The sequence below is a fragment of the Amblyomma maculatum genome, chromosome 8 (assembly GCF_055883805.1).
Source record: "Amblyomma maculatum isolate TAMU_Amacu chromosome 8, ASM5588380v1, whole genome shotgun sequence".
In the NCBI taxonomy this organism is placed as follows: domain Eukaryota; kingdom Metazoa; phylum Arthropoda; class Arachnida; order Ixodida; family Ixodidae; genus Amblyomma; species Amblyomma maculatum.
The window spans coordinates 58,630,014-58,690,135 of NC_139351.1; the positions used below are offsets into that span (position 1 = coordinate 58,630,014).

At 45.9% G+C, this 60,122-nt stretch overlaps 1 protein-coding gene and 1 pseudogene across 1 annotated transcript; one reads left to right on the forward strand and one right to left on the reverse strand.

The window, feature by feature from the left end:
- Window positions 1-15,807: 15,807 nt before the first annotated feature.
- LOC146181226 (large ribosomal subunit protein uL2 pseudogene) lies at window positions 15,808-16,236 on the reverse strand (annotated as a pseudogene).
- A 10,676-nt stretch (window positions 16,237-26,912) lies between these two features.
- On the forward strand, window positions 26,913-52,829 carry LOC146181227 (protein Skeletor, isoforms B/C-like). The gene is made up of 4 exons (XM_084575728.1): window positions 26,913-26,984; window positions 44,812-44,974; window positions 46,280-46,340; window positions 52,640-52,829. The coding sequence occupies exons 1-4, from the start codon at window positions 26,913-26,915 to the stop codon at window positions 52,827-52,829; spliced, it is 486 nt and encodes a 161-aa protein (XP_084431854.1).
- Window positions 52,830-60,122: the final 7,293 nt, after the last annotated feature.

The window sequence follows — 60,122 nt, forward strand, 5'->3', positions numbered from 1 at the left end:
GTGAAGTCTCCCTCCCGTTGACAGCCCGAAGACCCCAACAGAAAGCACGACTTGAGTAACCCGCCGAATGGCTCTCATTGTAGCTCTGAAGCGGTTTTAGATTACTCTGAAATGTGCAAAATAATAATTTCGGAAAGAGTATTTAACAACATGCACTCCAGGCATGTACTATTTCGCGAGCACGTTTTCCTCTTTTCAACCTATTTGCATTCTTTTTCTAGTAGTTGAAAGGAGGCCAGTCAATGAACACGCGTGTTCTGGAACATGGTAATTTTTCATTGCAATCTAGAAAGAATTTATATGTAGTACTTACACGGGGTCTGTGCAGTGAATGGTTTTATTTACCGCCCTTTAGTGGAGAGACTGATTTTAAAAGCTCTAATGTAGAGCTGTCCTAATGTTTTTGTTTGTTTTTAATCTATAAGCATTAAGTGCTTATGTTTGAAGTATGGCGTACCCAAAAGTTGTGTACACGATTTCGACGTGACCGGACAAGTTACCGACAAACCAATACTTTTAATGCATAGCGGATCCAAAAGCTCTTCTGTGAAATCATATGGGCGAAATTCAACAATTAGGTAAATAAATATAGCCAAAAGAATAATCATGTCGTAATAGCGAGGAAGAGTTTTGGCGACCTCCATATGGTACGTCACACTTACAGACATGTGACTTCTGGCAAGGGTCATGTGTACGGAATTGTGACATATGTTTGGATGTCGGAGTGAAAACGTGAAATAAAATGAGTCAAATTGATCGAAAAATGTGAACATTCCGTTTAATCCGAGAGTATAGAGGACGAAAAAATCTCGTCTAAGAAATAGTATTGGTAAAATTGGGAAATTAGATATTTGCCAATAAAGTCACTCAGAAGTGTAAATAGCCAGGCAGAGTCATGACGATGTCATAATGTCACGTCCTATTTTCGGTGATGTGATGTGTGGAAGGGTAACATGACATGTTGCAAGGGTCATGTGCCCGGAGTGTGACGTGTATGTATGGGCATCACATGTCCGGAAGGTGAGCGCTTGAGAAAAAAGCAAGATAAATAATATGAGTGCATTTGATCACAAAATGTGTAAGGCGTCGCTTAATCTAAACGACACAAACGACAAAAAAAACCGGCAAAATGTCGTTAATGCTTATGCTTTTTGCCAATTCGGGTACCACAGTGACCTTTAACGTTTTTTTCCTTTGACTTGGGTTCCCTAAAGTGAACCAATTCTTTTATTTGAAAATGTAGTATTCAAAATCAAATTAAGGAAAAAATACTCGTACTTTCAATCAAGTTCGAATTACTTTAGGAATCCGCTCCTGATTTTCCGCGACATTTTTTGTCAACTGTTCTGAACATAAGACCTTGGAAAGAAACGGATTACACTGCCATTTTTTCTTCCACTCAGACTACAGACGTAGCATCGCCAGCGACATTTTATCGAGACTCGGACATTGCAAGTTCCGAGCAGATAGTGTTAAGCACCTCGTCACCTTTAGACAAGTTCTGTAAAAAACAAAACGGTGGCCAGAGTGGGTCACTGAATACTCCATATTGTTACGGGGCTTCGGTTTCTTGACTCGCTTCTATTAAAATTAATTCTATTTTTACCTTCTGCCTCGGAGGTTCTTAAAGTTAGGCAGCGTAAAGACTCAGTTTTTGCTTTATAGTTTTTTTGAACGTAAGCAGTTATAGATTTAGTTAAAACTAATTGCGCTCTTACTCAGACAGCTGTTAGGATAGGCGGGGCAAGAAATAGGCGAAGTGTTTTCAACTTCACGCTCATTGCATGCATTGAAGTGCATTTTTGAGCTTTCACAGTATGCAGTCAAGGCATTTGTGTGTGCCTAACCATGCTGCTATATCTATGCGTCTTCTGATTGAAAAAGTTCAAAAGGCTCGGCGTTTTCAGTTTTCCGAATTGTCGTTTGCCCTGTGCGTGTAAGTTTGCAAGTGTCCTGCATATAATTCGGCGTCTCTCCAACTAGTCTCAATAACCATTTCACTCTCAGATGCGATAATTAACTAATGCTAGGAAAGAACAGTAGAACATCTTTCTGTGGGGAAAGCAGTAGATTCATACGCCAGCGTCATGTATACACCATTTAAAGATCTCAATAATGAGGCTGGTTATCTGTAGGTCACATTATGGAGAACCCTACATCATGCTTATGGCCAGGCTTGAATATGGGTACATTCCTTGAGATGAAGTTGATTGTTATATGACCTGAGCAAGTATATTATTTATTTAAAAACATTTACATGCTGCGTTTTTGCGGTTGCAGGTGTCGAGGACCGGTAAGTGCGCGACTCAATCTTCCATAAAAAAGTATGTTGTTAAATTGTATATAAATTGGTATCTCTTGATTTACAATTAACCCAGTAGCGTTGGAGACAGCTACCATAGTATTACTTCAGTTTATACCAGGTCAATATGGGAGGATAGAAATAAGGTACATATTGGTAAACTTTATTAGCAATAATATATTGGAAGGCCTTTCCACCTGCAGAACGGTTTAAGACAGGCGCTCGTTAAGTCTTCCTCTTCAAAACGGTTTAATTGAAATATCTTTTCCTGAACAATAATTTCTAATGATACTTCGATACGGTAACGCCTGCTCTCCTGAGCAAAATTTTAATTATAACAGATATTCGTAGCCGCATCGGGCAATTACATCAACTTAAAGTAGAAGAAATAGCTGGGGATGTCAACTAACGCTTTCAGATTGTCAGTACTCTCTTTCGGCTTTAAATGGACCACAACTTGCTCCAATAAATGAATAAGGTACAGACACAGATACCAACGGACTGCGGACAGTGGGTTTGGAGTCAGAGGTCGAATGTTTATGCCAAGTTCTGAACGGAAGGAGCAAGCAACACCGTGCCAAAAACAGCTTTCCAGCATTCGTCTCATGAATGTGCATGCACTTATCACACATTGAGTTTTTCTGTGGTTTCTTTTAATGAGATGTTAGTGTGCGCTGGTTAATGACCATTGTGGTCAACTTCATATGAAAAATCAGAATGCATGGTCCCCGTGGCAAAAAATAAGAGGCGAAATTACTTTCTATTGAAACTCTAGAATACCTGATTCGCTTAGTCAAAGCTCGTTCCTATATTATCAATAGCGACGAAGAAAGTACAGAGTACAATGAGGTCAGATAGAAATTTATACTTCCACTTACTAAAAGAGGGTATCACATCTAATAACAAGAAAAAAATGCTTCAGATTTATGCTTCAAAAAAAGCAGCTGGTTTCCAGTGGCGGCTAGGCTGAAGATTCCCGTTACCAGAGATCCATTTCGCTGACAGAGAAAACCGGGATTTAGCTAAAGATTTAGCTACCAACACATAGAGAGGAGTGGTTCTGTTTACAAAACTGCAACCCTCATTTTTTTTCCTCCAGAAACTCAGACACGCCACATATCGTGATGGTGATTCTGGCCGCCGTTTTGCTGTTACTTAGTGGAGCTGCGCTCGCTGTGCTCTTCATCGCCTTTCCCGGTATGTGATCAATGTTACTCTCATACCTTTTCGAACCACATCAAACAACTTAAATCCGGTGGACAGCACCAGTTTTTATCGGTCGACAGCCGCTCACATCATCGGGAGTGCTCGCTACAATTACCGCTCACGTTTCTGCTTCCCAACCGTTCTTTCTTTCCCCGGAGGACTGTGTTGTGCATAATCCTCCGACATGTTTTGATTTTGAAGCGAAAGCGTCACTACGCCACCGCGGGAAAAGATCAGAGAGAGCTAGCAACACACCTTCCAGGAGCTAGGTGACAAGTTATAGCTATAAATAAAACCTGTCCCCTGTTCTTTCTATTTAATTCGGCCTATGTGTCTTCTAAATGACTCTTCTTTACATGGACTTTACTTATCTATACTTAGATGTATCTCCCCCCCCCCCTCCCCCAGCAATGAGTGACACGTGTTACTGTGTGTCAGTGTCTATGTTATGACCTAGCTTCCCACTTAGGAGGCTGCTTCTCTCTCTCTCTCTTCTCTCTCCTTTTGTTTTTTCTGATATCTTTTTTCAAGTGACCTGTATTTATTGCGTGCTTCAGCAATAAACCCTGCAGTTGCGAGCTAGCGCTTGTCCGTGTCTTACTTCCTTCCGTCCTTCGTGTACTTTCGCGTTATTTTTCATCATGAATGTTAACCAACTCGCCCAACTTTCGGCATTACTTGACATCCCTGCAAATTTGCCCTCGCATCAAAAAGCCTATCATGCAAAATAAATTTAACCGAATACTGTTTTGGTCCCAAACAAGGAGGCGATGACAACGGAGACGACGTTGGTGGCACTAACCTCGGATACGATGCCTCAAGCACTGAGACCGCTACAACACTCACTCTACCTACTGTCACCCTGAGATTGCCTTTGGAGCACCCGAAACCGCCTTCGGTGATTAAATTTCAGCCTGGTGAGTGCAGCGCTTCGCAACATGACCCTTGACCGCATTCAGAAAACCAAAACCAGTGCTTACACTTCTAAATTCTGTCGGACTGCCTAGCGTACTTCGCTTTTTTATGGGTTATTTGTGCCTTAATCGTTTAATTATGTGTATATATAAACTAACCTTGAGAGACAAAAATATTTCAAGTGAGGCGCGTTGGCTAAAAAGACTAATGGTTGTGTCTAAGCACAAATTACCTTCTATTTCCCTGTGAGTGTGGACGTAGCATTTGGAACTCGGTTCTTTATTACGACATTTTTAACTTACGTGTTCATATAATTTAGTGCGTTATAGCTGCGTTGTAAGAAAAGAACTGAAGGTTTTTTTAAACCATGAACACAAGAAATAGAGAAATGTGGACATTAGTGACAATAGAGAGACCGTGCAAACTTTTTAGATTACACTTTTTCTGTACCAAAATGCGCACCTGACGTGAGTTCTCAGAAAAGCAGGCAATTATGATGGTGAGTGCCTTAACTGTGTCTTGAAAATAGCCGCCATGCCTTTATAAAGCGCTGGTATACAGTGCAGTGAATTAGTGAGCTGGGGCTATTTCTTACGACTATCAAAGAAAATAACCGCTTTTCTTGGCCGTCACGGAATGCCGTCCAGTAAACTGCGGCGAGAAATTTCCATGCCGTTTGTGACGCTTCGTCTGAACGACTAGTAATCGCAGAGCAACACATAAACCTGAGCGCGGAGTGAAATCTACAAGGATAAGTGCTGTCCTCTTTCTATATTGTCAGCCCTCCACGGATCTTGTTTCATTTGTACATACCATGACCTTCTTCTTTCTTTTGTACATACCTCATCATCGTAACACGGCGCCCGCTCCGGCATGCGACTGGGTTCACCATCGGGTTAAACGCTGACATGGCATACCTTGCCTTGCCTTGTTCAAAAATTTTGCCCTTACCTATATGCTCGGCACTTCGCAGTTGTGACCGATCACCATGCTCTTTGCTGGTTGTCTTCACTGCAAAAATTTGACAGGCCGACTTGGCCGTTAGATTCTACGCCTGCAAGAATACCATTTCGACGTCGTTTATAAATCGGGCCCCCAACACAAGGACGCTAACGCTCTTTCTCGCTGTCCACTTTCAGAATCAGCCTGCTGTTTTTCTTCGCAATGCATTTCCACATCTGACCACAGCCAACCATCACTTCCTCCGATGCATATAACAACAGTTTCTTTTGACCATTTTGAGAACAAACGCGCTCTCTGCTCGCAGCAATTAGCAGAGGCCTACTGCCGGCCCATCATCGACCGCCTTATCGGCGCTTCGAACCCGCCCAAAGCTAGGCTTCGCCAACAGCTTCGCAATTTTAAGCTCGAAGATGGCATACTACGCCGCTACGTGTATTGCCCTGATGAAACTCGCTGGCTCCCAGTCGTACCGCGGGTGCTTCGCCCACGTATACAGGCGGCTTTCCACGATGACGCTGCTACAGGTCACCTTGGTTTTGAAAAAACATACGACCGCGTGAAAAGACGATTCTTTTGGCCTGGCCTGTCTACCACCGTAGCTAAATACGTCACTTACAGCCATCTGTGCCAACGTCGCAAGTGACCGACTTCTTCCCCCACTGGCCTCCTACAGCCCCTTGCCTGTCCCGCCAAGCCATTCGACGTAGTCGGCATAGACTTCTATGGTTACCTATCTCTCTCCGATGGGGGTAACCATTGGATTATAACAGGTGCAGCGGTGGCGTAGCGGTAGAACATCCGCCTCGCATGCAAGAGGACCGGGGTTCAAATCCCGGTGCCGCGCAATTCTCCACCGGATGACAAAAAAAAAAAAAATCCGCGTGTCGATGGAATTGCATATATAGGTTAGGGGTGCGACCTGATGCCGGTGAACACCTCCGGCAACGCACTCCCTCACCAGAACAGGAGTTGGCCACCCTGGTGCAGTAATTGGCCACAACCTCCTATGATAAGCTCCATAAAACCCCGGCCCTCAGTCACCAGCGGCTGCGGAACAACTGACCACGGCGGCGGTCAGACCTGTGACGCAGCAGGGGGTGCTAAGAAAGCCTGGCTCCGCTGGACAGGCCGCCATTGGAAACTGACCCTGGCAACGTTTAATGCTAGAACCCTAGCTAGTGAAACTAGTTTAGCAGTGCTGTTAGAGGAACTAGAGGGCATGAAATGGGATGTCATAGGGCTTAGTGAGGTTAGGAGGCCGAATGAGGCATATACTGTACTGAAGGATGGGCATGTACTGTGTTATCGAGGTTTACCAGAGAGGCGACAACTAGGAGTAGGTTTCCTTGTCAATAAGTATATAGCGGGCAATATAGATGAATTCTATAGTATTAATGAGAGGGTTGCAGGCATCGTAATTAGGCTTAATAAGCGGTATAAACTGAAGGTTGTACAGGCCTATGCACCTACATGTAGTTATGATGACCAGGCAGTTGAAAGCTTCTATGAAGATGTAGAATCGGCAATGCGAAAAGTAAAGACGCAGTATACTGTACTAATGGGCGACTTCAATGCCAAGGTAGGGAAAAAACAGGCAGGAGACAAGGCAGTAGGTGAATATGGCATTAGTTCTAGGAATAGCAGGGGGGAGTTACTAGTTGAGTTTGCAGAGCGCAATAACTTACGAATCATGAATACCTTCTTCAGCAAACGGAAGAACCGGAAATGGACATGGAAAAGTCCTAACGGAGAGACTAAAAATGAAATCGACTTCATAATGTGTTCAACCCCCGCCATTATGCAAGATGTAGAGGTAATCGGGAAAGTTCGATGTAGTGACCACAGGATGGTGAGGTCCCGAATTAGCCTAAATCTGAAGAAGGAACGCAACAGATTAGTAAGAAAGAAACCCATCAACGAATTGGCGGTGAGGGGGAGGGCAGAAGAGTTCAGGATCTCGCTACAGAATAGGTTTTCAGCTCTAACTGAGGATGGAGACATTACCCTAGAGGGAAGGAACAATAATTTCAGAGATATCATTACTGAGTGCGCGGTAGAAGTAGGCGGTAGGGTAGTTAGAGAGGATACCGGCAAGCTGTCTAAGGAGACGAAAGATTTGATTAAGAAACGGCAGAATATGAAAGCTTCCAATCCAACAGACCAGATCGAATTGGCCGAGATATCAAAGCTAATCAATAAGCGCAAGGTGGCCGATATAAGGAAGTATAACATGGAGAAAATTGAGCATGCTGTAAAGAACGGGGGAAGCCTTAAAGCGGTAAAGAAGAAATTGGGCATAGGCAAAAACCAGATGTATGCGATAAAGGACAAGGCGGGCAACGTAATCACTAATATGGAAAAGATAGTCAAAGTAGCCGAAGAGTTCTATACAGATCTCTACAGTAGCCAAAGTAGTCAGGACCGTAATGAGATTGGCGGTAGGGAAAAACAGTCAGACGTTCCACCAGTGACGAAGGACGAGGTCAAGAAAGCACTAGAAACTATGAAAAGGGGAAATCAGTTGGAGAGGAGATAACTACAGATTTGCTGAAGGACGGGGGGGATATCGTGCTAGAAAAACTGGCCACCCTGTATACGCAGTGCCTGGTGTCATCGACGGTACCGGAACCATGGAAGAATGCAAACATTATCCTCATTCACAAGAAAGGGGACTCTAAGGACCTTAAAAATTACAGACCAATCAGCTTACTGTCTGTTACGTATAAGGTATTTACTAAGGTAATCGCTAATAGAATCAGGACAACCTTAGACTGCAATCACGCAAAGGATCAAGCAGGGTTTCGGAAACGGTACTCTACTATCGATCATATCCATACCATCAATCAGGTGATAGAAAAATGCTCGGAATATAACCAGCCCTTATACATAGCATTCATTGATTACGAAAAAGCATTTGACTCAGTTGAAACCTCGGCGGTGATGCAGGCATTGCGAAATCAAGGGGTAGACGAGCCGTACGTGAAAGTGCTGGAAGATATATATAGTGGCTGCACAGCAACCATAGTTCTGCATAAAGAGAGTAACAAAATTCCCATAAAGAAAGGTGTTAGGCAAGGAGACACAATCTCCCCAGTACTATTCACAGCTTGTTTAGAGGAAGTATTCAGAGACTTGGAATGGGAGCAGTTAGGGATAAGGGTAGATGGAGAATACCTCAGTAATCTGCGATTTGCTGATGACATTGCCTTGCTAAGCAACTCGGGGGATGAACTGCAAATAATGATTGATGACCTAGACAGGAAAAGTAGAAAGGTAGGCTTGAAAATCAACATGCAGAAGACTAAGGTAATGTTCAACAGCCTCGGGAAGGAACAGCAGTTTACATTAGGTAGCGAAATACTGGAAGTAGTAGGCGAATATGTCTACTTAGGACAGGTAGTAACCGCAGATCCGGACCACGAAAAAGAAATAACAAGAAGAATACAATTGGGATGGAGCGCATTTGGCAAGCACTCGCAGATTATGACTAGCAGCTTACCGGTATCGCTCAAGAGGAAAGTATACAACAGTTGCATCTTGCCTGTACTCACCTATGGGGCTGAAACGTGGAGGGTAACCAAGAGAGTTCTACTTAAGTTGAGGACAACCCAGAGGGCTATGGAACGAAAAATGGTAGGGGTAACATTAAGAGATAGGAAGTGTGCAGAGTGGGTGAGAGAAATAACTCAAGTTACCGACATTCTAGTAGAAATTAAGAAGAAGAAATGGACATGGGCAGGACATGTAGTGCGAAGAGAGGATAACCGATGGTCGCTGAGGGTAACAAACTGGATTCCAAGGGAAGGAAAGCGTAGCAGGGGGCGGCAGAAAGTTAGGTGGGCGGATGAGATTAAGAAGTTCGCAGGGGTCAAGTGGATGCAGTTAGCACAGAACCGGGTTAAGTGGAGAAATATGGGAGAGGCCTTCGCCCTGCAGTGGGTATAATCAGGCTGATGATGATGATGATGATGATGATGATGATGATGATGATGATGATGATGATGATGATGAAAAACCAGATGTATGCGATAAGGGACAAGGCGGGCAACGTCATCACTAATATGGACAAGATAGTCAAAGTAGCCGAGGAGTTCTATACAGATCTCTACAGTAGCCAAAGTAGTCAGGACCGTAATGAGATTGGCGGTAGGGAAAAACAGTCAGACGTTCCACCAGTGACGAAGGACGAGGTCAAGAAAGCACTAGAAACTATGAAGAGGGGGAAATCAGCTGGAGAGGATCAGATAACTACAGATTTGCTGAAGGACGGGGGGGATATCGTGCTAGAAAAACTGGCCACCCTGTATACGCAGTGCCTGGTGTCATCGACGGTACCGGAAGCATGGAAGAATGCAAACATCCTCATTCACAAGAAAGGGGACTCTAAGGACCTTAAAAATTACAGACCAATCAGCTTACTGTCTGTTACGTATAAGGTATTTACTAAGGTAATCACTAATAGAGTCAGGACAACCTTAGACTGCGATCAAGCAAAGGATCAAGCAGGGTTTCGGAAACGGTACTCTACTATCGATCATATCCATACCATCAATCAGGTGATAGAAAAATGCGCGGAATATAACCAGCCCTTATACATAGCATTCATTGATTACGAAAAAGCATTTGACTCAGTTGAAACCTCGGCGGTGATGCACGCATTGCGAAATCAGGGGGTAGACGAGCCGTACGTGAAAGTGCTGGAAGATATATATAGTGGCTGCACAGCAACCATAGTTCTGCATAAAGAAAGTAACAAAATTCCCATAAAGAGAGGTGTTAGGCAAGGAGACACAATCTCCCCAGTACTATTCACAGCTTGTTTAGAGGAAGTATTCAGAGACTTGGAATGGGAGCAGTTATGGATAAGGCTAGATGGAGAATACCTCAGTAATCTGCGATTTGCTGATGACATTGCCTTGCTAAGCAACTCGGGAGATGAACTGCAAATAATGATTGATGACCTAGACAGGAAAAGTAGAAAGGTAGGCTTGAAAATCAATATGCAGAAGACTAAGGTAATGTTCAACAGCCTTGGGAAGGAACAGGAGTTTACATTAGGTAGCAAAATACTGGAAGTAGTAGGCGAATATATCTACTTAGGACAGGTAGTAACCGCAGATCCGGACCATGAAAAGGAAATAACAAGAAGAATAAGATTGGGATGGAGCGCATTTGGCAAGCACTCGCAGATTATGACTAGCAGCTTACCGGTATCGCTCAAGAGGAAAGTATACAACAGTTGCATCTTGCCTGCACTCACCTATGGGGCTGAAACGTGGAGGCTAACCAAGAGAGTTCTACTTAAGTTGAGGACAACCCAGAGGGCTATGGAACGAAAAATGGTAGGGGTAACATTAAGAGATAGAAAGCGTGCAGAGTGGGTCAGAGAAATAACTCAAGTTAACGACATTCTAGTGGAAATTAAGAAGAAGAAATGGACATGGGCAGGACATGTAGTGCGAAGAGAGGATAACCGATGGTCGCTGAGGGTAACAAACTGGATTCCAAGGGAAGGAAAGCGTAGCAGGGGGCGACAGAAAGTTAGGTGGGCGGATGAGATTAAGAAGTTCGCAGGGGTCAAGTGGATGCAGCTAGCACAGAACCGGGTTAAGTGGAGAGATATGGGAGAGGCCTTCGCCCTGCAGTGGGTATAATCAGGCTGATGATGATGATGATGATGGTAACAGCTGTCGACCATCTTACACGCTGCGCTTTGACAGCCTCTGTACAGACTGGTTCCGCTCAAGAGGCAGCTAATATCTTTTCGCGATCAATTATATTGCGTCATGGCACTCCTCGGGTGCTCCTAAGTCACCGCGAGACGGCCTTTTATCGACAGTCGTTGCCGAAGTTCTTCACGCCTCATCTACCCTTCATAAGACATCCTCAAGCTACCATCCCCTGACTAACGGTCTGAGCGAATTAGTCACACCCTATCGGACATGACCGGATCATCGAAATTGGGACACTATTCTACCATTCGTTACATTCGCCTATAAAACAGCGGACTACCGGTTACTCTTCATTTTTCCTCGTTTTTGCCCGTCCTCCCACTACAATTCTTGACACTTCTTTCTTCTCTACGACCAACTACTCCTCATCAGTATGACGACGGCGATGGCGATATGGTCGTACCCTTTTGAACGGGCGATCACCCAGTGGGATCTGACTAGCAAAAAAAAAACAAATTAAAAAAGAGAGGGAGAAAGAAAGAAAAGGAAAAAGGAGAGTATAGATGCTATTTCACTCCACGTCTTTGTGCCGCTCCGGCCGCACTGCTCCTCGTGCCCACCAGAACTCCAGCCGTCTCTTCGTACATTCCACGACTGCACCAAGGGATTCAACTCCGCTCCCCTCTTTATGTGACGCCGCAGCCCCGTCGGTGCTTCCCTCTGCCGTGTCAGCCGTGCTGCCTGCGAAGCCAAGGACGACCGGCAGCGACGCCGTGCGAGGGGCGGGAGAAATCGCAACACATCCAAGTATCACGTGCTCCAATGTTTCCTCCTCCGCTCCGCAGAGGGCGCAGTCAGATACGCGCTTGCTAGTGAACCTAGATCGCCACTGCCGCGTCCTCAAGGCTCCACACCTGGCTTCAGCCAGTAGCCCGCTCCCCACGGAGTTGTCATAAAATGGTTCTGGGCTAATCCCTGTCTTCTGCGCGCTGTACAATGCCAGGGATGACTTCTCCTTTGCCCTGTGCATCCACTCCGCTGTCTCAGCTTTCTTCACCTTCAGCTTGAGCTTCTTCCCCTGGCTCACCGCCGGTACATCCGAGAGGCATACTGTTGGCAGATGGTACCGTCTCTGCAGCCTCGCTATCCGCCTTGTCCACTTCGTTGCTATTCCAGCATACACCAGGTGGATTAGCGACTGATGTGCCAGTTTACTTGCCGGGAGGCGCATCAGTCGGTCCTCATATTTTGCTTTGGCCGCCGCCTCTCTCGCTGAGAAAGAGGACCATCCGACATCGCCTTAGACTCCCTCCACCACTATGTGTTTGGGCACCCCTAAAGCTTCCCGGCCGACTGCTCTCTGCTGTCGCTCAAGAAACTCCCGGGTGCCTGCGGAGATGCACAGAACTGAATATTTGAATATGTTAGCGCTGGCACCGCCACCATTTTCCCTAGGGCTCTTGTCAGCTCGTAGCGGTTAAACGCCCAGAGCGACCGACGGCCCAACATACCCTTACAGCGAGCCATTTTCCCCCGCATTTCCCTCTCGTGTTGCCCGAGGTAGTTTGCCCCTGCCGACAACCGGACGCCGAGGTATTTGGCGGAATCCACCCTCTCTATCTGATTTCCCTGAAGTTCCCACCTGTGCCCGCTCAGCTTGTCCCTTTCGCCCCATGCCATCACTACACACTTTGCTGGGCTGAACTTCAGTCGACGCTCACTCATTCCCGTAGCACAAATGTCCAGTAGTCTCTGTAGCTCTTCTGGCGTCCCTGCGAGGACCGCAAAATCATCGGCATACACCAACGCTGGTATACGTCGCTCGACCTTCACCCCGGCCTCTAGATGCTCAAACTGACATCCGTGCCCAGACACCTCCAGCTGCTCCCTGGCCCCTGCGACGTACAACATGGACAGCAGTGGTGACAGTGGAGACCCCTGTCGTACCCCTTCGAGCTCTCCAAGAAGCTAGTCCTCTGACCTGCCCACTCCACGCAAGCTCTGACATCGGCGTACAGTTCTTGCAGTAGCTCGATGCTGGTCTCCTCAAGGCCAAAACCCCGCAGGATGCTCCACAATATGGCTCGGTCCACATTATCATAAGCCTTAGCAATGTCCAGGTACGCCACGAAGAGTGGGTTTCCCGTCTGATGTGCTATTGCAGCCCAGTTCTTATCCCTTGTGGCCAGATGCCGTAATCATGCCCGCCTCAGCACAGAAGCGTGCCACGAAGACCGCAAGAGTCGCTACGACTCTACGCATCCTGTGGTCTCTTTTCGTCCTGGTGACGAAGTACTGCTTTATACACCACTGCGCACCCCTGGCCTTATGTGATAAATTTCAGCGCCACTATCTTGGTCTCTACAAGGTCACCAACCAAACTTCCCCAGTCAACTACCAAGTCACACCTGTTGGTCCCCCAGCCGATCGATGCCATCGTGGAACTAAAATTGTTCATGTCTCTCGCTTGAAACCATTTGTGCGCCGCGGTGCATCGGTTGGTTTGGAGAGGCCAGGCTGGCCGCTTCCGACCCCCCGGGCAGATTGTGTGAGCCCTCCACGGACCTTTCATTTTTACATATCATGATATTCTTTCTTTTGTATATACCACCATCATCGTCCCGCGACGCCGGCTCCAGCACGCGCCTTGGTTCACCATCGGGTTAAACGCTGGTATGGCATACCTTACCTTGCTGTCAGGACTTTGCCGTCTCAACCTGGCCTTTTTTCACAATATTTTTTTTCGAAAAGCCAGCGACTCGTTTTCAGAGCAGATACCGCAAAAGGCATCTGATAAAGCATATGTTTGTGTGTACTGTTTGGCACCGTGGACCTCGAGCACCAACACTTTCAATTGGGAAAGAACGGGCTAGGTAATAGTTCATCTTAGGAAACCAAAACTGCGCACTCCTGACACACGGACAAAGGAGACTACAACACACAGCTGCGTTGTAGTCTCTTTCTTTGTCCGTGTGTCAGGAGCGCGATATTTTGTTTTCCTAAGACCAAAGTTTTGCAGTGCGTGGTGTCGCCGTGTCTTGGGAAAAGGGAATCCTGGCGTTCGTGCCCATGCCTAGTGCTTAGAACCCTAAGGCCCTCAGTGGAGGCAACGCACCCCTTTAGCCCCAGCTTCCCGTAGGCGCCTTCTCCAGGCTATCCCACCCAAAGGAAAAGGCAATCGCCTTCTCCTTTCCTACCTTCATTTTTACTTCCCTATTCTCTATGTTACAACTATCGTCTCTCTTCTTAAACTCTTCCTCTTTCCAAGCGGCAAAGGTTAAAACCTGTGTGGCAAACCATCCGGCGTTGCGGTATATTTTATTATGGTTATAGTTTACGGCAGGCGCAGGGGGGGGGGGGGGGGGGAATTACTATATTTAGAATCATGTCCCGTCCCCTTCTAAAGGTCTCTGGTATGTGGCCGTCACCTTGGCCGAAACGCAGTTCTTTTGTATGGCTACCTCTATGCTTCAAAGTGATCGCTCCCTGAAAAGAAAACGCACCAATGTGACAGCAAACTTTTTCAAGCAATATGCCATCCACTTTCAAAGCTTTCATATTATACACAACAAACACGCCGAGAGAATTGACAGGCTTACCTCCATATTTATTCTAACTTCGTCTCTAACTCAAACAATAGATTAAAGGTAGAAAATTTAAACTAAATAACAGTGCCCTCTTAAACTGCTGTACAACTACGAATACGAGAAACTGACTAGAATAGATTACTTTGGAGAAATCCCAGTGATCATCACCAAACTCCGCTCACTGAACACAATACGAGGAGTAATTTCTGACGATGACCCCAAATGTGTGTCGGAAGAATTTTAGAAGGGCTAAATGATCAGAATGTCACCAATGTGTTGAGACTAAATATGCGCCAAGGAAATTCCAACAAAACAAATGATACAGTTGCATCGAGCATACTGCCAGAAATCGTCTTCCTCTAGCACCAGCTTAGCAATATATCTCAAATCCGCGATGCTGCTACCACTGCATATGGTTTGGTCCCACCTCGCAGAGCTGCCGGGACCAACTGACGTGCGCCAAATGCGCTTCCCATGAACAAGACTGACAAATGCGAAGTCCGAGCACACCTATGTGCAAACTGTGAGGGCCTCCATCCTGCAGGCTGATGGCCTGTACGAAAAAGGAAAAAGAAAGTATCACCATCAAAGTAAAAGCAACAAACAGTACGGGAAGCGCGAAAGCGTGACCTGCGTTTCAGGAACCCTTATACTCTGCAATGGCGCTGCAGAGCACAGCGCCACAGCAGCACCCGGCATCTGTCCAGGTTCCCCAGAGTGAAGTAGGAGTAGGACCACCGTGTCCGATGGTAGTCGCGGGCACTGCGCCACCACCCACAAAACTAATACACGAACCACCAGACCAGTGGGCCCTCAAGTATCTCCCTATGCGAGCAGTCCAAACACAAATCTACCCACATCGCCTGTGCAGACTTCCGCCGTATCAAATGATGCGATAAACACAACTCAAGGCAGTCCCGTGCCGCCTACATCTGATGGACAGCGGGAATCATTGGACCAATAGAAACGAAAGCCCCAATTTAAGGAGCCTGAAAACATAATCTAGGTCTTCTCACTCAAATAATAGAAGAGGTATTTTATGCACTGGAAATGCAAAAGATGCCTGTTTTATTTAGATGGCTTGAAGAGCATATAACAACACTCCCATTAGTAGCCTTATGACTACGCAAAACAAACCTGACTTCTGAAAGCAAAAACCTATTCAGAAACTATAGTAATTCCGCCATGAACAAGAAACTCTAATAAGCTCTCCTCTAGGCATCTCCTTCACATTGCAGATCACTGTTCCTTCAGGCATCACTCCCACGGGCAGCACATTGCCAACCTGGAGGGCAGCCGTCTTACCACAGTAGACAAACTGGCCAGTATACATGCCTTCAGCTGTCAGGAACAGCTCCTTCTTCAGCTTATACCGGTAGGGATCACGGAACACCACCCGAGCAAGGGGTGCACCACGGCCAGGGTCATAAAGAATCTCCTTGATGATCCCCTTGATGTAGCCATGACGCTCGGCGTAGTCCACGGCTCGGAGCTTGGGGGCTCCTTTCCTGTGCTTGTTGTGGGAGTGGAAGACGCTTCCCGCTCCCTTACGTTGAGCCCGGATGACTCGTCCCATTTCTGTGGTTACGTATCCCTCTACCAATATAGAACAAACCATAAATCCCAGCTCATTAATATGAACTTACAACTAGGTTCGAAGCGTGAAAAGCTAACTTACTGACTAGTAAAACAATTACAGTGTAATACAATTACAATTCTGCGCACATCACGTGCGAAAAACATTTTGCAGTAACAAAATATGTGTGAGGATTATTCTTGCTTCTAAACGCTTCAAATGATGTGTCCTGAAGGAACTGAAAGACAAAATTTTTTTTTCACCGTCTTTTTCGATTTTTCCATTCTGGGATAGGGTGCCTCAAATACAGAAAAAGTAATGCACGTTGCTAGCAGAAAGTGCGGTAATATTCTTAGCAAGGTGCATATAGAACCTCACCGATAAGCAGTGAGTATGTCAAAACAAATGAACACTCCCTCGTATGCGGAACCGTGCTTACATCTTCTTATTGTAAAGACAGACTTGGCGGACCAAGTTTTCACACCTGAAGCCTGAGTCGCACATCTAAGCGAACAACCCTAAGCGCCAAATTTTTGAAACGCTCCTTAAATGAGCGAGGACGCCTAAAGTGTGGCCCACCTTCCCTCAGTCAATTTTTTAGCGCGCCTTACTAAGGAGCGCTTAGTGAGGCCTCGCTTGGAACGTCATTTCCCCTAGGTAGGCACTGCGCTACCTTCATGTTTCCTTTCATCGCTCCTTCCCTGCACGACGACTCGTTGTGCGCTTGCGCAGTAGGGTGCCTCTGGCGCCTGGGTCGACGCCCACTGCGAGTGGAAAAGCACACAGAGCAAACATTCGGGGCTGCTCCTGCAAAGCCCTTCCGCTGTAAACAGTTGCATGTTGCCAGGTCAACGATGGTTCTCTGTCAAGCCAAGTACAGGTTTGAAGCATGTCAGATAAAAAAATAGCTTGTATAGGTGAGCACCTTCAAAAGAAACACGGTGTAATATATGTGCACTTGCTTTCTTTTTTTGCAATTTCAAATCATTATACACCAAACATTAGGCGCGCATCCTCGACACCAGACGGATACAACCGGTTCCTCTTCGCTCTGAGTGCCTTCTTAGCTAAGGAGCCGCTAATGATCCTTCGAGGATTACACGCCTCCCTTAAGCGCCTGAGTTGAGGTAGCACAGAGGACTCCTCGTCTAAGGTAAGGAAATAGCGTTACCCAAGAAGCGTTGAGAAGTTCGGCCCTAATTTATAAAATGAGTACCTACATGAGAGAAGGATGAAGATGAAGCGGCATGTTCACCGGTGTGAAAGGCGCAGTGCCACCCAGCGTTCACTATTGCCCCGCTGTTTTGGAAGGGGCCAGACTGGCCGCAATTAGTCATGTAACGGCTGTACGTAGGAAGATGAATAGAGGTGAAGACGCGATAATTTACAAAAGACGTTTGTTCAAGAGCTGAGTACGGACCAATGAAGCGGCGGTCGAACTTGTCACAAAGGCCAGGAGTGTGTAATGGCGTCCAAAGTAGCACTTCATCGCTGTGACGGAACGAAACATGAGGGTGCGTCACGTCGTAGCGATACGTACGGTCTTCCTAGTTCGCTTCGTTGTTGAAGTGAGCAAGCCGATGACATCCGGCTACTCGGTGATGATGAAAAGACGAGCAGAAACTGGCAGTGGTAGAGAAGAAAAGGGCATCGGGAAGCGTAGTGGAAGAGCGGCCATAAACGTTGAAAAAACAGGGGTAACTTGTGGTCCCCTGTACAGCCGTTCGAAAACCGTAAGAAAATCTGCAAATAACCTTTTGCCTGGGTTGGTTCAGACAGAGCTCCTGTGAATAACAATAATTTAGAAGGGTAGATACTTGGGCTTGTTGGTACATGATCGAAGGGAACAAAATGGTGCGGAACAAAATGGTCTTGGTGCGCTACATTTTGTTCCCTTCGAACAATAATTTCTCACGTTGGGCTGATATTCTTCAAGAGAACAATGAGAGAGCATTAGTTGGTGCGCGAGGTGTTCTTAGTTGCGCCGAGTGCATCAATCATATTTCTTTTATTGTTTTCTTCAAATGAAATCCTCTATTTTATTTTTATGAATTGTTTCATTTACGGATGCTCCATCTTTCTTTCGTACAGCCACTGAATTTTCTGGACCCGAAAGAACAGAGGGGCATACTTTTATACCGACCCCCACTACAGAAGTGCCGTCCAGTAAGTAAAGTTCGCGCGCGCAGTTAATTCGAATGGCTGCTTCATTTTATTCAACCTTTTGCACACCAATTTCAGTGCGACCGGCCCGGATGTCTCTTGCTTCGCTTCCTTTTACCATGTCTTTTCCAGTGGCACATTTCTTGCGTGGTTGCAGATTTTTCTTTTCGTTGTATATTGACCACTTTGAAGTTCCAGCATTCATTACGGAACGCTTCGACCCCATTAGGCGTGAGGCGTACACGAGTAGCTTGTATTTGTAGCGATAGAGAACAGCAATACCCTTTCTCCCAGGTCATACTGAAAGCGTGAAAAGAGGGGCTAATTAATGGGAAAAACATAGCAAAGACAATATATATGTAATAAAGACCGCGAAAACAATGCACAAAATATTATTCGGAATCAGAACCAAGCATGCGAGGAAAACATTAAAAGCGTTAATTGCTGGGCTAGTTGGTGATCAGTCTCAAAATTCATCTTGTTTAGCGCAAAAGGACAGGACATACAGTAAGAAGACACGTACACCACAGCGCCTGTGGTGTACTTGTCTTCCTACTGCATGTCCTGTCCTTTTGCGCTAAACAAGAATAATTTTGAGAGGAAATCATTTGCCAGTAATATTACTAATATTACTGGTAAACATTTCTGCCGGCCTGCAGCATTAACACCAAAAACGTTTTTGTGTTGATTCATTGCATATATATTCATTTAACGTTCTCAACCAATGCGAAACGGTGAGCGGAGGCCTAAATAATAAGCGATAACCTCGAGAAGCTCTGCCATGAATCTGATTACTTTTTAAAACTCCGCGTCCCTGCAGTATACCTGCTTATCAAGCCGCAACTCAGACAAGTCGCTGTCTATGGACATGACACCTGTTTCCACACAGCGAGTATTGTATGAGCTTGAGAATATTATCTCACTTTTTTTAGTTGCTGTGAAAAATAAAAACTAGCCTAATACGCGCATAATGCAAGTTTCCTGCAAATCAAAAAGCATAAAATACTGCACAAAGCATAAGCCCAGTTCCTGCGTACAGCCTTCTATATTACCTATGTCCGGTAATACGAGCCGATAAAAAGGGCTACCGACCTTCGCGATCAAGGCAGCAATGGAAGAAAGAATATTGCGGCGTCGGCGAGCCCGTGCAGCGGCGAGCTTGTTACCATAAGTGTATGCTTCTGCTGGCAGCACGTTAATAAAGGAATTACACTTCCGCCGATTCTGCTGGTTTTCCTACCCTAGCGAAAAAACCGTATGTGTCACAATACCATCATACAGATTTCTCATACTAAACTCATACAAATCTCATACAATCTTATAAGTTTCTCATACGCTGAATGATATTTGTATGAGATGACATGAGATTTGTACGAGTTTAGTATGAGTTAGTATGAGAAGTGCACATGAGGTTATTGTGACTCGTAAAGGTTTTTCACTGGGGTACAGAGAAACGCGAGTCGCGCTGAACTTAAGCCTCCTGTGTGCGCAATAAAAAGCTGCAACGTTCAAATACGCCTCTTCTACTTATTTGAACGCCTAATTCTAAGCAAGCGCAATGTTTCTTGCCCATTCTTACAGACCTAATTACTGAAATTCTTATTGAAACGACACGCTTCGTCTTCTCGAGTAGCGATGCAGACTGCACCACAGGAGTCTGTAGTGGTAGATTGTTTCTATTGTCAAAGAACTGTCGCCAAGAAAATTTCCTGGTTGCATAGTCGGCAACTCGGCCAGTTTATAGGGTATAGCAATATGCATGACAGACTCGTACATCCTTTTCAGCTTCAATTGCAGGTGAGTTTTATCCGCTCTCTTGAATGTTTGTGCTTTGGGTCATGGCAGAAAAGGAATAATTACACGCTCACTGTAAAGGAGCGCTTTATACATTGCTGCACTCGCGGCTAAGCGCCCTGCAAGGAAAATGTATCGTGCTGCAGCCATCTTGAAGCCTGAATTCGAAACACAGTGCTATAAACAGCCTTTCCTCCAGCCTGAAAAAAATTTGTTCAAAACACTAAAATAGTATGCATGCGTCAAAGGTATGCGTTTGCGCCAATCGCCACCATAAAAAAACGTCCCTCCAGTGATGATGTTGCTCCATGCTGCTGCGCCGCGCGTACCAAGCTACCTGAATGCGCCACGCGGCGATTTCGGACCGTTTCTTCCACTGGGCATGAAGTAGTCCGAGTGAGCGGGTCGCCGGTCCGGTTCGAAGCGCCTCTTCTCGTCGAGCAGTAAAAAGGGCTGGTGATTTAGATCAGCTAGGCCAGTATATACATAGCGAAAGCTACGGTTAGGCCTCGTTTTACATCAGTATGTGTGCAGTGATAACTTAGTAAGAGACAGTTTGTTGTATGTAGGGCACGTATTTATTCAGTATTTAACTTTATGGTTGTGAAGGCGCAGTTGGACGGTGTGGTCGGTTACCTGCCGGGTATCCGTGTGTCCACCGTGTTCAGGTCTCCTCTGCCGACATTTAGGTAGCGACACGCCCTCGTCGTTCAGCGGCTGCGCGGCGTCTCTTCGCCAGGTGTCCCTCTAGTTCTTCGTGCTTCTAGGCCACCCACTTAGCCTTTCTCGCCTCGCTCTCTCGGCCGGCCTTGTATCATGCCACGACTTCTCTATCGGAAGACTCAATTTCGTGCAGCCTGTACTGTCACCGGGACGAGAACGATTGTTCTCCTTCTTGAATGATGCACATCTGAGGAGCGAACGCATCGCCCCAGCTTAATCCTAGTTTTGTTATGTGACTCGACGCATGCGCAGTGAGGCGCATAGAAAATTTTTGACGTCGTGTGCAGCGTATTAGGCACCGAGATTCTCTCGGTGCTGACGAATCGGCGCACGGCTGAGGTGGAGTGATGGCGGCGCACACCTGTGACTCTGCCGCAACTGGTTGCCATGGTAGCGGGGCATGCGAAATAGTAGCCTCTGCTCAGGTCCGCCAATTGCGTTTCTACTAACCTGGTGTAGCTTTCGCTAAAAACTATTCCTCATCGCTTGAATCAATGGGTGAGCGGTTTCTCCGGAATGAGGCGCGCGTCGCATGGCAAGACTGCCTAGCGCAGATCGTCACGTAAGTAGAAGGGCGACGCATGAAACGAGATTATCGCGATGGGAGCGCCTCATTGCGGAAAATTGCTTCCCCACGGCGAACAGTACGTTTTTGGCGCGCCTTGCGAAGCAGGGCTCATAACCAGGAGTTGGCAACAATCTTGAACAGCCTTACCAGCCGATGAGCAGGCATGGAAATGTAGGTGGCTATGTCATGTGGCATCCTAGTATTCAGCGTGTTATCAGCAATGAACAATGAGATAAGTGTCATATTTTTCTAAAGATCAGCTGGTCTAATAACGCTTTGGTGACATTTCAGAAAAGATAGACATAAAGCCATCGCTTAATGAACAGAAAGCAGGGTTAGCAACCTTAGAGCTCGTTTTCGTTCAAACTGCTACATTACAATATTAGGCCCAGCCATGAATCTTGTGTGAAGCTTCTACTCAGGTCAAAAAACGGTCAAGAACGGTTGGGATTTCAGCCCAGAAATTCCACGTGGGAATAAAATGTTCAATCTAGAAGCTACCACCGCAGATGATCAGACCCGTATGTCAAACTGCAACATAGCCTGGCAATGTGCGTCGTCTCCACTCTGTCAAATTTCATCTGTGCCGAACTGTAGAAGTAAAGGTCTTTCTGAGCAAACTGAAATAATAGCGAATTCAGCAGAGCACTCGGTATGATGGCGTAGAAAAGTCTGCAGAAAAACATCCTTACGGGGGTGAGATTAAACGAAAGCTCATGGACATCTGGGCACGAACGTTATATATCCCGCCGACCTCGTATTTTGCAAAATAACAATGAGACCACTTTATTGCAAGCACGAAATGTTCTTCAAATAAGTTGTGCGTAGTTCATAAACTGCATACCTTTTTATGAACCTTTCCGTCGGTTTAGAGGGTTTAGTTTGTTGCCAATAATATCATTTACAAATACTCCATATTTCTTTCGTGCAGCCACTGAATTGTTTGAGTCAGAAAACACAACAGTGCCTACTTTACCCACGCCGCACCCTTCTGGAATGCAGTCCTGTAAGTAACATTCGCATTCACTGCGGTTTAAAAGGGCTTCATTTTTCGATTTAAGCTTTCACACATCCGTTTCAATGCGAATGGGCTCGGGGGCATTATTGCTTCTTACACTTATTGTGTCTTCTACGAGTGGTGCACTTTCGAGTGGTAGTATATTACTTTTTCAACCTATATTCTCGTGATATTGATGTTGCAGCATGTATTGCCTAACGTTTTCACCACATTAGACATGAGAAGTACACCAGAAGCACTCGAAAACACCCATGTTCTATCTCCCGAAGTAGACTGGAAGTTTTAATAGAGGGGAAATAGTATGACAAACAATAGTCAATTCCATGGTCATATATCGATGACTGTGCAAACAATGCACAAAATATTATTTGCAGTCAGAACCGAGTAAGCAAGAAAAATAATGGTGCAGTAGTAATATTGTTAGGCATTTACGGTGGTATCTAACATTAACCAAATAATTTTGATCCACTACATACATATTTAGGTAAAGTCATCTACCCGAAGTGCCTAACAGAGATATAAACAGAAGGAATAAGCTTACACTGATAATAAATTTTTTAAACTGCACGCCACTCCTGTATACCTCCTAATCAAGTTTATGCCCAGAAAAGGCGCTCTCTACACAAATTACACTTATTTAAGCACAGCGTGTATTGTAGAAGCTTAAGGTTGATATGTTATTATTTTATTTGCTGCAAATATAAAACGTAGCATAATACAAGCCTACCGCAATTTGCCTACAAAGCAAATGGTACGGCATAGCACAGTACAAATGAGCGCAGTGCCTGCTACCTCAATAGTCGCCGTGTTATATTAGCGATGAAATGATTAACGTTTTCCTAATGTTTTTATGGGATGATAGAACCGCGGCCATGACCTCACGGGGGATTTCGGAAAGGTTAGAAATAAAGCTACTGCTTAATGAACAGGAAAATAGCGCTCGCAACCTCTGCGCTCTTTTCGGTGCGAAAACGCCACTTAACTTAACCGCCACTTAACTGACACTTAACTTATCCGCCAGTTAACGCAAAAGTCTCGCGTTGGGCATTGCATATCATCCATTCTATCAACTTTCATTGTACGTGCAAAACGTTTCTGTAGTCTTAGTAGATTTAACTACGCTATAACAGTACCACATTATTACTTTCCTGAGGGACGTTAGGATCCTTAATTTTCTTGAGCACTGCAGACATTGATGCCTGGAAAAAGATCCCCGCATTTTTGAATAGGTATGATGACTACGCTCGGTTTGAATCTTTCCCTGCACTCTTGCAAAAACATCAGAGAACAAGCTATTCAGTATATCGCAGTAGATATACTGAAATAAATATCTAGATAAGAGTACTGACGAAACATTTAAAGGGTAATTAGAACTTGCGGTTTTAGGATGAGCTCCCCGCTTCAGCGTGTACAGACACAATATGTTTGATGTTGATCTAAAAAACATCGAATATTTCCAGAACATAGTGCATCATCTTGTTTGGACAGAAAGTGAAGTCTTGAGATTTGTGGCCAAGTTACAAACACATCGATGATTTATTTTTTTTATTCACAACTGTATGTGGCACAAATGATTAGTTACGGCGTGCATGCAAAACGTCCTATTCTCTATAGCTTAAACATGAACGTTTGGATATTCGGCACCGTTGATTTAAAATGTAACCGATATCAAAGCATCACAATAGTAAAATAATAATATTATTGTAATGGTAATAATAATACTGTAAGTAATAGTGAATTACCGTAATCATTTATTTCCTTGCCTTAAATAATCATATGTTGTCGGGTGGTCTCAGAGTTAGAAAATTATCTGAATTAACCACTTCATATTGCGCATTGCACAGACTACATTTCCGGTAATATGCGTTGCGAAATAAATATACGGGTGTACAAGCGCTTTTAACTTTTACAAAAATACAGAACTACCAATACCTAAGAACTGTACCACATTAGCAATAGCTGCAGAAGCAAATATAAGCATGAGCCCACGAGCCATGCACACATGTGAACCGCAGCCACTAGTGTCTCGCGCAATAAAACACAGGAAGTCAATGTGGCTAGAATGCAGCGGTCACAGCAAACCTGAGCAGCACAAAATATTGGCCCAATACTGGCACTGTGTTGATAATGTGTGCTCCAAAATAGGAAAAAAGCATTGCCGCCATAAACCAATCTTGGGCCGATTGTTTGTGCTATCTCGATTGTTCATAGCACCTGCTTAGTATAACATTAATAATAATAATAATAAATTGGTTCACAGGAAGGGAAAGGCGCAGTAACTGTCACACTTGCTCTGTGGACACCCGAACCGCGCCGTAAGGGAAGGGAGGAAGGTGGGAGTGAAAGTGGAAAGAGAGAAAGAGGAGCCGTAGTGGAGGGCTACGGAGTAATTTCGACCACCTGGGGATCTTTAACGTGCGCTGACATCGCACAGCACACGGACGCCACTTCGTTTCGCCTCCATCGAAACGCAGCCGCCGCGGTCGGGTTCGAACCCGGGAACTCCGGCACAGTAGTCGGGCGTCTTACCACTGCACCACCCCGGCGGGGCGTATAACATTTGCAAATATGATTTTGTAGGCTTATTCTCCTTCATTGCTAATTCTGAACTTTCCTTGGTACTTGGGCTTCCTTGTGCAGGTCGTCGCCTTTATGGAGATTACAGATACCTTCGTAAGCGTCTCGGCGACCTTCACGCCTATTCAAATGGCGTCCGTGGCATCGTCTATGTTGCTAACGACGACAGCATTTTCATCGAGAACCTCAGATACGACGGGACGGACATGGGTTGGCTGGCTTTCTTTTTATATTTCCAGAATCCTTGTCTATTTTTACACTAGACCAAATGCTTGAGACGCACTCGTCCACTGAAGATGCCTTATTTGACTCGTTAATTTCAGCAGTCGCAAAACAGTATTGCACAACATCGCGCACTGAGCTGATTGATTGGCAAGCGATCACTTCCCTCTATGCCAAGAGCGGCATGAAAATCGCGGAACTCTGTGATTCCGCCTGTCGTGAACGTTGTTCACGAAAGAACGGTCGTCCGCGCGGGGAACACTCGACCTACCACCCACGCTCTTTCGGACACTCGGGCGCGGTCTAATTTACGACCTCCTGGCCCCTTCGAAAAGGACGCCGCTCGACCCCCTGTGTCGCGCCAGGCGCTCGCCGTTCCTGGAAGGCGCCCCTCACTGATTTATTTATAGGAAGGGAAAGGCGCGGTAACTGTTTCACTTGTTTTTCTGTGGACACCGCAATCGAGCCGTAAGGGAAGGGAGAAAAGAGGGGTTTCGGTGCGAGGACGGGGAGAGCGGGGACAATGAAGAAGGCGGGAGTGGGACACAGTGGCGAGTAGCCGCTAAACGAACTTGGTGCGAAACGGACGCGTTTGAATGTGCTCCCTTTTCTATTACCAGTAAATTCAGTTGTTGTTTGTTCAATCGTTTGCTTTTCGTTCTAACGACAAAGTATTAACAAACGATTAGACATATCAGACACCGCCCACTAGCTCCAAAGATTTCTTCCTTTGTTGTGCCAGCACGTGCTATCTTCAATGTTCGGCTTTTCCACAAAATGCATTGTCGAACGAGGCTCAAGTAAAAGGCCTCGTCCCCAAAGTATACTTCGTTTTTGGAAATTAAGAGATATTGGCATATCATATTTCCATTGACGTCAACTTCCTTCAAGAGCAAGGCGCCAGAGAACCCGCCTTGGCTTGATCTTAAATTCTAAATTTTTATGTTAAACAGGTATATGGGCGTGTTCGAACATTTAGCCATCATATACACAGCGCGACGGAGGAACGGGAAAACAGGGCCAGCGCTTAACGGTGTGTGTACTCCTTAGTCCTTGTTCCCTTGTCACGCTGAATGTAAGATAGCCATTTAGCTTTTGTTTTGAAGATATGCAAATATTGCTTTTATTAATCGTTGTACCCTTTTCTTTTTTCAGAAAAACACTCAAGTTTAGCATTTCCGGCGATTTGAATAGTTTTGAACATGCCACTTTTTTTAAATTATTTCTTATTTTTATTGATTATTTAGTTAAAGACATGTTATCGATTTTTTGCGTAAGCAATACTAGGCCGGGTTTCAGCCCGTCGCGTAAACACGGCCTGTAGCCACGTTTGACCTTTAGAGAGACTGCAGATAGGGCCCCTCTATAAGCCGTCGGGTAAACCCGGTGATGTTAGGAAGATAGTGAGAGACTGGAAAGCGTGGCGTGACATGGTCCATAGGGTCACGAAGAGTCGGACACGATTGAACGACTGAACTGAACTGAAACCCGGTCTGTAGCCACGCTGAGCTGTAGAAGAAGAATAGGAAGAAGGAAAGAAAAAGAAAAGGACGAAGAAGAAAAAAAAAGAGAAAGAAAAAGGAAAAGAAGGAAAATAAAAAGAAAACAGAAAAGGAAAAGAAAAAGATGCTGAAGATCAAGATGAAGAAGATGAAGAAGGAGAAGAAGAAGAAGATGAAGACCACGGTGAAGAGGAAGGTAAGAAGAACAGGAAGAAGAAGAAAGAGCAGAAAGAGAAGCTACATCGACTTTGCTTACTAAACCTAGCTGGTTTAACTAAAGCTAAACCCAAGCTAATTTTTTTTATCATCTGGTCTTTTTCATTCATTCTTCCTATGTTTCCGTGTTTCTGAGCCACGAGAGTGGACTTTTTCTTTTGCTGCTAATTGCATAGCAGTCTAGGTAAAATTCGGGCCCCTGCTATATGTAATATGTTTTACCGATGTTATGACAGATATAAAAAATCTAGATCCCTGGCCGCGGCGATCGTCGGCGGTGAAGGCCTCCCATGCAGTGTTCTGCTTCATGAAAACCATGGGCCTGATAGATAGGCTGTGATTTTGCTATGATGTGACGTGACGTGACGTGATATGGCTGTGATGTGACTAAACTGACTTCACCCATCCCTCTCTTAACCATCACTTTTATGTCCACTTACCCCCTTCCCCCAGTGCAGGGTAGCAAACCGGTTTCTTTTACCGGTTAATCTCCCTGCCTTTATTCTTCCTCATCATCCTCCTCCTCCTCTTTTTAACGATGTTACTGTATCAGAAGTCCTAATCCTCCTCCCCTCCATGTCCAAGTTTCGGTGTGCACTATGTAGCCAAACATTTTTACACATGTGAAGTTTGCGCCGATTTTTCTACAATTTGCCTCAAAAAGAGGAGAAAATAATTTGAAGATATTGCTGCCTCTCCCGTTATCGATAGTAGAAGTAATCATGACATGGTTACGTGCACAGTACCTTGGTTGTAGATGGCACTAGCCAGAACCTTGAAATGGTTCTATTGCACAGCACAGCACAGCACACCACATCACAACACGAGCTTTTCTTCGTCCGACAGAGCAAAGCGCTCGTCCTTTAACGCAGGTGTTTCTTGTCACATCAGAGCTGTTACTTGCAGTTTTTCAGTGTCAGGTAGGCAGTTGCGGCCCATGGGGCTTTGTCACCTTAGCGAGCGGCCGCATATTCATCGCATTGACGGAAACGCACACCAGCCTTATTCCATGGCCTATAACTCTCAAAGCGATCTCTTTCTTCAAGACGCCTGCGACATCTGTTTTCATCAGGCTCCATTGCTCGGCTTAAGCAGCTATGAAAATGGTGGCCGTCACGAATAGACGCTGGCCAAACAAGAATTTATAGAGTGCAGTGTGAACTAGTGTCTAGGAAGCGCCTATGCAACCATCTCGTAAAGGGTTAAACGCCATGAAGGGCCAACCCAACACAATGACAAACTCAGCTTCAAGTTCCCGAACTCTCTTCGAGCTGTTGCTTCTTCGACCGCAGTCGTTCGGTGGAGTTCAACAGGCGAGTGTGTAGCATCGTGATGCCATTCTCTGGGAGGACGCGGAAGTTTGAGAGAACTTACTCGTCTCGTAAATGTCATTAGGTACCCGGAGGCTCACGTTTCGGTGTCCGAATGAAGATAAATCAGTGCCCGGTTGTTGTCTCTCGGTTTAATTTCGACGTCCCCTGAAGGTCGCCGCCAACGGGAGATAAAAGCTTTTCATTTACAACTTTCCACTATTCCGCTACGCCGATACACTTGCATCTTGAATTTGATGGTAGAGAGTTGGAGTACTATGATTACGAAATGGCGATGGCAGCACGTTAGTAAATGCCGACCGTTTGAGTGCTCATTACTTAAGATTGCATGCCTTTCCTGTAGATGATAACAGACGGTCTTTTTTATATATTGAAGCTCAAAACAATTGCGGATTAATGTCGGTGGAGAGTAATATATCGCTTGCCCTATAACGCAAGCATGCATTCAAGAGAGCGCATGAGGCGGAAGCGTTTTCACCTCTGTGTCCACGTGTTCTCTCACGGCTTCATAAAGCTAAAGGTATACAAAGTAATATAGCAGTATCTTCCATGAGGATGTAACAACAACGCCATTTTAATTTTTCATGCACAGGGGCACATTTTTGGGCCGAATACGTTCAGCAAGACTTCAACAACACAGAAGGAGACCTGATCCCGGATGAGACTGGAAGGTTCGAAATAACGTCCTGCACGGGCGTTTTTTCTAAACATTTCATCTTGCTTTTTTCGACGCGTATTCAGGTGGACCAAGAATCAGCCTTGTAAGCCTGCTTGCATTCCATCGCACAGATTTGTAGACCATATAACATCACGGTTTACGCACAATTCGCTGCGTCCGCTACCACTACGATATCATGTCCGAAAGAGTCCGTGAATCAACTCGAATATTGGGAACGTTCTTATGTTGGGTAAGACCTGTGCTTTTTTGCTGAATGGTGACAAGAGACTCCTAGCTTATTCAGTTTTGACCTATGTTTTGTTGCGATAATCATTAACATAGATTCTGAAAAAGAAAGGTTATTTTAATCACGCATGTGATATGCGCTTTTGCGCAGGACAGTAAGTATTGGCTGCTGGTAACTGAGGGAACACATATAGTTCGTGCTGGTTACATCATTGAATTGTTCCAAGGTGTAGTCATTGCAAGATGCTATTCTGGTAGTGGCGTTTGCCCTTTATCAGTGGTCAGTGTCTTTGCTTGTCGCTTCCGAAGGCAATCATGTTCTTGGCGATAGTGTTCCCGACGATCGGCACAGTACTCGTAGAAGCGTCTGCTATTGACGACACCATTATGTGAGATCCTCGAATTTTGGCAACATTACTGGTATTTAACGAGTGAAATATTCCCGACAAAATGGTTGTTCAAGTACCAGTGGAGCATTAGCATTATATTCAGTCACCGTCCTGTACAAGTGGCGCCATCTGGGGCACGGCTGCGATTATAAACATCAAACGCAGTAGTGACGTCACGCACGGCACAAAGTGGGATATGAATTAAGAGCCCTGGTGATTTCGATGTATGCAAAGCAGGCCAGCCTCAGTGGACTGGGTTCGGGTGCTGCAAGGGGGCCGACATAGGCCTCAAGTGGATTGCCCACAGGAGCCCCGGTGGGCCCGACTTGGGACCGATGCAGGCAGACATTATCATCATCATCAGCCTGATTATACCCACTGCAGGGTGAGGCCTCTCTCATATCTCTCCAATTAACCCGGTTCTGTTCTAGCTGCATCCACTTGACCACTGCGAACTTCTCAACCTCATCCGCCCACCTAACTTTCTGCCGCCCCCTGCTACGCTTTCTTTCCCTTGGAATCCAGTCATTAGAGTGCTGCCCATATTCCTCCCGCATTGCCAAATCGGCATTTCCAGCCCATTTCTCCCTATTATCCTACATCGGAAAGATTTGGACAGTCGCTCTGGATGACGGTTTATTTTTTTTTTTTCGGTGAGCCCTTGAGATTATGACATAGGACTGAATTGAATTCCACAGCGGCAATCCGAATTTGGGCTAGCCCACATTATTCGTATTCAGGTCCAATGCACATATTTGATGGGCAGCCCTAATCTATGTTCTCCTACTCAATATTAACGAGCATAATTAGGCAATTATTTTATAAATGCCTGTCATTTCTAAACAGGTACAACATGAAATTTCAGAATATTCACATGATTATTCTAGCCGAAATTATTTCCTACTGCACCTTGTTCAGGCAGTGAAGTTTTGGGCTCGGAACGGCAATATTGTGTGGAGATTTGCAGACTGTCCAGGTCAACCACTTACGGAAGAACAGTTAGCATTCTATGTTCTCATTTATCGCCGAATTTACATCAAGAGAACCAAAACCATGCTATATTTCTAACCGATTAAAATTGCTGACAGTTGTTATAAAAATTGTTTATAATAGTAATTTAGGGTAATGTATAATACAAATAAAAGATTGGAAGAATGCGCACACAGAGGTATGTAGATACACCGATGTGTTCAGCCCCGCTACAGCCAATGTAGGACCCACAACGGCATTTATTTGGCAGCCCCATTTGGGCAAGCGCTATTTTTCGCGACAAGAGCTCGCATGTAGGTTCCGTGCGTGAGAAATCATTCTTAACAAATGTGATGAACATGCGGACGCGCGAGTTTTTCTCCCCGCGAAGACTTATGTAGGACCTAAAACGGTTTTGTAGGGGCAGCCCCAAATGAACTGGGTGTTGGTTTTGAACCTAAAGCCCACTTGCTGCTGAAGTTGCCTTGAAATTCCCTGCAACGAACTGATTTCAGTATCATGCTGGCATGCCCGCCTTCCAGCTTTATTGTGGCCAATATGGGACCTAAAATGGTTTGTCTAAGGTGGCCGTATTTGGGCTTCACGAAGGCTTGCTCAAATTAAGCTCTCATTCATATTCCGCCTGCCCTCGAGTAACCTACAAGGGACCGAGTGGATAAGCATATGGACATGCCCTTTTTTTTTTAGCGAGAGCTGCATTGGCCACAGTATCGCCATTTCGCCGTGCCCTTCCAAAGAGCGAAGAAAGAAGGCAGATATTTCGGCAGTTGGTAGAGGCGTACTACAACAGCGAGTTAATTAGACTGAAGGTTCGTGCGAACGTTGTGACGGTGGTGGACCACGTAGTTCGACGTAGAGACGATGTCATAACACTAGAAGTCTTGCACACCTGAATGAGAATGGTCAACGACGAGAGGCAAGGAGTGGGCATACGTGACGGGATTCCCTAGAGTGCAATTTGCTGGCACGTAGGCTTCAGTTTTATTAAATTACACAATACCACAGAGAGTATAGTAAATAATAACGACAACTCATATCCGTTAGCAAAACTTTATACAGACTGAGTTTACGATGTATAGGTCCTGCATATAGCGTCAGTTTTTTCGACCACTCTCCATGCAAGAAAGTTCATTCCTTGTCGACTTCTGTCTAAAGCTGAAACCATAGAGTAAACTACTATATGCAAACGCCATGTCTTCCAAGCTGAACCTAAGCGTTGCCATGCAGACTGCTCTCGCGTAACTCCAGGTTTAACCACAAGCTAAACCACAACTAAGTTTTTTCACTACGGCCAAGGTAGGTCCCATAGAGATTTAATGTGGGTGGCCCCATTTTGAACCTCTGAGGGCTTTTTTCACTAAGAGCCGGCTTTTTGGTTGAATCAACACTCAAATATCCGACAAGGAATCTGGATACAGGAACGCGCTCCGCGTTAGCCCAAGCAACACCACTATGAGACCCATGTAGCAGTAACAGGACCAAGCACAGATGGGGCTGGCCCAATTTCGCCCTATTGGGAACTGGTGCAGGTATTATGATGTTTGGCCCAGCCATATTTGCCTACATCGGGCTCACTGGAGCGCTACATTCTGTGCTACCGGGGTAGTTCAAGGATGATCCAGCCAGTATTACACATAAAAATTATGCACGAAAGCCTTGCCAGGAAACAACAAACTCCCCGGGCAGGCGACACTTAGAAAAACAAATTAGAAAAACAGTTGGGAGTCGATCGTTTCCATTTGTTCCACTAGTCGGTATCTTAAATTTAACTTCAGTTGGTACAGTCAGGAGATAGCAAAGCCACCTCATCTCTCATATCACAGAAAGGGGTTCGCGTATACATTCAGTGCAGTCAAAATGCTCATCTGATAATAGAAAGCTCTGCTGAGAATAACGGGCCCACCGGCTTTCCCTATACCAGTTCCTGAAGAGCTTCCAAGAAACATTTCACATGAATCTTGACAGAGCTTTGCACGAGGAGATAATTGGACTCCAAAAGTAACTTATTTTATCATGATTTCAGACACCTAAAATTCAGTTTTCATTATTTCATGCTGTCCCTCACAGCACTGAAGTCCTCAAGGCCTACAAGAATACCAGGATATACTTGCGGCTTCCAAAAAAGTTGACTGCTTACCGGAGTCTGGGGATCTACAGCACTCAAACAAAGGTAAAAGGCGCATAGCTCGCGACCAGTCTTTGTCAAGTTCCAGATAAATTCTGCTTCAGCGACCTCCCATTTGGAATTTAAAAGAGACAAAAAGACGTGCTCTAAGCGTGCAAAAAGAAATATTTGATAGATGGGAGAAATCAAGTCGACAGTGGGAATACTACTCAAGTACTTAGACAAGAGAGCTTTACTTTAAAAAAGCTAAAACGGTACCGGCGTTATATTCTGTTCGATTGCTTCGCTTATTAAGCACACTTTATGCCTAGCATAGCTCAACTGCTGAGTGCATGTATCGATTAGTAACACAACTACCTTCATTATTTACCCCAACGTGAAAAAGACTTGAAAAAAGATCAGTTACGAATACCTACCTCTGGAAGCCGCCGAAACCGAAAATATAGCCGATGTTACACTTATCTGGCGAAAGTGCCAGACCTGTTCTAACCCAACTGTTCATAACAGCTGCACTAATGCACAGTTCTGGTAGAGGGAAAGAACACCAGTAGACGGCTCCTCTAATTATAACACTGCCAAAAATAATTGGATCATAAATGAGGAAAGGTCAGGTTAGGAACTGTGCTTTATCTGATAAGAACGTGAGTGATCGTACGAGAGACAAAAAAGAAGAATCTGATAAGAACGCATCTACGATCCTTGCCAGAGAAAGGTAATTTTTGTTCAAAGGAGTACCATGACCGCTGCTGCATGAGTACTACGGCAAGCAAGCAAAGCCTTTCTTTATAAAGCTATTTAAACTGGACATTGATTCTTGTCTAGGAAACGGATAGTGAATGCCGACTTTGTACACAAAACATCAGACGCATGCTTCAGGCACGTTGTGCTTGGCAGGTGAGATAAACGTGCTCTGATACGTCGGCGGGTTGTGTGACGATGCAGTACCGCAATATATGGCCCAGTTCCGAGAGTATCCAAACTCAGATATACCGCCTTTTCAAATGATAGGGCGACGTGGAAGTGAAACTGATAGGCATGGATCCCAAGTCTGACACACTACAGTTAGGCAACGCAGCCTTTCTTGTATATGAACGTGGATGCGTTGCCGAGGGTGGAATGCCAGACGTGAATATGAATCCAGCCAATCCACTCTTCACTCATCCTTTTATTAAGCGCAAGAATTGTAACTTTTGCTTGCGCGAAAGCGCTTCTAGCGCTATGTGCTAGTGTTGGGCACTTGAGAATGAACTCACGGAGCCTCTCTCACAACAATGACGCAAGCGCTTCCCGCATATCAGCCACCATTAGTGCGGCACTTTAAAAGTTTCACTAGCATAGTTATCTCTAATGTGACTACGTTCTCTGTACCAAAATATGTAGACTAGTCTTGCAGCCCTCGCTGCTTCTATCCACCGGATGGATCTTCTCAAGTAGCACGCCAATGGCAGACTAGGTTATTTATTGGCATGCAGCCTCACTCAACGGCTGCTCAATATCTTCTACCCAAGCATACCCACTGGCTCCTCCTATACAAAGTACATCCAGCCACTCTCACTGGCTATCCAATACTTACAACCAAGCTTACTCGCTGGCTTTTAATAACTGCTACCCAGCTAGGCTCATCTTCTGCCGAATATTGACCACTAAAGCTTGTCCACTAGCTTTGCATAATTGGCATCCATGCAATCCCATTATTGTTTCATGTTGTTTTTTGTCACTTTTTTTTTATTTTATGGGCGTTACTGCGCAGAGGCAGCTAAGGCCATCATGCGCCAAACACAGGGTTGAGTTTGTTCTTGTGCAGGTATTTTACACGCAGATAATATATATATATATATATATATATATATATATATATATATATATATATATATATATATATATATATATATATATATATATATACAGCATCCTGAAAGTATACATGCATTCACACAAAAAAGCCAGAATTGTTCGTTTCATGGATATTTATTATGTGCGCATGTGGTACATAGTGAAAAAAAAAACAATAGGCAGAATTCTTTCAGACTTCCAGGACTTCACCTCTGGTTAGGTCCATTGACAAAGTGTCGGCAGATTCCAGGTTGTAGGAAGACGCCGCATTAAAGGCAGCTTCAGGTGTCGGCCAAGCCAACATCTCTAGCATGCGCCTTTTGCTCTCCGTTATAAGGACAGCAGCTTTCAGCAGCCGTTGCCAATGTATGCTCGAGCAGCTTGCATGTCACCATCTTCCTTTCGTACAAACATCTGCAAGAGATAATAAAAAAATAAGAGACAATATTATGCAGAATTGTTTTTTAGTACACTCTGGGACTGGCTATGTGATGTTAAGAAGATAGTGAGAGACCGGAAAGCGTGGCGTGACATGGTCCATAGGGTCACGAAAAGTCGGACACGACTGAACGCCTGAACTGAACTGAACACTCTGGGAAAACTGTTTATGAGCAGTCCAATTTGCCACTGCTACAAAATTAGTTTGTCCATGTCAGTGTCCTGAAATTGTATTTCCTGAAAAAAATGCATATTTTCTGTTTGGTGCAATAGAGTTAAAGCAAAAGCGTTCCTTACTCTCGGCGTACATAAGCAGCAGATAAGCACAATCTTAATTATCAGGTGCCAATGACTGACAAGGTGATTAATTTTCAGGTAATACGCCCGCAGCGTGCAGTGCTATTGAATTTAAATACACTTCATTCCAGAACATCTCAGAAAGCTAGATTTTTTTCTCTGCCAGGCGAAGGTAGACAACGTATAGAAAATAATGCTTTTATTTCTTTTATGTGGCGAGATCTACCTTTTGACTATGAACTATGCTGCGTCAATAGCTTAAAGGCTTTGTTCATCATTCGTCCCTTGCTGAAGCACTCAAAGCAGAGCACGCCGGAATATAGCAATCAAGTGCAAGTTTATGGCTGATTTAAATTACTACACAAAATGTGCTGCAGCTAACCCGTCGTCTGTGCTTACAGGGCCACCTGCGGCGCAATACAGTCGGTACTGGCGCCTCATTGAGGAGTCAGCTAGCGTACATGACAAACCGGTGCAGCGTTTGCCTTCACTAGCACAACCTCTTCGACCTCTGTTTCCAGAATTTGATCTCTTCTTTCACCACGCAAATGAAATAGTGCATAAATAAAGCATTTATTTGTCTATTTCCAGTTATGGACAAAAGGTTTCAGGATGCAGATGTAAACCCTCATCGCAACAAATTAAGCCGCACTGACAGCATATAGTATATATGGTTTTGAAGGTGCTACGTCTTACTGGCCTACTGCAGATTGCAGAAGCGCGTATGCTTATATACTGCGCCGTATTGTATTTCTATACATAGGCCGCGACTATTATCAGCCTAAAAAAATTATGCCTCTGTTTTGTTGCGATTTTATCGAGGAGGGTGATGAGGTATTCTTAAAATTTTGACGTATGAGCGGCCTCACGCATTACGCTGAAAACGCATAGAAGGCATGGTAGGGCCTGTAACTGCTGCGCGTTCAACCTCTGTACTAAACATCTTCACTGTTGAGAACAGCGTAACAGTCGGATATTTCTAAGCGTTTCATAGACGGCATAAGCCACGCGTCTAACTCGACGGCAACATTGCACGAAGCATGCCCTGCTTGTATTCGCAGTGCCACCTAGTCATTCATTTCGGGGCTAAAGAATCTCTGCCTTTATCTCATGGCATGGGTTTGTCAAGAAAATTAACCCTACACGCCGGCAGGGGTTAAGCCACCGGAGCAATGGGCTATACCCTATACCAACCGCGCCCTTACCGTCTAAGCCATTTTTCTTGAATAAATGTTCTCCACTACTGGTTCTATATCGTTGACAATGTAAAAAACATACTTAAAAGCCATCGCGAAGGACACTACAGTATTGTTCGAGACGTTAAACTATATCAGGATATACAGGTTGAGAACTGGTCGTTAACATCTGCAAGCCAATTCCGGCCAACACATGTCATGCTATGTGCTATGTTTTTCCAGCCATCAAAACTCAATGGACAGTATGGACCACTATATCCCAGTCACATTCATTTTTGTAAAGTCCAAAAAACCGGCGGGGCCACATAGACCACTGTGTACGAAAATATATTCAACGTATATAAGCCAGCTATACTAACAGGATCATATCAATGAATGCATACAATGATGCGTGCAAGGTTGGCAAGCCATCGCAGCTGCCTTTAAAATATCGACCACCATAGCCCATGATGGATACAATATTGGGAAACCATCTCAACTAGTAGTACAATATTGACCATCGTATAGCAGTAAATGTTTCGAGTTGACAGGCATCAATGACGGCAAGAGGATATTGATTAACCTACGTAACGATGTATGGTATTTTCCAAGCCATTACACTTCGTCAGGCAACATCGATTTATACAATGATGTGAAGCCAAGACGACTGGCGGGAGGATATTGACCAATTTATGCCAAGATACATTCGATACTGACAAGCAGTTAATACTGGTATTGCAATATTCACCCATGTATGCCATGATAGGTGCAATGCTGGCCAGTCGCCACAGCTCATTGGGTAATATTGCCCACTGGAACCAATGAGTGTACATTGTTGGGAAGCCACTAAGACCGGTGGGATAACATTAACCAATATATTCCAAGATATATTAAATTTCAACAAGCCAGCTATGCTGGCAGGACAATATTTACCATTGTATGCCATCATCGACCATTTTATCTGCAGATATACACAATGTTGGGAAGCCGTCACGATTGGCAGGGGGACATTGACCAATGTATACCAAGATATATTCGATGTTAACAAGCCGCCAATACTGGCTGGACAATATTGTCACGATATTGGCGACTAGGGCTAGGCTATCAGAGCCGGTGCAGGTGGAATTATAAGGTCCAAGCTTTAGGTACGTCCTTCTAGTCCGGAGCCGATTCACTTCGTTCTTCTTCTCCGAGCGCCACTTCAACGTCTTTCGCTGCGAGCGCCCCTGGCATTCCTCCCTCCTTAAGCGTGACGCACACGGCACACGTGCACACAGGTGGACAAAAGCAAACGAAAAAAAAAGTTTGCAGATGCCGTCTTTCAGTTACCGCGTAAAATACGGCTTCATGCGTAGAACATGAACTGTCTCTGGACGAGGTAGCCGACGGCCTCTCTGCTCTGGGCAATCTGGGAGGACCTCATAGTTAACGTCGCTGAGGCACCGCAAGACTTTATATGGTCCGAAATAACGGCAAATCAGCTTTTCTGATAGGCCACGGCGTCGAACAGGAGTCCACACCCACACCTGGTCCCCGGTGTTGTAGGAAGCTTGTTTGTGGCGGAGGTTGTACCGGCGTGAATCCTTGTCCTGTTGCTGGGCGATGTGGACGCGTGCTAGCTGGCGTGCTTGCTCAGCATCTTGGGCAAAGTGTTCGGCGTCGGTAGAAAGCTCGGTATCTGTTTCGCGAGGGAGCATTGCGTCCAGCATCGTCCGAACCTCTGTGCCGTAAACTAGGCGAAACGGCGTGAAGCGTGTCGTCTCTTGGACTGCCGTATTGTACGCGAATGTCACAAATGGTAGGATAGCATCCCACGTCTTATGCTGGGCGTCGACGTACATCGCCAGCATGTCCGCAATGGTCTTATTAAGCCTTTCAGTCAGCCCATTGGTCTGCGGATGGTAAGCAGTAGCTTTTCGATGCGCCGTACCGCTGAGATGAAAAACTTCGGCCATCATTTGTGAAGTAAAGGCAGTCCCTCTGTCAGTAATAATACAGGTCGGAGCACCGTGCCGCAGCATGATCTGGTGTACAAAGAAATGGGCAACCTCCGATGCTGTACCACTAGGTAACGCTTTGGTTTCGTCATATCGAGTCAGGTAGTCTGTGGCGATGATTATCCAGCGGTTGCCCCCGGAGGATCGAGGGAAAGGACCGAGAAGGTCCATGCCGACTTGATCAAACGGTGCGCGTGGCGGTATTATGGGCACGAGATGGCCTGCAGGCTTTGATTGCGGAACCTTCCGACGCTGACATTGCCGACAGCTCTTAACATAGCGCTTAACAACAGTTGCAAGGTTGGGCCAGTAGAATGTTTTTCGTATTCTAGCAAGTGTGCGAGTATAGCCCAAGTGGCCAGAAGTTGGTTCATCGTGGCACGCGGAAAGGATTTCCTCTCGCAGAGCTGCGGGTACCACGAGGAGGTAGGTTCTCGAATCGGATCTAGAGCTGTGCTTATAGAGTACACCACTTCTCAGGCAGAAAGTTGAGAGGCTCCGAGAAAAGCACTTAGGTATTGTGGCTGGCTGACCTTCTAAATAATCGATCAGAGCTCGTAACTCTGGATCAGCACGCTGCTGATGAGACATATCTGAAGCATCAACAGCTCCGAGAAAACTGCCAGAGTCACCCGTATGTGGTGAAGCGAGCTCGACGGGCGCACGAGAGAGCGCGTCAGCATCTTCATGTTTATGTCCGGACTTGTAGACTATAGTAAGGTCAAACTCCTGTAGGCGAAGGCTCCATCGCGTCAGGCGGCCGCATGGGTCACGCAGGTTGGCCAGCCAACACAAGGAATTGTGGTCAGTGACCACTTTAAATGGGCGACCATAAAGGTAGGGGCGAAATTTTGCAGCCGCCCAAATAATGGCGAGGCATTCCTTCTCAGTAGTTGAATAGTTTATCTCGGCGCGGGATAAAGCACGGCTGGCATAGGCGACGACTCGTTCCACACCCTCTTGACGTTGCACGAGAACCGCCCCAAGGCCAATGTTACTGGCGTCAGTGTGGATTTCTGTTTCACCGTGCTCATCGAAATGGGCTAGAATAGGCGGCGATTGGAGACGGAGACGCAACTCGGTAAAAGCAGCTTCTTGCTCGTGACTCCAAACAAAAGGGGTGTCTCCCCGGGTGAGCCGAGTCAGCGGTTCAGCAAGATCAGCGAAGTTATCGATAAAACGGCGGTAATAACTGCACAAGCCGAGAAATCTGCGAACAGCTTTCTTGTCACGTGGAATCGGAAATTTCGCAACAGCAGTAAGCTTGTCAGGGTCGGGCTTCACGCCGGCAGCGCTTACGACATGACCGAGGAATTTAAGCTCTTGGTAGCCAAAGTGACATTTCTGTGGCTTAAGTGTCAAGTTAGCGGATCGAAGGGCTTCGAGTACTGACCGCAGGCGCTTAAGATGTTGTGAAAACGATTCTGCGAAGACCACCACGTCATGTAGGTAGACTAGGCAACACTGCCATTTAAGCCCGGCGAGGACAGTGTCCATCATCCGCTGAAATGTGGCCGGCGCGGAACAAAGTCCGAAAGGTAGAACGTTAAATTCGTAAAGTCCGTCGGGTGTGACAAAGGCCGTTTTTTCACGATCTCGCTCATCTACCTCAATCTGCCAGTAGCCACTTTTTAGATCGATTGACGAAAAGTACTTCGCACGCCGAAGGCGGTCGAGAGAGTCGCCAATCCGCGGCAAGGGGTATACATCCTTCTTGGTTACGGCGTTCAGCTTGCGGTAATCGACGCAAAAACGTAACGTGCCGTCTTTCTTTTTAACTAGAACGACTGGGGAGGACCATGGGCTATTTGAAGGCTGGATAACATCATCTTCGAGCATTTGTTTAACTTGTGACTTAATAACTTCGCGCTCGGTCGAAGAGACGCGGTAGGGGTGCTGGTGAATTGGGCGCACATCATCGAACGTCACGATCTGGTGCTTGGCAATGGGAGTCTGATGCACTTTTGACAATGATGGAAAACACTCTCTGAATTCAAGTAACAATGAAAACAGCTGTTCACGCTGGCTCGCCGATAGCTCTGAGCTAATATCGAGGTTGTCGAGGGATGTGGGCGGTGGCACGGTTTCTGTGGACAAGCACTCGGAGACTTCAGATATGCGTTCCGCGAAAGCTACGGAAGTATTCCGAAAAAGGTGTCGATACTCGTGCGAAAAATTGGTAACAAGTACCTTGGCCTGGCCACAGTTAAGATGGATCAAACTGCGAGCCACGCAGACTCCCTGCGTCAACAGTAACGAGAGGTTAGTTTCGGCTATTGCATCACCATCGTGAAGTGCATTGCATTTGACATTAACGAAGGTGCTGGTTCGGGGTGGCAGCGTGACACTGTCCGCATAAACTCGAAGCACATTGAGTGGTTGCTGTGTACTGCTGAGGGCCACTGCTTTCTCAGTTGAAAACGAGACCTTAAAATCCCGGAGGTCAATAACTGCGCCATATTCACGAAGAAAATCTACGCCCAGAATTAGGTCACGTGAGCAGCTTTTCAGAACGAGGCAGCTTAACACAAATGTCGACTCTTGAATTTGAACCCTGGCCGTGCACATGCCTAGAGGAGTAACCAGATGACCACCCGCAGTGTGAACGTGTGTGCCGGCCCACGGAGTCAAAACCTTCTTGAGAATCGCGGCAAACTGGCTGCTCAAAATAGAATAATCAGCGCCAGTATCCAACAAAGCTCGAACATGGCGACCATCCAGTATTACTGGAATGTCCAACGACAGTTTCTCGCGAATATCAGGCTTCTGAGTGTTTGAGTGCTCTGCGTCGGTGTACGCGGTATGCTTCACCTGCAATTCGTCGTTGTTGCAGGCGCGTTGTTGCGGTGTCCGTTCCACCGGCAATTCTTCGTCGTTGCGGGTGCGTTGTCGTGTCATCTGTTCCACCGGCAATTCGTCGTTGTTGCGGGTGCGTTGCGTCGTCTGTTTCACCGGCAATTCGTCGTTGTTGCGGGTGCGTTGGTGCGTCGTCGGTTCCACCGGCAATTCGTCGTCGTTGCGGGTGCGTCGTGGTGGCGTCGAGGTAGCGTTATAATCGGCAACCGCGGACTTTTCCAATGTCGATTCGTAGAGTTTCCGTGTCCGCGTCGATGGGGGGTCTCCCGCGCAGCGATGTCCAGCGAGCCTACCCCCGAAGGTCGCTGGTTTCAGTTTTCCCGCTGGGGGCTGGGCAATCGGCCCTGCGCTGCCCATGAGGACCTCGCAGCAGATGGCGAAGGGCGAGCCCTGGGCGACGGTGATCGAGATTGCCGCAGACGAGACGGAACACCACGGCGCTGGTCATTGAGGAAATCTTCAACGGCTCGGGGCCGTTCGCCGTAGCGAGGCCGCGGAGAATCGGCGGAAAAACCTTCGAGGCCCAGTCGACGGTAGGGACAGCGCCGATAGACATGTCCCGGTTCGCCGCAGTGAAAGCATAAAGGCCGTCGGTCGGGGGTACGCCACTCGTCTGCTTTCCGTCTAGACTGTCGGGAATCCGTTACGTACTGGATCACGGGGGCCGGTGTTGTTGGTGCAGCTACGTTAGCGGGAATGAGGGTCGGCGACTGGGGTGGCGAGTATTGTAGCACCTCGGCGTATGTGGGACGCTGGCACTCAGGTGGCGTAAGAGGAGGAGCAGGGTGAGGTTCACCGCTTGGAAACGGAGGCCGGAGCGCTTGCTGCACTTCGTCGCGGACAACGCTCGCAATGGAGGTAGAAGCTGGTTGATGTGCGCCATACAGCAGTCTGAGTTCGTCGCGCACAATCGAACGTACGAGCTCACGTAGCGCCGATGCGTCCATGCCATGCGATGGTAACTCGGCAGAGACGGAGGTGGCGTGGACGGTACGATTCTGTGCCGAAGCTCGCTGCTGAAGCACTCTTTCTATCGTGGATGTTTCCGCAAGGAACTCCGCGACAGTTTTCGGTGGACTGCGCACCAGGCCAGCAAAAAGCTGCTCTTTAACGCCAAGCATGAGGTAGCGCAGCTTTTTGTCCTCGGACATTGTAGGGTCTGCCCGCTTGAAGAGGCGTGTCATGTCTTCGATATATGCCGTGACGGTTTCGTTGGGCATTTAAACCCGAGATTGGAGAGCGCGTTCGGCCCGTTCGCGGCGATCTGAGCTACCGTAAGCAGCCGCAAGATGACGCTTGAACTCACTCCAGGATGACAGATGGTCTTCATGGTTCTCGAACCATGTCCGAGCGCCATCTTCAAGGCTGAAGTAGACGTTGCGAAGCCGGGCGGCGTCATCCCAGAGGTTGAAGGTAGCTACCCTTTCGTAGTGCTGCAACCAGTCGTCGACGTCTTCATAGGTGCCCCGTGAAAGGTCTTTGGGACGCGGGGGTTCTGAAACGTCACGTAAGTAGGGGCCGCTCCAGGCATTGCGACGACGTCGTGGCTGCCGGTAGTCATAGCCGATGGGGAAAACTCAGGTGGTAGGCCTCGTTGCCTGCGGCTGGTGCGGTGAACAGGCGTTTCCTCGAATATATGACCAGCACTCCTACTTAGCGGAGGGGTACGGGACATCAGACCTGACCTCCACCAGATTTGTCACGATATTGGCGACTAGGGCTAGGCTATCAGAGCCGGTGCAGGTGGAATTATAAGGTCCAAGCTTTAGGTACGTCCTTCTAGTCCGGAGCCGATTCACTTCGTTCTTCTTCTCCGAGCGCCACTTCAACGTCTTTCGCTGCGAGCGCCCCCTGGCAATATTTACCAATGCATGCCATGATAAGTTCAATATAGGCCAGTGGCCACCACTCGTTGGGCAGCATCAGGCACTGGAACTGAAAATGCATACAATGTTGGCAAGCCACTAAGACTGGCGGGATGATATTGAACAATGAATGCCAATCCTTATTCAATGTGGACAAGCCTGAATAGTGGCAGAAAAAATATTTACCAATGTATGCCATGATTCGCAAATTATGGGCAAGACATTGCCGATGGCTGGGCAATATTGGCCATCATATATCATTCTGTATACAATGTTGGCAAGCAATTTTATACGCAAGGTCATTATTGTCCGTTGATAGCCCATGAATGCCAATCATGCGGGAACATGTAAATCAATGGTCCAAGAGTGGTCAATGTTGTCGCATGGCTGTACCATTATTGGTAGCGCATTGGCAACGCCAGGCCACTGGTGGACCAGACATCGCCAATCAATTTCCAATATCGGGCCGGTCGCATGTACTACCTGGGTTACCTGCTTAGAATACAACCTAAGTTAGCGGCCCAAAGGGAATATACATAAAGTAGCCAACTTTTTATAGGGATACGAAGAGGAGCTGATACGATGCCCTACCAGACAGACGCCTCTGACACTACCGACCAAGCTCCAGCCGCATAAATTCCAAAATGGTCCTCCTGCGGCACACCTCTTGGCTGCAAATGCAATTAACTTCGGCTGAATACTACAACCAGCTTTATACTGAGCTTTATTATTTTCTAAACATCTTGATCTTTCGTAAAGCTTGAAATGATAGTTGTTGTGCATAGAAGGCCAGTGAAATTTGAATAACATAAATTTTCAATTTCAAGGTCCCGTCTCTTGCCTAAGAATACAAGATGAATGCGTCCCACCCAGCTCTACTTTTCAAGCTTTCAATCCCGCCGCGACGGCGCATTGATTATAAACTGAAAGATTGCGGAATCAAATCCCAGCGTGGCAGCCGGCGTAAGAACCTCAAAAAATATTTTTTTTCTTTGGAAAAATACAAAGGTAGCGATTCTCAATATTTCGGTCAACGTCGTGGTCAAACTCCAGTTTAGGAAAGCGAAAAATAGCTTTCAAACGACAAAGTCCCTGGCGACGGTTCGGCTCAAATATCACGATGCAAAATCTCCTCCCGTCAGCAAGGATAGTACTTCTCTAAGGCTCATGGTGTTTGGAAAACGAATAGCCTGATTGCCATCACCAGGTGTTAAGTAGGAGGAAGAAAGGTGCCATCTAAAATTTGTTCCCAACCGTATTAAAGAATACGGTACATCGAAAGCTGAAAACTGAAGTTTAGTAGTAACAAGGTCGAGACGAGAAGCACGTCAACACAATCGTTGATTAACAACTGTAGTATGCCTTAAACCAGGTTGTATAGGCAGTAGGCGCAAAGCAGCAAATCTAGGTGCATATATTTCACGCATCCGCCCCTTTTGTGGAAACTAGGAAGCCGTTGAGTAATTAAAATTAACCGAGGAATATATTTGACGTGCTATAGAATTGACCGTAACATTCGTTTAGTAGAAGAAAAATTTCATACGAAATTTCATGCAGACAATAACACGCTATGAGAAGTGTGTGCCTTCTGCTTGTGCTCTATGCAGAAATATCTTGGCTCCATCCCGACAACGAGCAGGTTCGACATTCCCACCCAGCAGAGGCTCGGGAAGCCCAGCTCCAGTCATAACGCCATGGCTGGTGATGTGGTCCTCATCGACAGTGTAACCATGATTCTCAGGCGCTTCGTCTACGACGGCGACTGTCCACGTGAGTGAAAGTCATCTTCATAGAATGCGAGAAGCATGGCGCTCATTAGTGCTGCCGGTTTAACCTTTTAAGGACTTCAGGTGTCTGCAGAAATTAGTGCGACAGACACTGCGTCTTTGCATTCCTGTAAACAATCTATAGCACACCGATTAATTTTGATGCATCCAACAGAACGCTGGTTGTTCTACAGAGGCGCGTGATGTACCGTATGCAGCAGCAATGCTCAGCCTTTCGCATTTTTCGAATGCAGATTCTGCAATGCTTTCGGAACATTTAGCTGCAGCACACGTGCAGTGTGTGGTCTGGAATGAAGGCCGCCTGATTAAGACAGCAAGATAACATTTAAAAATTGAGATACTCCCTGCTGCTGCGTGATATTCCGTGATTAACTGAGTTAAACCGTCTGTATTTTTTTTTAGGAGCCGAACGAATTTTAAAATCTGCGCTTTTTCCCAGCGTAGCAAAAAAACTGCAATAGTCTGTTTAGTGGTTTACAGTTGTCGACGACCGAGGTTGTGACAGTATGTCGCCGGGATCCGCTGCTGAGGTTTTCATGTTGCGTCGGTCACCAAGTTTAATTATAGATTAAGCTAAGGAGTTTATCTGAGTCGCTTTTCTCGAGTATTATTTATGAAAGAAGGTAGGCCCATGGCGCTCAAGGAGTTTCAAATGGAGCGCCGCAATATTAACTGCTATGCGGAAAAAAAATTGGTCGCAAAAGAAAGTAAATTACACATTCTTCTCCGCTTTTTGTAATATTGCAAGAAATGTGTTTACAGTGTACCGTTAACACCGCTACAAAAAACTCAGAGATCTGTCGGGATCCGCACTGCAGATATGCCACATATCAGGGCCGGAATGCTATCTTGCATTCGCGGAATCCTGCACAAAAAAATATGTTTAGGACTGTCGAATTCTCTAAATATATGGTCAAATGCAAACGGCATACCGGTCTGAGCAGGACAGCTTGGTGTATTAAGGAGTTTGCTTTAATCTCAAGCTTATAAGCGCTCGAAATACGGCTTTTCGTTTTGTGAATCGGTGTAATGCCCCAGTACGGTTAAGCAAAACTGCTAAAAATGTTAGGCAAGAATCAAAATAAGCAATCTAAAAAACTTCCCAGCACGTATTTTAAACATTGGATGCAGTTAAATGATAATGGTCCAAATTTCCTGCACAAACTATGGCAGTCTCAGAAGCGAAAAAGCATGGATGGTCAGCGATATTATATCAGAGTTAAACCTTGATTTATTTCGAAGTAGGCAAGTAAAACATCCAATGTTTTCGCAGATACATACTTCGTAGCGGCAAGGACAGCCTATCCTCCTCCGGACGAACTCACATATCTTACTTATGACGGCGGCAGGTAAGTTCATCTGTGCTTGCTCCGACCGCTCAATTCACTCTTTTTTAAATTGATAGAAACAGATGATCATATTACCCTGAATGTGTTCAATCTTTTCATGAAACGAAGGTCACATGGGGATGGAGGCAATAAAAATTATGGCAGCTCTGCTGAACGTGTGTGCTGCTCCACTTATTTGAAATTATCTGTCTGTTTGCAAATAGTACTGATGCCATCCTTAGCAGGTTCAGTATATCAGCCACATCAGCGATTCTTTGGGGGCGCAGTGGAGTGCAGCCTTTGTCAGAAATATACAATGCACAGAGCTTGCATCTACAGTATACGGCTGGGCGCGTTAAGCGAGTTTAGTCTCGTCCTTACCCTTGCCGAGCTTTGGTATTCTAGGAAAGCGTCCATGAGCCTTGTTAGAGGGTCTAGCGGCAAACCCATTTCGGCTATATGTTATTGCCGCAGGCTGCATAGCTAGTGTCTTCCCGCCGAAACAATTTCTGTCATTTCTCTGATATTATTTGCATCAAAACGTGCCAGCCTTGCAAGTCACGTTTCCTTCAACCTCACCCATAACAGTTTACCTCATGTAATGTAATTATGTGATTTCAAATTGTTAGTAAGCGTCGATATTGCAGCTTCCTCCGAGTGCACTGGAACGGAACGGAACTGGCATGCTTAACTCCATTTATGCAGGTGCACTACCAAACAGTGCATTTTAATATAAAGTTCACGGGGCATAAGTTTAACGGAAATAAAATTCAACGGACAAACATGAAAACTACTCGGGCATCTATTATGTAGAACAGTCACACCACAGAGACTACCTCGCTAGACTCCTATACACTGAGATAGACAAACTTGGGGAAGAAATGGCGGCGAAAATACTGTGATCTCCCTCTAGGGCCCCCTGTCACATAAGGCCCGTACGTGGGCAGGCATAACGCTTCGCTGGATGAAGATTCCAGGAGCGACGAAATTTGGGCGGCCCTGCACGACCCTAAAGGTAGGTCGCCTCCCGGACCGGATGCGGTCGCAAATAAGAGGCAGAGAAACATGGACAAACTCACAGACTATATCAACGAACGATGAAGGGAGGGCGCCATACCGAAATAGTGGAAAACCGCAAAGACGGTACTTATCTCGAAACAACGGCAAATCTCCTAATTTGGAGGCTCTGAAGCCAACCTCGCTTACTTTATGGATGGGAAAACTCATGGAACATACATTCCTCAATTGAGTAAACACCAACCTCAAAAAGGCAGGTGCTTACAATCACACCATCATTAGGGTTCGGCCTGATCTCTTGCCTCCAGCTGAAATATCAGATCCTGGACCACACGACTCGTTCCACAGAAGCCAACCTTGGACTCGATCTCGAAAGCGCATCGACACGGTCACCTATTCAGCGTTTATGGGCAAATCTCGCGCATGAACCTAGGCGAAAGATCCTATAATTACGTACAAGATTTTCTCGCCAGCAGAAGGGCCCTCCTCTGGAGACATTGTGTTTGACGAGCAAACGATGGGAACGCAGGCACCCTGCAAGGATCGGTCATTTCGCCGATGTTCTTTAACCTGTTAATGCTTGGCCTTACGCCACAAGCTCAAAAAAGCCGAAAACGTTCATCACACCATTTATGCCGACGACGCCACGATCAGGGTCAATAGTGGCAGCGACGACAAGCTTGAATTTTTGCCGCAGAAAGCGTCAGATCTGAAAGAATATCTGTGAAATAAGGGGCTTTCCTGCTCACCCAAGAAATCGGAGCTCCTGCTGTACCGCCCGCGCTTAGGAGACGGCCTCCCAAAGGATCCAAGCACAAGACAGAATGTGAAAAAATCAGGTTAAACCCAAGTGATGCCGAAACCTAAAAAATAAAAGTCCTAAGCATGATCAAACCCATTACCGTAAAAGGCGAGACGATCTATACGACCATACCCAAGACAGCCAATGCAGTAAGATTACTAAGGAGAGTCACCAATAAAATTGGAATTAGGGAGGAGAACATGATACGACTTCTTCGTTTTATGGCAAATAAAAATAATCTAGGTGACAGCCTTTCACAATTGATGCAAGTGCAGGGCATACCCGACGAGGCTTGGACTGCCAGACTCGACTAGCATGGAGCTCGTGTTGCAAACAGGAATCCACAGCAAGCTCGATAAACTTGCAGAGATACAGCACAAATCACAGCTAGAGAGACTTAAAACCACTATAGCTGGACGACAAATATCCCAGCGACTTGGTATCGGCTACCACAGTCAGAACGGTGACAAAATAATGCCGTGGAACACCCGAGATGGCAACCTAGTCGCTGAAGTCGCGACAAACGCACACAAGACGTATAATCAAACCAGAAGACACGCCAGCCACAGTGCCACGTCCCACCTACGAGACTACGAAAAAGGGGAAGGGGGGGGGGGGGATTGTGCTTCGTGGACTCTGCTGCGTATCAAGATGACCGACGATACGCCGTTACGATCGCCGACACTGCCGAAACGCTTGTCCACTATGTCAGTGTGAAGTCCCGACACGCCGAAGTGGCCTAAGAATTAACCATCGCACTTGTCAAATCTGAATCCGAATGCGGGGTCCTTGTCAGCGACTCGCGCACGGCCATGGAGAATTACGCCAAAGAGAGAGTATGCGTGGAAGCCATGCCGAATAATCAAGAACCTGAAACGCTCACCGGACAACAAGGTCGAGCTAGTTTGGTTCCCCGCACGAATGGCAGATGCCTCCGCATTTCACCAACCTCAACTAGGTTACTCAGTCTATCGAACGAGGTACTAAAAACTATGGCGGAGAGAGCTATAATAAATAAGGAGAGAAGGAGAGGCTGACGAGCTTCTTGACCTAACAAAAGCCTTCAACCTGGCCGCCAGACCTTCCTTCCGCCTAGCATAAAACTATACTGAGCTCAGACGGTTGCCTGGAGAAACTTTTATACAAATTGAAGCCCGAACCCGCTACAGTACAACATGATTAACCCCGAAATATACAACATTAACATGTGACAAATCTCTCATAGCCTGAGTTGCTTTGGGACGTTAAACCCCACAAACCAACCAACCAACCAAATCTACGAGACAAACATACCCAAACTTAAAGGGATAATCTGGGAGTGTAGGGCACAATTGATAGGTGTTAATGCCAAAACCATTTCATCGAGCTGGTCCGCCGCTCTGCGCAGCTCCAGCCCCATCAAAATAAAGTAAGAGGCCATCCGCCCTATTTTTCCCTTGCCTACAGCATGCCATTTTCTCTTGCTGCGCAACAAGTTGACTTTTACGTGGCGATATTTCCCAAATTTTCTATCGAAACTCTATGGAAGCATTCTTTCTTAAGCGTTCCAGGGGGTGCAGTACTAACAAAAATAATTGATTGACGGGAACGTATGGGCGCAGTATTTGTCCCACATCTCTTTGACAACCTTAGCCGCATTGTAAAGGGAGGGAGAAAGCGAGATTGGAAGAAAAGGGAGATAAAGAGGTTTCTAAGTGGAGGATGGCTCCGGAGGAAATTCGACCACCTAGGAACCTTTCCCGAACGCTGCCATCGCACAGCAAATGGGTGCTAGTCTGTGGTGACCAAATTATCTGATACTAACAACGTTTCTCTATGCTATGCATTACGTACTTTCTCGTTTCTTGCTGGCCATTTGGAGGGGCGGCCTAAACAGCGTTATTTTGCTGCGAAAGCAATACTACATCAGCCAAAGCGAGACCTCGGGTACCCGCAGCTACGCCATGAAGAGGCGTGGCTACGGTCTCCTCATAAAACAGCCTGCCATGACATTTAAATTCGTCACCCCTATGCCACGGGCAGGAGCTGCCAACTCGGGTCGCTCCTTTCATATGGGAGGGTGATATCTTAATCAGCCTGCCAGAACCGTTTGCATTCTCGTTACCCCTACGACACGCATGCACGTCCATACGGCTTGGTTGAAGCGTGACTTTATATGTGGGCTGGTAGCTTACACTCTTGTGTAATACCCTCAAAGGATGAGCTTAAGTGTCCCCAATAATGGAGCACCTTACACTAATAGGGCGTGATAGGGGAATAATGTAGCAGACGAAAGAACCTTCCGTCATTGCTTTCGCAATTCACCTAGGATTAACCAGAGCTAGGATTAACCAGAGCTAAAAAGGAGTGAGGCAAGGCTGCATACTGTCGCCCTGCCTATTTAACCTATATGCAGAGTGCATCATGAGGAAGGCCGGTCTGGGCGAATCTTCAGCTGGAGTGAAGATTGCTGGAAAACGTATCAACAACCTTAGATATGCGGATGATACCACTTTGATGGCAGAAAGTAAAGCGGAATTCAAGAGACTTCTGATGCGCGTACAAGAGAGTGAGAAGTTTGGGCTTAAACTGAACATTATAAAGACAAATATCATGGCGTCTTGCCCTATCAAGTCCTGGAGCATCAAGGGACAAGAAGTGGAAGCTGTGACAGATTTTCTCTTCTTGGGCTCCAAGATTACCTCGGAAGGAGACTGCAGCCATGAAATTAGGAGACGCCTGCTTCTGGGAAAGAGAGCAATGGTTAGCCTTGACCGCCTAGTAAAGAGCAGAGACATTAGTCTGCCAACCAAGATCCGTATAACTCGTGCTATGGTCTTTCCAGTTGTGATGTATGGATGCGAGAGTTGGACTGTGAAAAAGGCTGACCGCCGAAGAATTGACGCGTTTGAATTGTGGTGCTGGCGAAGACTCTTGAGAGTTCCTTGGACTGCCAGAAGATCAAATCAGTCAATATTGTCGACCATAAACCCTGACTGCTCATTGGAGGGTCAAATTCTAAAGTTAAAGCTCAGCTACTTTGGTCATCTGATGAGAAGAGAGGAGTCGCTGGAGAAAGATTTGATGTTGGGAAAGGTTGAGGGTTGCCGGAGAAGGGGTAGGCAGCGAACGCGATGGTTAGATGGCATCCTCGAGGCACTGCAGATGAAGTTATGTGATGTTAGGAAGATAGTGAGAGACCGGAAAGCGTGGCGTGACATGGTCAATAGGGTCACGAAGAGTATGACACGACTGAACGACTGAACTGAACTGAAACCACAACTAATTATTTCGTTCTGTTTTCTTGCGCCCACTTATATTAGTACATTGCATGAATCTGCTAGTAACGCTAAAGACAGGATCGCCACACTTACTTAAAAGGACGACGTTTATACCTGCAGTCTGATGCATTCTCCGACATTCTTATCAAACCCTTGACACAAGCGCTCGCAATGCTGCTTTCAAAAGCCGCCATACGATTCCTCTGCGCGAAGCACTCATCTCTTATTAAAGTAATTAAATTAAGCTAAAAATTAATAATCAAAGAAACAAGTAGAACAAAGATGCAAATGCTTTCCCACTTCCCCATATATTATGTGAAGATTTCTTTATTATTTTTTGTGATAATTAGATAATGTATATTCGTCACTCTTGAATGTTCATAGCTGTTTCAAACAAAGGAACGTGTAGGTTGATATAGCATCCCTTCCGTTGTAAAATATCGCTGTCGGTATTTACAAGATAGACTTGTCACTTGGCTCCGACATGATAAACCTTCGCTTTCCAGCTGAGATTTTAGGAGATATGCTATCCGTTTTCTTAAAGGAGGAATTGCTGCTGGACGCTTGGCAGGATAAGGGAAAGGGTTTGCAGGCAGTGCGGGCTCTTTGCCGTTGTTTGTGCGCCACCAGACTTGATTCGCGCTTGTAAAGCAAGCTGCAGTTCCTGTGTATATTTTCTTATGCCTTCTCCCACATCGCCAGCCATCATGATCCTCTTTCTTGTCCTCTTCCCCAGTGCAGACTAACAGGCCAAATGTTTAATCATTCTGGCAAACTTATCTGCCTTTCCTTTCAATAAACTCATCTAATCTAATCTGTAGACGATTAGGTCGAGGTCAGTTGAAATCTGAATTTCGCTGCTTCATAGGATAGTTTAGACAGCTGAGTCTCCCTAGCCCTATTGAGGAGGAAAGGGGTAAGTTGTGACATCATATATGCAGGTTATGAGTGTGTCAGGCTTATCGAAATGTCATTCTCAAATACAAATGCGGATATATTTAATCAGTACTGGCTTATGTACCAAGATTATTGTGACAGGCAGAAGAAAAGGTGCTAATGCGTTGTTCTTAGCGTAAAATGTTTCTAAAACAAAGTCGGCTTATGGGAAAACGGCACAGTAGTCAGACACTTGGCTTTGCCACGAATCCCACAAGTGAGAGATGTGTCGGTAAAATTGTCTGTGCAACTTGTGGACATGGGTATTGCAGAATTTATCTGTTCGTGCTATTTTATTATTGCAGGTTCGAGCTGGAGAGCTACAACGGAAGAGACGTTCTCATCCAGCTGCCCGGGGACTGTTCCTGGAACCTGTTCATGTTCTTTTACGTGTTCTGCGTGGATTGGCTGTCGAACTTCATGAGCTTAGAAATCGACTACGTTCCTACTACCGAGCTGCCAGTACACGATCCAGAATCAGTTATTGGTGGTTAATCAAAAAAAACGGCTCCACACCGCCCGAAATAATGCCTAGATCGCTGGGCACATTTAATTCGAGCGCATGATCATGCGCATTACTGATAATTAACCGGATATTATGTAATTGACTCTCAACGCCCTTCTCATTTGTTGTGTGCAATTTTTGCGCCCTACAGCATTCCATGTGTACCATTTCGGAAATAATATTAGTTGATCATTGTCATTTGGGTATTTTTGCATTCCCCATCTCAATAAATCAGACAACTTTAAGGCTTTGTGAGGTGGACTTGTTCTCATTATGAAGGCGAATATTCATGCGTGCCTTAAAAACATAAATTCAGCACCGTCGTTAAGCCATTTGCGAACAAGGTGTGAAAAAATGTCTCACAAATATTTTAGGAACTCTGCCAACCAAGCCGTTTTCCTTACCGAACACTACATCAGGAACAACATTCTAAACATTGCGCCAAACATTGCTAGCAAGAGAGTATACGAGCGTTTCTCGCATTTCTGCGAGTTAAGTTCGGCCATTGAGGTTTTCTTTTTTTCCAGCAAACTGAAGCCAAATTCTCCAATTCATTGCAAGCATAGGTGATACTGGCAAACAACTGTAACCAGCCTTGCCTTGACCCACCAGCGCAGTACATGCTCGATCACACCCAAATCAAGTGCTGGCGATACCTCCAAACACATTCGTTCTCATCTCCTCAATTCGTCCAGGTCTTTATTCACGCGATCTTCCCGCCACATTGAGCCGCTTGCAATGCCACCCCACCCACTCTTTATCATTACCCCCCCCCCCCCTTCTTGGAGGCCGCTTTTCTTGAAATTGAAATTTATTTCGCTACAAAACGGTTGCTGCTAGAAGGCCAGATAAAAAGCTGTAAAAACAGCTTGAGGAACCCTGACCCCCCCCCCCCCCCTACACAGAGCAGCACAGCATCGTGTGATGACGGCAACACACATATCAACACACTTTCTGGCTACACTACACCACACTCGAGATAAAAATGAGAACGGCATAGGTGAGAAAGAGATAAGAAATTTCGATTCAAGCACAGCGCTCAATTGATTTAATGATGTTCTGGATATGTCGACATTTTTCTCCGCGAAGGTCTGGTTTAAAATTGTCGGCAATACATATTTCAGCATCTGCTTTCCATAGTTCGTTCAGCATTTCTTAACGTTCCATGGTGTTAAATAACGTACGTCATAAGTGATCAAGTTTTTTCGCAATCCTGCTAAATTACTTAGAACATATTATCTTTAATTGATTACTGGTTTTATAGGCGACAAAGGTTATAAATGTACAGTGATGTAACAGGACCTGTGTGGTGCTTTTTAAAAGGTACAGCAGGGTGTGATCGGTACGGAACTTGACATACCAGGCGCAGGACTAATTTCTGCAATATTAAGAACTTGCAATATTTGCAGCAGTTGTGGTGGAAAACACTAGAAATGCGTAGTTTGGTGAAGAAGAAACAGGGAATTGTATAAAAGTAATTAACTGAGGTAGGGAGATAATGACAGTGGTGGCGTATGATACCAATAGCCCTGGACAGTTTATTAGCAATGTTTTTCACGAGTTCATGACATGTCATATTTTCTGAGAAACATACGCCACGGATTTGAATGTTTTTACTACTTCAGTACTGGTGGTGTTCAACACAATTTGCGGCGACTGAATACGTCTGCGACGGGGGTGAAATAGGACAACTTTAGCTGCAGTAAGAGTAAATTTTAAACAATTACTTCAAGCCGATGAATTTATTTTCTACAGCGCGACATTGGCTAGATAAGTTAGATCTTCAAATGAGTCGTTTTCAAAAGATAAACTAGTAGCATCTGCGTAGATTACATAATGAGCAGTTTAATGAAGGCAGACTATCTCATTTATGTATATGATAAATAAAAAAAGGACCTAAAATGCTACTTTGTGGGACCCCTTTTTTTAATGACATAACTGAATATTTCTGTCTTCCAATCTTTACAAATGAATGAGACTCTTCTCGCTGATCAGCTACAATTGATCGAGCGGGCCGAACTAGTGGAACATGCCAGAGGGCTTCTGGATTGAAGGGCCCTCCTGGGAGTGTCCGACTCAATTTTCAATACATATTTCCTTCTCCTCCACTCACTGTCTCACTCTTTCGTCTAGCGACGGATATCGCGCTAATTGTCTTATAGTCACGACGAGTTTCGCACAAATCTTTCTCTTCCCTTTTGTGTTATTTTATTTACATAACCTCTTGCTGCTATTACTTTCAAGCGAAAAGCGCTCAGCCATCTGTTTAATCAAAGCAGCTCCAAATACTCGCTTAATATGTGCGGCTGTCACGAAATCGGCTCACATTTTCATCAAGCCGATACGGCGCGACGCCCGCGCGCCGTCGTTGGAAAGCTTGGAGAGAAAAGCCTCCTTCCCCGCGCGGGAGAGCGCGTAGCTTTGTACGCGTTGCCGTCACCCTCTTTCTCATTGCCCGGGGAGGACGGTGGTTCATCGGCCTGGAATACGCCAGAAAATTCCAGAATCTTCTGTGGGACCTAGCCAATGACGACGCGCGGCTCGACGGGAAGAGAAGGGAGCGCTATAGCCAGCGAAGCTAAGTGTGTGTGCGCGCTAGCTTTGGCGCGTTTTAACAGACAGACGCGGCGCGCCCTATTTAAAGATACCGCGCCGCTTGTTAGTCGGTCGGTCAGTCAGTCAGTCAGTCAGTCAGCGTTTGCGACGTGTTCGCTTGTGCTTCGGCTGGACTCCCGGGGATCACTCGCTGCTGGCAAGCCCACGGACCTGCAAGGGAGCGGCGCTCGTCTCGTATGGCGGCCACATTGTGACTCTTGTGGCGTCGGACTGCAATAGTGCCCGGTGAACAATTTGGTGTTCGTTTATGTAACTCTCTCTTGTTTGATCTGTTGGAAAGTTTATTGAATCATTCTGTAGTTGCATGCTTAGCGTTTGTATTCTGTGAACCTCTCGTCTGTGTATTTCAAGTGATCTTGTGTTTTCCTTGGTATCGTCTCTTGCTGTACATAAATTGTGTTTTGTTTGTTACTTCTGACTCCGATCCTTACTCTGGTTTGAACCGGCGACAGCTGGGCACCAAAGGGCCACCCCCTCCTGTCACTACTAGGTAGTTGAATTCCGGCTGAGCTTGCCACGCAGGTCGAGGGCATCTCCTTTGCGACCTCCACTCACTCTAAGGGTGTCTGGGAGTGTGCGCACCGCTAAGGGCGCATCGTTAATAATACCCCCTAATTATTAACAGGTGACAGCTGCCGTGTGTCATGCTCTGTTGGTTCATGGTGGATTGAAATGGCTCCTCAGAGGTATCAACAGATCAAAAAAAAAAAATAATAATAATTTAGGTGCCGGCTCTTTGATAAACTAGGTCTTTGCCAGGTCGGCCTAATCTATGACTATGTGGCCCGTTAGTTGGCGACTAGGGTAGCTAGAAATAAGATGAAGGGCTGTACAAAGCACTGATTCCAAACGTACGGCAACCTAACGCAACATAAGCCAGAATGAACAAAGCTGATCAGAATCATAACTGATAACTACTTTTCATTCGTTCGAAACCATGCTTGTAAGTCAAACAACACAAAAAGAGAAAACATATGCAAGGGCAAATCAATAAATAGTTACAAGAGTCCAATGACTTATACGCAGATATTTACAGCATCACCGTCTACAGGGAAGGGAGGAAATACCTTATTATAGAACGCAGGAATATGTGTTGTTACATCTTGTGACATACTGCGGGGTCTGGAATTTTATCTCGTGCACAGAGCTGATGCAAAATTCTCTGTGCGCACAAGCCTATTGCATATATACCTGCAGTGAAACAAACCTCCCTCTATAGCACGAGGAAAGTAAAATGCTAAATTGCCTTCAATACTAATTCCAGCCTGCCTAAAGGACAGGAATCACAACCTAAGGAGCAGAAAATGTTAACGCATTTTCTCGTCGTTCGCGTAACCTTGACTGACCGTACGCGCCGATTCCAAGTGTGTCCGGTACACTCTATTGTTCAAGCCAGGGGTGGCCGCCAGAAAGTATCTCATCTCTACGTTGGCCGATCCTAGAGCCATAGTAATAAATGAAAGTTCATGCAATCCTTATCGGCAAAACCAAGAGCTGACGTGCCTGAGCTAGGTTTGTTATTGAAGCGAATACTTCACTATGCCGTGTAAAGGCAAGAACGCCGTGCGGAGCCAGAGCCGTTACTTCTCAAGCGACGAGCAACAGTTGCGCCGCGCGTGACGTCAGATTTGCGCCAACGCCGCTGCCGCCGCAGGCTCCTCAGCCTCGCTGCACCGTTTCCGGCATGCTGGAATATTGCGGGGCTCTAAGGGTGGCTGCTCCTGGCCCTACGAGGCTAGGAATTGTAAACCCCATGCCGTTTGCGGCGGGGGCTCGCCTGCTTAGGCAGTCATTGCAGCCGCCACCGCTGCGGTGGCGGACGACGGCTGTTGCGACGCGCGTCTTTCCCTCTCTCTCTTCTTTTTTTTCTTTCTTCTCTGTCTTCTCCTCTGTCCGCATTAGGCGGCGGAAGTGGGTCAGCTACAAAGCCAGTAGCAGGCCCGTGCATTTCATTTTCCTTCTTTCTACAGCGCAACAACAACTACAACATGCTGGAAAGTTACCGTGAGCAGACACGAACAATGGCGTAATTTCGCTCGTATTACTACCTTCCAGCCATGCCTAAATCTGCACCGTCTCCACCGAATTGTGGTGGTGGAAAACTTTTATATACAGATACAGGGGTTTACGCACGAGCTGACCCTTTGGGACAGAGCCCTCATAGACACTAGGTGGAGATCCCTAGTTCGGGACCCCAGGAGCATGGTGTCGAACCGGAAGCAGAACCGAACCGAAAACCGAAACCGAACCCGAGGTTTCGCCCGGAACGACAACCGAACCGAAGCCGAATTTTTTCCGGCATCTTGGAACTAAACCTGAACCGGAACAAATCGGTGGAACCGTTCCGAACCAGTTCACGGTACGGTTTCGGACCACTTTTGCAGGCGACTTCCCTTCATAATTTTTTTTCTTTATTGCTGCTTGTGAAGCGCTCTTTTCACGTATTTATAAAGTGCTACTGCATGCCTCAAACATCATAACCATATTGAAAACTCCCCCCTTGCAAAAAGACGACAATGAACAAAGGAAATGTAATTGCCACATGCATGACACCAGTCGCTGTTGTCTGGCTATCGTTTCATCCCGAACTCGGGTTGCCACTGCACTCCGCAATGGCCCCGCTATAAGAGAAAGTCGCTCCATTCGAAATCCCAGCTTCCTATCAGCGACATATTAGCATATATTTCGTTAGTTGAGTTATATGTTTTAGATAAATCATTATCTAACCATGTACAACTCTAATACGAAATGACGAATCTAAAGAAATATCACGCCAATTATTTTATTTCCCAACCATTCAGCGATGTTGCAATGAGTCACCTGACTCGTGCATAGACGAGGTATGCGATGCGATGCCAGCAGATTAAATTTAAATGACCGAGACTTCAGAATGGCAAGCCGACGCTGATAATGGGAAGGCCGCCTTGGGCAGTAATTTGCCGATCTTTTCTTGAGTAATTTCTCAGTTTATCACAGAGATTTTTCTATAAGCCGGTTTTCTCTTTCGTCTTTTCTACATTTTTCCCTAGCTATGTCAGCTTGTTTTATTTCCCTTGGCAAGTTAAACTAAGGTCAGAAGTGAAGCTCTGATGTTCAAATGTCAAGACTGGGTGGAACAAGGAATTGAGTGGAATTACTGGTAGGAGTATTATTTCACAATCTCTATTTGGTGCGCTATTGTTTCGGCCCGTACAACTAGGGTGCCGAAAAAAAGAATGCGTTTCATCGCTTTATCCACCATCACTGATGTTAATACCTACGACCATCTAGAAACGTTGCACTGAAAGCTAAAAGTGTGCTGTTATAAAAATGTAAGTTATGAATAACGTGCTCTACGATGTGCGCGGTGACGCGAAAGGTAGGGACAAAAACCTCGAAACGCAAGGAGAGGGAAGAGTTGAACGGGACCGGAAGGAGCCAGTGAATAGGCCCTAAGGACAAAAAAAAAACAAAAAAAAAGTGTGACTAGCAGTAATTCAGCAATCTCGAACTGCAGCGTGAGACTCTCGATGTCACATTACGTTGACCAGCGAGGAAAGGTGCCGAGCAAAACAACACTTGGTCACCACGTGGAAGCAGCTTCGTAGGATCGCTGGCGGCGATCAAGTACCGCTATAGGCGGCAGCATAATATCCCCTAAAATTGAGCTCACAAGCTGAGCACGAGCTTGAAGCGTTTCTCATGGAAAGAGAAGACTGCCTGCAAGGACTTAGGGCCGGCGGCAGTTATCTCGAATTGGAGAAGTACAGAGCTTTCTCTACACATTTGAAAAGGGGCCCAGATAAGAAAAGACTCGAGTGTTTTGAATTTTGGGATGAGGAGAAGTTTCGACGCCCAGAACTGTATTCCCTAGCTACAGTAGCTTTCTTTCTACCATCTGCGCAAGTCAGCGTCGAGAGAGCATTTTCTGTACATAAGTATATCCTATCTTGACATCAAACCAGGGTAACTTCAAAAACCCTCGACAATGTCCTCTCGACTCGGCCTTGCTATGCTGGCAAATAAAAAATTAGCAGCATTTACTGAGCACATCATACAATATTTTTCGAGCACTCATGCTGCCATATCATGCTTATTGTAAAATTATGCGACTAAACATGCCAGTCTAGTCTCAAAGAGTTTCTAGAAGCTACAGGGTCGTCCACTTCTAGCTATGACACGATAAAATGGTCACTGTTTTTAAAAGCATCATTGCATCCGACCCGGCTATGAAATAAAGCAAAGTGGCAGACTGAGCACCACCTCCGAGTCCCTGTGTGCCTTTATCACTTTGCTTCGATATGCGACTGCGTCGGACGTAATATTACTTTGAAACAGTCAGTGTGTTATAGTTAGAAGTGAATGGCCCTGGCATAACGCCCCTATGCAGGCAACCATGACTCGCAACAGGACGGGGGTCGCATCGCGTCGCTGCCGCTTGAGTGAGACAATTAGTTATTCTTGTTCTCTAGCAAATACGATTAATGACTCTAACCCTAATACGTGGCAGAGGGGACTTTTCTAGCACCTTTCAAGCCACAACACGCGGGTGCATATGCGTTTCACCTCTATACAAACGCGAAATGCGAAGGCGTGTTGTGCTTTATACAATCACTCATAGGGTATATACATCATAAGTCTTGGGGAGCGTGCATAGTTGGGCCTTGGTCTGATTTAAAAGTCCTTTA

Excerpts from the sequence above, each read along its gene's own strand:
- LOC146181227 (XM_084575728.1), top strand. The coding sequence starts at position 26,913 with ATGCTGAAGATCAAGATGAAGAAGATGAAGAAGGAGAAGAAGAAGAAG. Across the intron at positions 44,975-46,279 it reads CTACGACGGCGACTGTCCAC|CGGCAAGGACAGCCTATCCT; the intron begins GTGAGTGAAAGT and ends CATACTTCGTAG. Across the intron at positions 46,341-52,639 it reads CTTACTTATGACGGCGGCAG|GTTCGAGCTGGAGAGCTACA; the intron begins GTAAGTTCATCT and ends TTATTATTGCAG.